At 44.2% G+C, this 61,956-nt stretch overlaps 1 protein-coding gene across 2 annotated transcripts; it reads left to right on the forward strand.

The window, feature by feature from the left end:
* The first annotated feature begins 10,274 nt into the window (after positions 1 to 10,274).
* PTGS1 (prostaglandin-endoperoxide synthase 1) lies at positions 10,275 to 45,890 on the forward strand. Of its 2 annotated transcripts, XM_007539942.3 has the most exons (11): positions 10,275 to 10,348; positions 10,442 to 10,537; positions 20,380 to 20,496; positions 20,942 to 21,082; positions 21,280 to 21,423; positions 26,870 to 27,051; positions 27,164 to 27,247; positions 31,212 to 31,458; positions 33,738 to 34,024; positions 41,146 to 41,293; positions 44,878 to 45,890. In XM_007539942.3, the coding sequence occupies exons 1-11, from the start codon at positions 10,342 to 10,344 to the stop codon at positions 45,231 to 45,233; spliced, it is 1,809 nt and encodes a 602-aa protein (XP_007540004.2). In that variant the 5' UTR covers positions 10,275 to 10,341; the 3' UTR covers positions 45,234 to 45,890. The 2 variants fall into 2 exon arrangements, with proteins under 2 accessions (XP_007540004.2, XP_060056088.1); XM_060200105.1 differs by lacking the exons at positions 10,275 to 10,348; positions 10,442 to 10,537 and having other exon boundaries at positions 20,881 to 21,082.
* Positions 45,891 to 61,956: the final 16,066 nt, after the last annotated feature.

The raw sequence follows: 61,956 nt of genomic DNA on the forward strand, positions 1-61,956 counted from the left end.
TATATATATATATATATGTATATATATCTTCGCCAATAGTGATAACTTACTGAGGTTTCCTTTCTTAAATTCACAGTGGTCCTAGGAAATCAATATTATTACCACCTATTACTGTTATTATTACACAACTTATTATAATTATGTTCAGGCTAGGAAACAGAGGTCATAAGTGAGAAATGACTGGCTTCCACGCATACATCCAAATTGGTGAAGTTGGATCCCAAATTCAGTTCTTTGGGCTCCACATCCTTGCTTTCTACCTGTAGCACATCTAACTTAACAAGCAGGGAAACTGAGGTCCAGGAGAAGAGAGTGACTTACCCAAGGTCATACAGTGAATTGAAGGAGTCATGTCATTAGAAACTCTGTTTTCTGAGTCTGGTCTGCATTTCAAGGCCTTTTCTTTTTTAATTAAATTGAATTTTGATTAGTGATTTATTAATTATTTAGATTACAGGGGCATAGCTCCACCATGCCCACCACCACAGTCCTTTGTCTTCTCTACTGCCCTCTCCCTCCTGAGGATAACCACCATCCTTATCACAAAGCCTTTAAAAAATTTTTTTTCTTTCTTTTTTTTAATTTTATTTATTTATCCCCTTTTGTTGCCCTTGTTGTTTTCTTGTTGTAGCCGTCGTTGTTGACTAGGACAGAGAGAAATGGAGAGAGGAGGGGAAGACAGAGAGAGGGAGAGAAAGACAGACACCTGCAGACCTGCTTCACCACTTGTGAAGCGACTCCCCTGCAGTTGGGGAGCTGGGGGCTTGAACCGGGATCCTTACGCCGGTCCTTGCGCTTTGCGCCACCTGCGCTTAGCCCGCTGCGCTACAGCCCGACTCCCTCTTTCTTTATTTATTGGATAGAGATAGCCAGAAGTTGAGAGGAAGGGGGAGAGAGAAAGAGGGAAAGAGACCTAGAGATGCCTGCAGCACTACTTCACCACTTGCAAAGCTTTCCCCCTGCAGGTGGGGACCAGGGGCTTGAACCTGGGTCCTTGAGCATTGCAACATGTATGCTCAACCAGGTGTGCCACCACCCGGCCCCATCACAAAGTCTTAGAGATAATTTGTTTACTTATTTTTTCAAGTTTATGTGTTTCGATTCTTTATATTGCACTTATGAGCAAAACCATTCAGTAGTCTTTCAGAGAAATGCAGGTGACTTAGTAAATTATAAACTGTAGCAATAGGAGTCTTTGAACACACACACACACACACACACACACACACACACACACACACACACACACACACACACACATGCACACACACACACACTAAGGGATAAAACTTCTTCCTTCAACTCTGGTCCAAGAGGTACAGGATATGGGACTGGTGGTGACATTTTTCAACTCCAGCAGCCCCTAGAACAACCATTGTCCCTTAGCAAGACACCAGCTCTTTCCTTGGGCTCCTCTGGCATTGTCATAAGCTGCTGAGTCCTCAGATTCCAGAAGCTGAGTTCTGCAGATTACAGTGATGGTATTGGCAAGTGGGGGGAGGGTGCCAGTGATGTGACCACATAGCCATCCTGTGCCAATCAGATTGCACCAGCCACTAGTGCTGAGTTCTGTAAGACAGAGGACCCTGCAGTGGAAACTCCCCGGATGAGCTTGGGGACTCTCCACTCTTTGGCCTCCTGCTTGTTTATCTGCCTTTCTGGCCTGTCTTCACTAGGATTTGGGTGTTTGTTTTAAAGATTCAGAGTTTGGGATGCAAGAGAACCAGAGGTGGAGTATAGCAAGGAGCTGAGGTTGTGGACATTGACATCAAACAGAACAGGGCTCAGATTCCAGTTCTGCCACCTCTAAGCCTGTGGCCTTAAGCAAGTCAGCTATACTATTTACAAGAAAATGGAAACAAGAAAAAAAAATCATAGTTACAAAGGGGAGAAGGTACCAAAAGCCATTCAGTTAGGGTTCCAGTAGAAGTTATAAGCCCTCCACCTCCTCCCAGAAGGATCTAGAGGAATCTTTCTACCTCAGTTTCTTCTTCTGCATAATTGGCACTATGATAGGTTGCTTTTGTTGATGATATGAGAATTTCTCTTCTTCCTTTTTTAAATGTTTTATTTATTTATTAATGTGAAAGATAGGAGGGGAGAAAAAGAACCAGACACCACTCTGGTACATGTGCTGCCAGGGATCAAACTCAGGATCTCATGCTTGAGTTTAATGCTTTATGCACTGTGCCACCTCTCGGACCACCTGATATGAGAATTTTAATGCAAAAGGGATGTAAAAATATTCTGTGCATAGATGTTGTATACATTGCACCCTTTAACCACCATATTAAAAAATGGTGAATTTCTGTTTCCTGTTAACTAACTCCAAACAGTGGCGAGATGTCCAGTGGTACCTGGTATTACAGAACAAGGGGATTGGGCTTTGAAACCTAGTTCCTCCTGGTTTAACTCTGGCAAGTGGCTTCAGCTCCCTAGACCTCAGTTTCTTTGAACTATGGAAGCACACTAAGCAGAACTGAGACTGGAGTGGTGTATTGCACCAAAGTAAAAGACTCTGGGGTGGGGGTGAAATGGGGGGTTCAGGTCTTGGAACATGATGGCAGAGGAGGACCTAGTGGAGGTTGAACTGTTATGTGGAAAACTGAGAAATGTTATGTATGTACAAACTACTGTATTTTACTGTCAACTGTAAACCATTAACACCCTCCCCAGTAAAGAAACAAAGCAAAACAAAACAAAAAAAGAAATATGGAAGCAAAAATAGGAATGTTGAGGAAATTGTATGCAATAGTGCCTGTGAAATACATAGCAACCTGCTTAACACAGATTAGATACTTGAGAAATATTAGTTGTTATTGTGGTCACCAGTGTTCAATCTTTACCCGGTGCTGAGCAGGTAAAGAAAAGGAGGAAGAGAACTTTGCATAAAGCCCCTACCTCAGAGTTTGGGAATGAAAGCGGAAGTGGGTAAACAACTAGCATTGGTCATCTTCTGGACCACTTTATGTCATCCACTGAACTCTTGCAAGCATAGAATTATTAACTCCGGGGTAGCCGGGCAGTAGCACAGTGGGTTAAGCTCAGGTGGTGCAAAGCGCAAGGACCGGGGTAAGAATCCCGGTTCGATCCCCTGGCTCCCCACCTACAGGGGAGTCGCTTCACAGGTGGTGAAGCAGGTCTGCAGGTGTCTATCTTTCTCTCTCCCCCTCTGTCTTCCCCTCCTCTCTCTATTTATCTCTGTCCTATCCAACAATGATGGCATTAAAAGGGAATTAATAAATAAATGAATATTTAGAAAAAAAAGAATTGTTAACTCCATTATATAGATGGGGAAGCTGAGGCCTGAGCAGGCAATTGGCTGCCTAAAGTCACACTGAGAGAGTTGAGGGAGAAGGCTGGGGTTTGAAGGGCTGTTGGCTGTCACTCTAAAGCTTTTCTCACCAGCTGTGAAGCTGCTTCCAGAGGTGGGGCAGGGTGGGGCTGGTCCTGAGTGATTCAGGTAAGAGTCAATCCTAGATTTCTAAATAATGGGTGAGGACCATGCCTGAGGCCCCAGAGGTGCCAGGGTCAGTCCCTGGCACCACCATAAGCCAGAGCTAAACAGTGCTCTGGCCTCTCTGTCTCTATTTCTCTTTCACTAAAATAAAATAAATAAATTAGTCATCTTAACTGATGATTGAGAACCAGCAAGGATAACTTTGAAAATCAGATATGGATCAGGATCTCACACCATGTACAAATGTTAACTCAAAATGAACTAAAGCCTTGGATGTTAGAAACTGAAGTCCTAAAGCAGAATGAAGAAAACAGGCAAAACACTTCATAATCTTGGTTTTAATTCTCTAATGCCATAGAAAACAAATGTTAAAATAAATCAAGGGAATTATGTCAAACTAAAAAGCTTCAGCATAATCAAAGAAACCATCCTTCCAAAGACAAACCATCCTATTGCCTCTGACAAAGGACTGATAGCTTAAATATATGAAGGACTTGAACAATTCAACAACAAAAAAGCAGAAAGATGCTGTGAAAAGGAAAAGAAATGAACAGAAGCCTCATCAAAAAAAGACATACAGAGAGACAAATGGAAAATGAAAAAATGTTCTTCATTACTTATTATCAGGGGAGTGCAAACTAAGACAACATGACATACCTCTGAATAGCTGTGAGAATGGCCTACTTCAAAAAGGTCAGAGACAACAGAAATTGGTGAGGGCGTGGAGAAAAAGAAACCCTTGTATGCTGCTGGTGGGAATGGAAACTGGTCTAACTTCTATGGAAAGCAGTCTGGAGATTTTCTCAAAATATTAAAAATAGGTCTTCCACATGACTCAACAGTTCTGGGCCTACTTATCTATCCAAAGAACACAAAACCTCTAATTTGAAAAGACATATGTATGATCACTGCAGCAGTATTTACAACAAGCTGAGTGCTCAGTGAGGGGAAATAGTGACAGTGGAATACTCAGCTACAAGAGAAGGTGAAGCCTTGCTTTGTGCTCCAACATGCATGGATCTGCAGGAGGTCGTGCTAAGGGAAAAAGTCAGAAGGAGGAAGCCAGACACTGGAGGGTTTATTTTTTATTGCCACCAGGGTGATTGCTGGGGCTTGGTGCCTGCAGGATAAACTCCCTGCTCCCAGTAGCATTTTTTTCCTCTCTTCCCTTCCTCCTCCTCCCTTCCCCTTCCCCTCCTCTCCCCCTCCCCTATCTTCCCCTCCTCTCCTTTCCCTCTCCTCCTCCCCTTCTCTCCCCCTCCTCTCCCCCACCCTCCCCTTCTCTCCCCCTTCCCTCCCCTCCCCCTTCTCTCCCCTTTCCCTCCCCCATCTCCCCCTCCCTTTCTTGTCCCCCTCCTCCTCCCCTTCTCTCCCCCTCCTCTTTCCCACCCTCCCCCTTCTCTCTTTCCTCCCCTTCTCTCCCCCTCCTCTTTCCCACCCTCCCCTTTCTCTCTTTCCTCCCCTTCTCTCCCCCTCCCCTCCCCTCCCCTCCCCCTTCTCTTTCCCTCCCCCCTCCTCTCCTCCTCTCCCCTCCTCCCTTACCCTCTCCTCCTCTCCCCTCCTCCCTTTCCTTCCCATCCCCTTTTCTTTCTTTCCCTTCAAAACATTTTTTTTTGATAGGAATAGAGAAGGAGAGTGAAAGAGAGACACCTACAGTAGTACTTCACCACGCATGAAGCATCCTTCTTGCAGCTGGGGGCCAGGAGCTTGAAATAGGGCCCTTGAGCATGGTAATGTGCACAGTCTACTGGGTGATTGCCCCCCAGTCCCTAATACCAGGTGATCTTACTTATATGTGAAATATAAAGATATCAAAAAAAACATGCCAGAACAAATAAAATTGAACAAACACAAACTGAGGTTGCAAAAAGGAGGAGTAATGAAAATAAAAGGGTGGGGCCAACTTCTCTGGAAGTCATGTCCTAGACCCTCGCCTCTCTCTCTGGTCCACCAGGGAAAGATAGAAACAGGCTGGGGGTATGGATCGACCTGTCAGGGCTCATGCTCAGTGGAGAAGCAGTTACAGAAGCCAGAACTCCTACTGTCTGCTCCCGATAAACAACCTTGATCCATACTCCCTGTGGGGGAGAAGTGATAAGATACTAGGACTCTGCACTCCAGCTCCATCAGCATCCAGAGAGAGAGAAGGAAAAGGAGAGGGACATATGGAGGCAGCTGTGATGTTATGAGTGGCTTAGAGTGGAAGAGAGGATCGAATCAGAAAAAGAAGGGGCAACTGTATAAATGTGGACAGAGGGAAGATATGTATAAATGTGGACAGAGAAGATGGTTGGCCATGTCTACAACTTTAGGGGAACAGTGGTGGATTGCAGTGGGGAGAGTGAAGATTCAGAACTCTGGTGGTGGGAATGGTGTGGATTCAAACCCCTGTCAACATGTAATTCTGTAATATAAAAATTAAAAAAAAATAAAGTAAAAAGAATTGACAATAAAAATAAATAAATACAAAGTATTGATATAACTTAAAAAAGAAAAAACTATTACTATAAACAGTATATCTTTAAATAAACCAGAGTTCTCCTTAAAAAATAAATAAATAAAAGGGTGGGGCAGGGGAGTCCTGTGGCTTGTGGTGTAAAGATAGTGACAACTTGATGGTGTGGTGATGCATACTTTAAAGAGATTTAAAATTGTATCCTTACATATATGATCTTATAAGTCAGTGTTACCTGAACTTGGAAAAAAAAAATCCAGGCCCTCACTGGGGCCTCTGGTGAGACAGCATGAGATTCGTATGGGGCCTGTGAGGGGGTCAAGGGCCACCAGCCATGCCGCCAGTGGGTATAGAGAAAGGAATCTTTAGCTTCTTGTGGCTCAGGGTCTGAGGTAGAGCATGACCAGTGAGAGTCATGACCCAGCTGGGGAAGGCAGGGAAACTGAGGCAGGGCACTGACATTTCTGGTGGTTGTCACAGGAGACTGATTGGTTGTCAGTTATTTTGATGACAGTGGTTGGTCTGGAATCCTCACCCACTTACTTACTCACTCATAGAAAGTCTTTATTTCCTAATAGACTCAACCACTCATTTCTTCATTTAATGAACCAACACTTGCTGGATGTTTTGTGCTTTCCTCTGGGGAGGTTAAAAGTGGTCAGTAGGCTTGTAGTCCAATAATGGAGAGAGAGGAGGAAAAAAACAGTCTAGTGTGCTGCTGTGACTGAGAATCTGAATCTGCTCCTCCGGACAGGAGAAGGAAATGTGTCAGAGGAAGTTCCCCAGGGGATGCAGGAAGTGGGTCTTCTTACCCAACAAGTGGAAGTTCACTGTCATGAAGATCAGAAAAATTCTGTAAATGTTGGAGTTTATAAACTTTGATGCAGAGGGCTGGGAAGTAGTGACCCTATGCCATAGCCCCTTTCCCAGGATGTGGGCAAGGGCTAACTTGAGCCTCATTCCTGTGTACTCAAGCCGCATGTTAGACCCCTTCTGAGTAGACTAAATATTAATCCACATTTGAACTTTTGTTTATATGTATTTATTTATTTATTTTTTCTTTTCTGTTTGCCTCCAGGGTTATTGCTAGGGCTTCAGTGCCTGCACCATGAATCTACTCCTCCTCTTTTTTCCCCTTTTGTTGCCCTTGTTGTTTTATCATTGCTGTGGTTATTATTATTGTTGTTATTGAGGTTGTTGTTGTTGGATAGGACAGAGAGAAATGGAGAGAGGAGGGGAAGACAGATACGGGGAGAGAAAGATAGACACCTGCAGACCTGTTTAACCTGCTGCACTACTGCCTGCCCCCCATATTTATTTGTTTTTTAAACATCTGACAGGTTAGAGAGAGATTAAGAGAAGAGAAGCTAGAGAAGGAGAGAGATAGAGAGAGACAGAGAGACAACTGCAACACTATTTCACTTCTCATGAAGTGTCCCCAAGGCAGACAGGGACTGGGGGCTTGAACTTGAGTCTTTGTATGGGTTAATAGGTGTGCTCAACCAGGTGTGCCACACCGAAACCCGTACTTGTTATTTCTTAATTTAATAAGACAGAGAGAAATTGAGAAGAAAAAGGAAGATACAGAGAAAGGGAGAACCACATTTGAACCTGACCACCCTCGCCTACACTCTTTCCCAAAGTATCTTCAAGTCGTCTCTTTTGGTGGAGCTTCAATGCCAATTGGTCACCACAATCATCTTGCTGGGCTCCTGTCCCTGTCTCCCTTTTAGATCTCTTTCATCATCTCCATTTCAGGCTCTACAGTGTGAGTCAGAGAGCCCAGCCACAGTGACTGGACCATGTCAGGACTGGATGTGTTCTTGGAGTCCATCTGATGTGACCTTTGTGTTGTTCAAACAGGAAGCCCGAGGCTTGGAAAACTGCAGAGACCTGAACTCAGTTCAAATGACTCCTGGTCTAAGACTCTTCCAATGCCAGACACATGGGAATATTTGCTCCTTTGCTCTCAAATGGCTGGATGGCAATATTAGGACTATGGGAAGTAAGTCGCCATATGGGAGTGGTGACTTGCTGGGCCTGGGGCCCAAAGGGAGGGACAACCTGGGGATACGAGAGGAAGTAAGTCGCCTTCCCATTCTTCTTGCTTTTCTTCACACAAAAGTGCTGTCTTCTTTGGGTAACTGAATCCCCAAAGCAATACCCTGACCCCATCCCTTTGCACAATAACCCAGAATTCATGCTTCTTTGCCCTGCCTGGGCAGTTACCTGAGACCTCTGGGGCTGGATCTGGGGTGGGGGTAAGGCTGTTTCAGCTCCCCAGGGCCCAAGGCCTTCCTCACCTGCCCCACTCCCTCCCCAGGTGTGCCTTGGCTTGCCCAGTCTCCCTAGGGCCGCTGGCATGTGTCCCAGTAGAGCATGGGAACTGCTCGGGTGGGGATGTAGGAAGGACTTTCCAACAGCCCTCACCTCTTGTACCTGGCACTCTTCCCATGTCTCAAAGACACCTGGGAGCTCACAGAAGCTCCTGTGCCAGACCTCTTCTGCTGTGGGGATCATGGGATGTCTGAGGGAGAAACTAAGGGAGAAAAACCTGTGGGCATGGGGGGGGGCAAGGAGACTTTGTGTAATTTAGTAATGTGAGCACTTAACCAGGTGCGCCACCGCCTGGCCCCTATTTGTGTGATTTAATATCCACCTCTTCCCCTTCCAGGATCCAGCCACTAACATTAAAAAAGAACAGGATGTTGTAAAGTCAACAGGATGGTCCAGGTGGTGACACACTGGATAAAGCACTGGACTCTCAAACATGAGGTCCTGAGTTCAGTCCCTTGGCAGTCCATGTACCAAAGTGATGTCTGGTTCTTTCTCTCTCTCCTCTTATCGTTATCATTAATTAATAAATAAAATCTTAAAAAAATAAAGTCAACAGGCAGATATGAGTCCTGTTGGAACCTTGGTCTTCGTTAGCCTTGGAATCTGAGTGAAGACATTTTTGGAAATAGTGTCTCCAGAAAACTGAGCATTTACTGTGTGCTAGGCACTGCTTCTGGAGATTTGTGTATTATCTCACTGATTTTCAGAAAAGAAAAATTATTGCTGGGGGCCAGGCACTGGTGCATTGGGCTAAGGACACTTAGTGCAAAGTGTAAGGACCCAAGTGAGGAGCTTGGTTCAAGAAAGATGTCTATATTTCTCTCCCTTTCTATATCCCCCCTCCTCTCTCAATTTTTCTCTGTCCTATCCAACAACAACAGCAGCCAAAGCAACAACAACAATGGAAAAAAGATGGCCACCAGGAGCAGTGGATTTGTAGTGTAGGCACTAAGCCCCAGCAATAACCCTGGAGGCAAAAAAAAAAAAAAAGACCTCTTAAAAAATTATTGCTGCCTTTGTGTATGTTTATGTGGTGCCAGGGTCTTATATTCCTGACCCTTCTTGAATCTCACAACAATCCTTGAGATAATCTTTTTTTCTCCTCTTGAGATAATCTTAAAATTATCCCCATTTTTTTTAGTTGAGAAGACTGTGGGCTAGAGAGGGTGTGTACCAAGCCCCAGGTGGCAGAGCTAGTGAGCTATAAAGTCTGCATTTGAACTCAGGTCTCCTAAGGGAGCAGACTTCCCATCCAAAGGTGTGTGTGTGTGTGTGTGTGTGTGTGTGTGTGTGTGTGTGTTGGTGGGGGTGTGTATGGGCTTCCTTTCCTTTGCAAGGGGGGGGTTGTGTCCTATAGATGGCTTCATTCACATCATCTCTGAGTCTCAATTGCCTGTGTACTAAATAGGCACAGTATTGGGCCCCAAGCACTTTTATTATTTTATTTTTTCACCAGTGATTTCATAACGGTTTACAGGATGATGAGGGTACAGGACCATAGCTCTGCACCTCACTGTATCCCCTGCCAAAGTTCTGTGTCTTCCCGGCAACCGTAAGTACCAGAGTACTCACAAAGGTCCACAGCATTCTTAAAAGCTAAAGCAAAAACCAAACCAAACAAAACATAAACAAATGAGCAAAACCCTCTTTAGTTGTGGGACCAGGTGCGCACCTGGTTGAGCACACACATTGCCATGAGCAAGGACACTAGTTCAAACCCCATCCCACCTTTAGAGTGGAGGAAGGAGGAGTTTCATGAGTGGTGAAGTAGTGCTGCAAGTCTCTCTCTCTCTCTCTCTTTTTATCTCTCTCTCTCTTTCTCTCTCTCCCACTTCCCTCTCAGTTTTTCTCTGCTTCTATATATTAAAAAAAAAGTGAAAAACAAAGCAAAACTAAAGAAATTTCACCTCCTTAACCTCAATGGTTTTGGTTGGGGCTGGAGTAATGAAGTAAGTGGGCGGGGACCGAGGTGACAGCTGGCTGGAAAAGGAGGTGGAGTCAAGGAAAGGGTGGGGAGGGGGAGGGTCAGACGCACCAGAACTCCGGGAACCCGTGGTCTGTGTTCCTCACGCATCCACCTCTCAGGACCATGAACAGTGAGCTCAGTCCCGGCGACCCCAGGAATCCCAGGCATGCAGGTGGAGCCTTGAGTGCCAGTTTCAGCCTTTACCTCTCTGTCTCCTCTGCAGGGAGGATTCTCTTGCTGGGCTTACTCGTGCTCCCGTTGCTGCTGCTGCCCCCACCCCGGGTCACACTCGCTGTGGACCCCGAGGCTCCAGCGCCGGGTAGGTTGGTCTCCCTCTCTGCCCCTGCGGAGCTTCCCACCCTTAACTCCTGGTCTGCCCCCCACTCCTCTTCTCTCCTGCTCAGCTTCCTTTTTCTGTTCCCTGGGAAGGGGGTGGGGGGCTGAGGCTGTGGATGGGATGGGGTTCCTCTAAGAGTGGGGTGTCTGACTTGGTGTATCGAGTTGCTGGATTCTTCCCTCCGCCCCGAAGGGTGGGCTGGGTTCTTCTCCTGCCTTTTTTTTTTTAACCTGTTCTGGGCCCCCCAGCTGGAGCCCCTTCGCTGTTGCTGTCACAGCTGTCTTGTCTACGAGGTTCCCAGAGCTCTTGGGGAGGAAGCAGTAGGCCCCAAAGGGAAAGTAGACTGGTGAACAGGCTCACTCTCTCGCCCCATCCTCTAACTTTTTGGGGATGGGTCTTCATTCCTAACTCCCTTGGAGGAAGCACGCTGGGTACACTAGCTATTCTGGGAAGACTATTCTGGGAAGGGTGGGGATCTATTTATAGATCTGACTTGCTCTCCTCCACTAAGAGGGAATCTTTATCCAGGATCCTTGAGGAAGATGAGGAAACTGAGGCATTAGCTGTTGTCCAGCTCCTCCCAGCTCTTGCAGTGCAGGGCTCAGGTTTCGAGGTGGGATCTGTCTGATCCGAGGCACTTTGTGAGCCCGTTTCATGGAGACAACCTTGCCCTTCCCCTGGTCTCTGGCTCCTTTTGGTTTCCTCTCCCCTATGATGATGGAGAAAGTCAGAGCCTGTGAAATTCCATCCTGCCCCGTACCAGGTTCCAGGTGGAAGAATTCAGCTCTTCCTTCAGTCAGTCTCCCTCCCCCGTCTTTCCTCCCTCCCTCTCCATCCTGGGTGTACTGGCCCTCCACCACCTAGCTGTGTGAGCCACCCCTCTGAGTCTCCATTCCCCACCTGTAGAGTAAGTACACAAGAAGATGGGTGGGAGGGGGAGCCTGTGCTTTCTGTTGTGACGCTCAAAGGACCTGACAGTCAGAGAAGAGAGGAAGGAAATTTGTGTGGACTGTGAGGCTGGGCAGCTTTCCCAAAGGAGAAAGTTTGATTTGGTGTTATTTGGGGAAGCCAGGGGCCTCCAGATCCCAGTATTAGCAAAGGCCTGGTTTGTGGGGAGCAGAGGTGAAGGAGGAGGAACATGCAGGTGGCCAGTGCATTACAGCTTACAAAGCTCTCCTATGGGGTCTGCGTCTTCAGTGCTCAGGGGAGCTGTTCCAAGGAGACATGTAAGGGTTATTCTATAGGAGGGAGCTCTGAGACCCAGAGGGGTGGGCCCATTTCCTGAGCTCTCCATAGCAGAGCCAGATCTGGTCACGCTACCTCCCCTCCCTCCCAACCATGGATCAGCCCAGCATTTCCTCTGAGGCCCCATCTGGGGGCACACAGGATTCACCCTGCCTGCCTTCCCTGCTCTGTCTACTAATGCACTATGAACCATGACCTGTGTCATTTCATTTGCCATCTTTACCTTTCTATCATAAATGTTTAAACAGAATTGCTTTTTATCACTTCACTCACACTCTCATGGGTTGGCTTCATGATAGTCTCTGACTAGAGCCTGGAGATGGTCTTGGGAGGAACTTATGTCCTGTTAGGAGGAACAGAAATATAATACAAACAGCTGTCACCAAAGCATGTCAGAACATGACTGAGGGAAGATCAGGGGGTCTGTGGGGTTCTGGGAGGAGCAGTTAGTGCTCAAGTGTGAGGAATTGAGGAAGGCTTCTTGGAGATTCTGAAATTTGATCTGGACTCTGAAAGTGTGTGTGTGTGTGTGTGTGTGTGTGTGTGTGTGTATAATATCATGAGATTTAGTTAAGAGACTCTTTCTGGTTGAAGTGATGGTATGAGCTGAAGCTCTTAAGCCTGAAGTCCTAGCTGTTTCCCTCTGGTTCAGGGAACAGCAGGGACAGAAGCAGACCCTGGCTGTCAGGAATGTGAATATAGATGGGGAGCCAGGACTTGGTCCTGAGGGCAACTGGATGGGTGGGAGGAGGGAGGTGGTGGGGTGAATGGATGACTTGGGAGGTTGGAGAACCACAGAGGAAGTTGCAGCTTGGGTCAAGGAAAGCACAACTGACAAGCAGGGTTTAAGGGGTAGAAGACTGTGGTTGCCTTCATACATCCAGGTCTGTGAGTGAACAGATACTCAATATGCATCTCATGTGGGAGAGTAGATGGAGTCTAGCTTGGCAGAGGAGATAGTGCCAGGGGACACTTAGTACTCAAGCTCATCTCCTCTACTCATGGACTTGGTTTAGTACTACTCTCTTCCTGTCTGTGGATAAGGCAACCTATATGACCTGGCAATTGGGACTTTGGGTCAGGCAGAAGGGCCTGAAGCTTATGGGGTGGGAGTCTGCTAGTTTTGAGACCTCCCTGCTGCCTGCTACTTCCCATTTACAGCACCAGCTGGGCATTTGGATGGTAGGGGGCTTCCTCTACAGCTTTTCGAGCTGTGGGCCCTAGTGTTGGGCTTAGAGTACATGCAGAGGTTGGTTGCAGTCCAGGCCCTAGCTAGTTAGTGTCTTTTTTTTTTTTTTTCTGCCAAACCTCTGGGCCTTCTCTAAATATTATTCTTAGAGGATTTTGATCCAGCCTTTTGCTTTCTGAAGCCTCCATTTCCTGAAGGACTTGGTGTTCTCCCACTGTGCCAAAGACCCTGACTTCTAGGCTGGGGGAACATTTAACTGAGTCCTCAGAAGGTTTTGGGGCTAGGCATTCATTGACAGTCCTCATATGTGGGGCTTCAGGAAGTACAAGCTCGTAAGATTCAGTGAGAGCAAGGTGACAAGTTCTTTGCTGAGCTAGTGGGGGGACTGCATTGATGCAAAGAACAGAGAAGGGCAGAGGGGCTCTGCCCAGGGTAGAGGAGAAGAGGAGACAGAGAAGGAAGTTTCTTTGTTTCTTTTTCCTTTTTTGATTAGTGATTTAATAATGATTTACAAGATTATAAGAATAGGAGTATAGGGAGTCGGGCTGTAGTGCAGCAGTTAAGTGCAGGTGACCAAAGCACAAGGACCGCCATAAGGATCCCCGTTGAGCCCCAGCTCCCCACCTGCAGGGGAGTTGCTTCACAAGCAGTGAAGCAGGTCTGCAGGTGTCTGTCTTTCTCTCCCCCTCTCTGTCTTCCCCTCCTCTCTCCATTTCTCTCTGTCCTATCCAACAATGATGACATCAATAACAACAATAATAACTACAACAATAAAAAAGGGCAACAAAAGGGAATAAATATTTAAAAAATTAATAGGAGTATAATTTTATACAGTTTCCACCACCAGAGTTCTGTATCCCATCCCCTCCATTGGAAACTTCCCTTACAGTTCCTCTGGGAGCGTGAACCAAAATTCTTTCTGAGCTGCTGAAGGTGGAAGTTCTGGCTTCTATATTGTTTCTCCACTGGACATAGGTGTTGGCAGGTTGATCCAGACCCCCAGCCTATTTCTATCCTTCCCTAGTTGGGCAGGGTTCTGGAGGGATGAGGTTCCAGGAAGTACTGTCCTCTGTCCATGGAAGTCTAGATGGAATCATAGTAGCATCTGAAACTTGGCAGCTGAAATGTAGTAGGCTAAAAAGCAGGGCAAAATATTTAATAAACAGGTTCCATACAGTAGGAGTAGAACAGATGAAAGTAGGGACCTTAAGGTAGAAGGAAGCTAGGAAGTCTCTTTTAGGAATGTTCTAAGAGCCTGTGGTTTACTAATCTTTGTTTGAACTTGGTATCTAACAACATGGGCATGGACTAGAAATATTGTCTAGGAAAATGGTGTCAGAGTTGTGAATAGAACTAGAAAGCAGGATTAGGGCTGACGGTTGCTCACAAACTTGAAGAAGATAATGTAATTGCAGTTAACTGTTTACCACAATGATTAACCCGGAGACCATATCCACTCATATTTAGCACAGGAGCCTGTACAACCTCTGAGTCCCTGTCAGATTGAACTGATAATCCATAGTCACAGCTGGGAGCATTCTAGGCTGCACTCATTCAGAACCAGTGTCAAGGGTAGGATGACCCAGCCTCCCTTTGTAGAGTGGGACAGTTCTACCATTGCTAGTTCATAGTGAGTGTATAGTTCTGAAGAAGCCTACAAAAAGGCTTATAATAATGTTCCCAATGGGTGTGACCTGTGATGGTAGAGAGAGGGATCTATCAGAGGTGTAGGCCTATGTTATCTGTGGGGTAGACCAAGGATTCCCTATTTAGGACCCTGGGTGATGATAGTGGCCAAGAAGGCCATCATTAAGTGAGCCAGTGTCTTGCCCTTATCCAGCTTTTGTAGTCCCTTCTGACAAGCTTAGACTTTCTTTCAGTTGTTAAAGCACTGAGTGCCATTTACTGTATCCAAACTAGTATTAGGTTTATGAGATCTAGCCTCAAGTTAAGAAGAAACTAGACTTAGGATTTTAGTGGGATCTTACTTTAGCCTTAAGTTTTTCTGCATTTACTTGTGTGATGATTTTAATAAAGGTCGCTTTAATTTAATGATTTAATAAAGGTCGCTGAGACAATAATTATTCTTTACTTGATATATAGTTTTTGACAGTATAACTCTTGGCCAGTTGTATAGTGTTTCTTCTAAAGCTTATCAAGGGGTAACACTAATGGTGATGCTCTGTCAGAAGAGATTACAAAAGATGGAAAAATATTTCTGACTTTCTTTTCTATAGTTGAGTAGATTGAGTGATTGAGGGAAGTGAAGGAAAAGGTAGAGGAGGAGGGTGTTTAGGCCTAAGTAATAAATATATTATTAGAAAGTTTCTGATGCTGAGGAGATTTCTTTAGCATCCTTGTTACTCATTCCACTTCTGGAATATTCAGCAACACAAGACCAAGTAAAAGGAAGGGACTTATCCAAGACACACACACAGCCAGGGAAGTGTAGTCACCTTGTTACATCTTCTCTCAGCACTGACTTGGTGCCAGGCTCAGGGCAGGTGAATGAAGTAGCTATGTTAACAGTGTCCTGAGTGGGAGGGATCAGATGTCGGGTGCCAGGGCCAGCTATAGGGAGTTTCCAGAGGTTTCTTGGTATTTCTGGTTGTGGGAGATCAAGAGGCACTAGGCTTAGTACTGCATCTTCCAAGCCCCTCCCCCCATCTCTCCTCTCTCTTTCTTTTAGGGAGATAGACAACTGCAGCATTGCTTTACTGCTTGTGAAACTTTCTCCACTGCAGGTGGAGACCAGGGCTTGGACCTAGGTCCTTGCATGTGGTAATGTGTACGCTCAACGGGCTGTCAATGCCCAGCTCCCAGTTTTCTTTCTAGGTGGCATTTTATGCAGGGCATCTGCCACAAAGCAAAGAACTGGGCTGGCCTTAAAAGGTAGACAGACTGTAGGAAGAACTCCTTCGGGACTGAATCCCAGACTGAATGCCAGCAGGAGCTGGCAAGCCTTCTGAGGTCCTGGTTTGATTCATTCAGGATTTCTGGGTCCACTTAGAAGGAAGGATGGACAAACTTACCTCACTTGGCCCTCCTGTGGATTAGAGCGTCCCTCCTTTCCTCCCCCCCCCTTCCTCAAATCTAGGTCTTGTCCCTTACTGGAGGGGAAGAGAATTCAAGTTTTGTCTCTTCAGCATCTAAACAGTGGGGCTTGGCCCAGTCACCTGTATTCAGGATACCTTCCTAGCCAGAGCAGAGCAGATAAAGGAGTGCATACACTAGGTAGTGCGGTGAACACTGGCTTCCCGCTGACCTTGACCGTCGAGCTGGGGTCAGGCTCACCCCAAGGGACGCGGGACCCAATCTCTTCTCAGCCTACATCCACACCCTGTGGTCCCAGCAGCGGTTGTTCTTGCTAGGGAGAACTTTTCCGCCTTGTAACTGAGGGGAAGAGCTGGTGTTTATGGAAAGATCCGGGAGGAGGAGGGTGGGAAAGTTGGACCGCAGGTCTGGGAGGGAGGGGCCTGTGTTCCTCTAAACCGTGCAGCGGAGAGGGCGTAGCTGGAGTTTCTGCGCGCTGGGGGGGAGCGGGGGCAGTGTTACGGAGCGAGCGGGGGCAGAGTTACGGAGCTGCCTGCAGGGCCCAAGTCACGGGCCGCAGCAGGAAGCAAAGTCGGACTTGGGTGTAGCCAGCTCCGAAGGGGTGTGTGTGTGGGGGGGCCGGGGTGAGGGAGGGAGATGGAGACAGAATGATCTCTGGCCAAGCTGGGGGTGGCCAATTTCCTCCGTTCATTTGATTACTACCACAAACATTTGTTGAGCTCTGGCCGCTCCATCTGGATCTTGGGGTGGTGGTGGTGGTGGTTAAATCCCTGGGTGATCCTCCGAGGTGTGCACAGCCTGTGGGGGGGAGTGGGGAAGAAAGGTGTGGTCATCTCTCTCTCCTTCCCTCAACGTCTAAAACAAAAATCCTTATTACTACCACAATTCTCCCCGCCTCACTTCCGCTGGCGGCGTGGCTGCATGATTCCATTGCTGCCAATGGACCTCTTTCTCCCCCCACCCCGGTTTTTTTTTTTCTTTCTTTTTTTTCCAGATAGGGGATGAGAGACAGAGAGGGGCATAGCACTTCGCTTCTGTTTGTGAAACTTACATTGTACTTGTACTCCTATATGGTCGCTGGGGGTTTGGACCCTGATCCTTGTGCATGCTAAAGTGTCTCCTGGCTGGCAGGTGTAGGGGTAGGCTTTTCTTTTCCTTCCTTCCTTCCTTCCTTCCTTCCTTCCTTCCTTCCTCCCTTCCTCCCTTCCTCCTTCCTTCCTTCCTCCCTCCCTCCGTCCCTCCATCCTTCTTTCCTCCTTCCTTCCTTCCTTCCTTCCTCCCTCCCTCCCTCCTTCCTCCCTCCCTCCCTCCTGCCTTCCTTCCTTCCTTTTTCTTCTTTCCCCTCTTTCTTTCATTCATTCATTCTTTCTTTTTCTTCTTCTCCTTCCTCTTCTCTCTCTCTTTTTAATTTTTTTATATTTATTTTCCCTTTTGTTACCCTTGTTTTTTATTGTTGTAGTTATTTTTGTTGTTGTCATCGTTGTTGGATAGGAAAGAGAGAAATGGAGAAAGAAGGGAAAGACAGAGAGGGGAAGAGAAAGATATACACTCACAGACCTGCTTCACCACCTGTGAATCGACTCCCTTTCAGGTGGGGAGCCAGGGGCTCAAACCGGGTTCCTTACCCTGTTGGTCCTTGTGCTTTGAACCACTTGTGCTTAACCTGCTGCGCTACTGCCGGACTCTCTCTCTCTCTCTCTCTCTCTCTCTCACACACACAACTTACTTATGAGAGAGACAGGGAGAATGAGAGAGGAGGGAAAAAGAGAGAGTGGACCATAGTACTGCTTAGCACTCTGGGCCCACAGCTATGCATGTTGGTGCCATCGTGGACTGTGCTATTTCTCTAGCTATGGGAATGGTGGTTTATGTGGAGCAGAACAATTTTTAATTTTAAAATAATTTTTATTTGTTACTAATACTGTGGTACAAGCTTGTAAGATTATAATGTATAGTTCCACACCACGCCCACCACCAAAAGTTCTGTATCCTCACCCTCTTTCCTCCCAAAGATAACCAGCATAGTTTTCACAAGTCTTACAGTTTGCTGAGCAGGGCAATTGGAACCCAGAGTCTGGGTGAGGGATACTTAGTCTGGGTGAGGGAAGACTTCTGGTGGAGGGAATTCATGGATTCAATGGAGAGCAACAGGTAGATTTGGCAGGAGAAGAGCCTTTGCCTTTGGGCCTAAGAGTGGAGGTTGCTACAGAATGAATTGGAAGGGTAGATAGTGAGCAGGAGCAGAGTTCCAGACCCCTGAGTAACCGGGTTTCCTTGGCATTTCTGGGTCTGTGTTTGCAGGAGAGGAAGGCTGATTGTGCCAGGCCCCTGCCTTGGGTCCTGCCAGTGGATCCGCCTGTGCCTTTCTGATAAGGCCTTTCAGTCCAACCTTCTTCCCGTTGACTCCTCCTCCCCACACCCCTGCTGGGGTCACAAAGATGCCATTGTGAGACCATCTGAAGGCACCCTGGCTTAAGCAAAACTATTTGCATGGGGAAGCACCCTGGCTTAAGCAAAACTATTTGCATGACTTTTGTGAATCTCTTCTTGTTTGCATTGTAGACAGCCCCGCTGCCCCATTCCCTACCCTCCCACCAATGGAGGGATGCCCTCTGATCACAGCACCTTGATGCAACCCTCTGGCTTCTCCCTCCTTTTGTTACCCTTCGGAATCACAAAGAGTAGGAGTTGCTTATAGTGCCAGCTTTGGGCCCAATTAAGAAAATATGCTAAGAAGGAGGAGGGGGAGAAGAAGAAAGAAAAGAAAATATGCTTATGGGGGGTATGGTGGTCCTAACATTAAAATAATTAAGTATCACACTTTTTAAAAAGACTGATTTATTTCTTATGAAATAAAAGGTTGATAGCATGACAGAGAGGGAAGCACTGCATGTATTCAGCATCTGAAATTGAGCTCAGAGTCTCATGCAATCAAGACATACACTCTGCCAACTGAACCACCTCCCCATTTCCTTTAAAAAAATTAAAGGCATTTTAATGCCTGGCATTTCCTTAAAATTTTTTTTAAATTATCTTTATTTTTCTTGGATAGAGACAGTCAGAAATTGAGAGGAATGGGGAGATAGGAAGAGAGACAGAGAGACACCTGCAGTCCTGCTTCACCACTCATGAAGCTTTCCCTCTGCAGGTGGAGACCGGGGTCTCGAACCCAGGTCCTTGCACACTATAACATGTGCACTCAACCAGGTCACCACCCGAGCCCACCCTGGCATTTTCTGTCTAGGGGTGGAAAATGGCCAGGAGCCAGATGTCTTGAGTCCAAAGGAGACCTTGCTCTATTTTATGTCCTTGGCCAAGCCTCTATCTGTTTATGAGGTAAATAATTTCCTATGCCAAGCAGGGGATGGACTGTGAGAAATCTTTAACTTTACTGTGAAAGGATCACTGAATCAGTTGATTTGTGTAGAGGACTGGGGCCAGGATCTCTGGTTAAGACACCAAAAAGAACTTCCTTGTAGGGGTTTCTCCAGGACTCAGGAGGGCTGATGGCAAGGTACCATTTCCCCTCTATGGGGATTCTCCCTATCCCATTTCTCCAGTTGTCTGGCTCCTTATTGTCCTGATCTCAGAGCCTAGACTTGTTCTCCTTGACACAGGCTAAACCTGACCTTAACAGTGGGGGCTGAAACAGCTGAGACTCCCCTCAAACCCATTCTGGCTCCCTGGTTCTCAAAAGCTTCTTTCTTTGTATTGAATGCTGAGTCTGTTGGGGTGGGTGCTGAAGTGAAGGGCTGAACAGTAGATCTAGGTGGGGTGCGGGGGAAAGACTTTGCTCCATGACTTGCCCCTCTTACAGTCTCAGTTTCCCCTGTCTGCAACTACTCTTTTCTCCTTGCCACTGAAACAGTGCAGTAGTGGACCATCACATGTTCCTGTCTAGATGTTCAGATTGTGGGGTCTGAAAGAAACCCTCACTCTTGTCCTCTCGCTGAACCCCACAAACCCTTCTCTCAGTGCTGTCTGACTTGGCAGGAAGTGAGCACTGGAGATCTGTGGCTGCAGTGTCTTATCATCTGTTTCCTAGCTTTAGTGTTATAACCTGGGGTCTGGCAGCTGGGAGAGAGAGGGTTCTTCCCCTGGGGGCTGATATGGACTGGACTGGAGATGTAGTGTAGACTGAAAGCAGCAGGATGGGGGCTTTCTGTTCAGATCTATGGAAAAACAGAACAAGGCCCCTAGGGGAACACTCAAGTCCAGTGAGGTCTGGCTGTGATTTGCATCTGTTCCCTGACTCCCATGGATCCCCCATGGAGGACAGGATGAGGTTAGAGAGATCACCCTACAGTGATGTCTGATGTCTGTTTCTCACCCACAGTGAACCCCTGTTGTGACTATCCATGCCAGCACCAGGGCATCTGTGTCCGCTTCGGCCTAGACAGATACCAGTGTGACTGCACCCACACGGGCTATTCGGGCCCCAACTGCACCGTCCGTGAGCTGGCTTCCAACCCCCAGTACTCTTTCCTGGGTCCCTCCTGCTCCCTTGTGTTCCTCTGAGACCCCCCCCCCCCCGCCCCACTTCCTTCCCTTGCCTGTGACCATGGCCCTGGACCTTGCCTGATTTTGACAGTTCGCATTCTCCCTGATCTTACAGAAATTAAGCTGCACCTCTCTCCCTGGATCTGGGCCCTCTAGTGGCTGCTTATGGCCCAACCTGGTCCCATTCCCTGGCTCTGTTGCCTGCCCTCAGTTCTAGCTCTGGCCAGAGTGTGTCATCACTCTCTAGGTTCCATCACATGTTCCTGCTATTCCCACCTTCCCCATCTGTTTCTAAGATGGTCTATCCTGGTCCTCTCCTTTGGCTCCCATCTTCCAGTCTGGCTACTTCTGGTTCTGCCACCAAGGCCTGACTCTGAGTAGCTTCCATGCCCCTGCAGCTGAGCTATGGACCTGGCTTCGAGATTCACTGCGGCCCAGTCCCTCTTCCCTCCATTTTATGCTCACCCATGGGCGTTGGCTCTGGGAGTTTATCAATGCCACTTTTATCCGTGACATGCTCATGCGGTTGGTACTCACAGGTGAGTGTGTGGGGGCCCTCCCGCTATCTGGGGGAGCGAGACACTCTATCAGTTTTTGGAATTCCTGGTATCTGATAAGGGCAGTGGGTGGGGAGAACATGGTGCCAGATAAAACAAGTCCAGACCAAGAGGAGGAGGGAAAGTGGAGTAACTGGGGGTGGGAACTTCTTGGTCACCATTCTTTTTGCCCTCTACAGCACGTTCCAAACTTATTCCCAGCCCCCCCACCTACAACCTAGCGCATGACTACATCAGCTGGGAGTCCTTCTCCAACCTGAGCTATTACACTCGGATTCTGCCTTCTGTGCCCCAAGACTGCCCTACACCCATGGGAACCAAAGGTAATGAACCTTGAAGGTCACAGGAGATGTCCAGTTCTCTTCTTTGGGAGAGCATTAATTAATTCATTTTAATATTTTATTTTTATTGGATAAAGACAGAGAGAAATTAAAAGAGGGAGAGAGAAAGAGAGACACTTGCAGCACTGTCTCATCACTTGTGAAGCTTTCTCCCTGTAAGTGGGGACTGGGGGCTTAAACCTGGGACCTTGTACATGGTAATGTGTACACACAACCAGGTGCACCACCACCCAGACTCCATCCATCCATTTTTAAAAAAAATGGGATTGGGGAACAAACCCAGGACCTTGTGTGCTCTATTGCTGGGCTACCTTGGCTCAATTTTAAATTTTCTTATTTTTTTATTATTATTTTTATGAGGAGTGGGGCTGGAAAGCATTACTTCACCATCTGTGGAGTTCTACTTGTCTCTGTCCTCAGTGCTCTCATGTGGTGCTGGGAATCAAACCCAGGGTCTCATACATGGAAGGCATGTTTTTTTACCTGATGAAATACCGTCCTGGCCCTAGAAGAGCAATTACTGACCCATTACACAGATGAGTGGACCACGGCAAGGCATATGACACATTCAGGAGTGAGGACAGGACTGGGGAGTGAAGAGATGGTGGGGAAGGATCTTGTCTGAGGTAACCTAGGGAGTTAGTAGCAGTCACGTTAATGTTTCCGTATTTCCAGGTGCTGCTTTAACTGAACCTTGTCTCCTGAATGGATGGAATCCTGATGTGATAGGGGTGACTTAAAAATTGAGATGAAGGGGGTCGGGCAGTAGTGCAGCGGGCTAAGTGCGTGTGACTCGAAGAGCAAAAACTGGCGTAAGGATCCGGGTTCGAGCCCCGGCTCCCCACCTGCAGAGGAGTCGCTTCACAAGTGGTGAAGCAGGTCTGCAGGTTTCTATCTTTCTCTCCTCCTCTCTGTCTTCCCCTCCCCTTTCCATTTCTCTCTGTCCTATCCAACAAGGATGACATCAATAACAACAATAACTACAACAATAATATAACAACAAGGGCAACAAAAGGGAAAAAAATTGAGATGAAGGGGTCAGAAGATAGTTCACTGAATAGGGGGCATGCCTTCCCTTATTTGTGGTCCAGGTTTGAGGTCCAGCACTATATAAAAGTGTCAGAGTATAGGGGAACTTCTGGTGTTGTGATGTTTTCTCCCCTCTATACACATGAAATGAAAATAAAGAAAAGTCATCCTGGTAGTAGTCACACATGCAAGGGACTGTGCCCCCCCCCAAAAAACCCCAATAACAACAACAACAACAGAACATTGAAATGTAGGCAGTCTGTATACGGTTGATTGGATACTAACTTTGTGCTTGGGTCTCTGCTGATGGAAATAGCTTGATATGCTTTTTCAGTAAAGGTTATACAAAAAAGTCAGGGTCTTTTCTTTCTTTTTTTAAAAAAATTTATCTCTAATTTCTCTCTCCCTTTCTTTCTTTCTTTTCTGTTGCCCAAGTTCCCACTTGGTTTCCTTAGTAGAGCTCTAACTCCTAAGGCCTTCTTGCTATTTCCTTTTTTTTTTCTTCCAAGTTTTTATTTTATTTATTTTTTTGAATTTTTTAATTATCTTTATTTGTTGTATACAGACAGCCAGAAACCAGGAGGGTCGGGGGAGATAGACAGGGAAAGAGAAAGAGAAATACCTGCAGCACTGCTTCACCACTCGAAAAAACTTCCCCCGAAGGTGGGGCTTTGGGGCTTGAACCTGGGTCCTTATACAATGTAACATGTGTACTCAACCAGGTGCACCACTAGCTGGACCTGCCACTTCACTTTCTATTGTCCAAAAACCTGGAAATAAGGCTTACTCATCAGTGCCACCAATTCAGCTTCAAGAGCAGAGAGAGGGTATCAGTTTTTACCATTGTTGTTGCTTTAGTTCCTGTCACATGGTATTGCTGTGGCTCACTGGTCCTGTGTGCGTTTATAGAGTCAGAATCCTGTATATCTATTGATCCTCTTATTTCACCCTTTAGTTCTCTACTCTGATGGCTTGCAATTATATGTGCAGCCACTTTTACCAAAACATAATCATGCTGTCATGATCAAAAGTTCTCCCAGAACTTTTGAATACTGCCAGGACTTGGCTGGAGCCAGTCCTTACTCAGAGTCAGTTTCAGTGATGGCCCCAGGTTATGGAGAAAACTGTATTAGTCCATCTCAATGGAAAGAGATGCTGTTGACTTTGAATTTTCAATGTCAGTCTTCACATAAGGTATTGTGAAAGATTGCTTTTACTAGAACATAAAAAAACTCATTTTTTTTCTTTTGTGAAATCAGTTCACCTGACTACCTAATAATGATCTTATATTATTAGAGAAGGTCTATAATATTTATTCTCATGATAACAAATGCCTGCTTTAAGACAATGACTTGTCATTACTCCAATACTGAAAGATTATTATAATAAAACAGGTTCGCCAATTGTTAAACATAGGCTGAATCCTGCCCACAATCTGTTTTCATAAAAAAAGATTTATGGAAACATAGGCAGGGTCATTTTTTTTTCTTCTTTTAATTTTTTTTTTTTTTTTTTATAAAAAGGAAACATTGACAAAACCATAGAAGGGTACAACTCCACACAATTCCCACCACCAGAGCTCCATATCCCATCCCCTCCCCTGATAGCTTTCCCATTCTTTAACCCTCTGGGAGTATGGACCCAAGGTCATTGTGGGATGCAGAAGGTGGAAGGTCTGGCTTCTGTAATTGCTTCTCTGCTGAACATGGGCATTGACAGGTCGATCCATACTCTCAGCCTACCTCTCTCTTTCCTTAGTGGGGTGGGGCTTTGGGGAAGTGGAGCTCCAGGACACATTGGTGGGATTGTCCAGGGAGCTCATTTTTTTATTTTTGTTTATTATCAATGGTTACCTTCCTTCCTTTATTCCTTCCTTCCTTTCATTCTTCCTTCCTTCCTTTCTTTTTATTTTTTTTTTATTGCCACCAGTGATATCACTGGGGCTTGATGCCCACATGACAAATCCACCACTCCTAGAGGCCATTTCCACCCCTCCTTTTTTTTTTTATTTTAACAGAGCAGAGAGAAATTGAGAGTGGAGAAGGAGATAGAAAGGAAAGAGAGACACCTGCAGCCCTGCTTCAACACTCTTGAGGCTTCACCCTTGTAGGTGGGGACTGGGAGGGGTTCTTGATCTCAGGTCCTAGTGTAATGTGTGCACACAACCGGGTGCATCACCATTCAGCCCCAATGGTTACTTCCTTGCTACAGCAGCAATACTGAACAGATGTAGCAGAGATTCTGTGCTGGCAAAGTCTAAAATATTGACTAGAAAATGAAATGTCTTGACTTCTTTATATAGAATTCCACTGACCACTTTTTGCTTACATTAGCTCTTCAAATCTACTGCATGAAATAGGCAGCATTTGTCCTATTTTACAGATGAGACAATCAGAGACATGGAATGACTTCCCTTGGTACAAAGCATAACAAGTCCCAAACACAGGCTACCTTGTTCCCATGGACAGGAGTCTCCTTGTCTATTGCTGGCTAAATTTACATGAAATTTGAGAGTATGCTCCTATGTCTCCAGTTTCTGGTTTTAAGACATGGCCACAATTTGCCAATAATCTTCATTTTAATTTTATTTTTATCATTTTTTTGTTACCACTGGTGCTTCACTGCTTTGGACTGATTAAATATATGGAGGAGGGTTGCATGCACAGGAGATAGATTTTTTTAGGGAGTCAGGTGGTAGCGCAGCGGGTTAAGCGCACGTGGCACACAAAGCGCAAGGACTTGTGGAAGGACCCCAGTTCGAGCCGTCCCCCCCCCACCTACAGGGGAGTCGCTTCACAAGCGGTGAAGCAGGTCTGTAGGTGTCTGTCTTTCTCTCCCCCTCTCTGTCTTCACCTCCTCTCTCCATTTCTCTCTGTCCTATCCAACAACAATGACATCAATACATCAATAACAGTAATAACTACAACAATAAACAACAAGGGCAACAAAAGGAATTAATTAACATCAATAACAGTAATAACTACAACAATAAACAACAAGGGCAACAAAAAGGAATTAATTAAAAAATTCATAAATAAAAAAGAACATTTAAAAATTATTTATTAATGACAGACTGAGTGGGGAGAGAGAAGTAGAGCATTATAGCGAGAACACATAGGCCCATTTAAGATTAAACCAATAGGGAGTTGGGTGGTAGCGCAGCATCTTAAGCTCATGGCGCTAAGACAAAGACCGGCATAAGGATCCCGGTTTGAGCCCCCGGCTCCCCACATATAGGGGAGTCGCTTCACAGGCGGTGAAGCAGTCTGCAGGTGTCTTACCTTTCTCTCCCCCTCTCTGTCTTCCCCTCCTCTCTCCATTTCTCTCTGTCCTATCTAACAATGACAATATCAGTAACAATAATAACAACTACAACAACAAGGTCAACAAAAAGGAAAATAAATAAATAAATAACATTAAAAACAAGATTAAACCAAGAAAGGGATTTATTTAGAAAGTCACAATAATCATGAAGAAATTATTCTAGTCAAGAGAACAGGCAAAGTCTAAAATCTGCTGTCAAACCACCCAAGACACCATGTGTGAAGATAAGTCTGAAATCCAAACCAATGGGAGTGTGCTGAGGTGAAGGTGACCTCCTCTGAGCCCCTCTTTTTATGCATTCCCCTCTGTGTTTCCTCCTCTAACTGATGTCCTCACTTGTCCCAAACTCCTATTGGGGTCACAACAGAGCATCAATCTGGCATATACAATGCTGAGGATCAAACTAAGGACCTCGGACTTTCAAGCTCTGAACTGTATTTGTTGAGTCATGTCCCCAGCTTTCCACCTTATTTTAATTTTTTAAATATTTATTTTATTTTGGATAGGACAGAGAGACATCCAGAGCGGGGAGGGTAGACAGAGGGGGAGAGGGAAAGAGAGAAACCTACAGACCTGCTTCGCTGCTTGTGAAGTGTCTGCCTTGCAGGTGGGGACCAAGGGCTTGAACCTGGGTCCTTGTACTTGGTAATGTCTCACTTTATTATTATTTTTTATTTATTGATTTATATATATATATATTTAGATTTTATTTATTGATTCATGAGAAATGATAGGAGCAAGAGAAAGAACCAGACATCACTCTGGTACATGTGCTGCTGGGGATTGAATTTAGGACCTCATGCTTGAGAGTCTAATGTCTTATCCACTGTGCCACCTCCCAGACCTTTCACTTTATTTTTAATGGAATATTTTAAGACAAATTATAGTTACTATCCTACTTTCTAATATACTTTTAAGATGTTTTACTAGTGAAGGTACAAGTAGGTGGCATCTGGTGGGAGAGAGATGGTTCTCTTGAGGCTAGTCTGGGCTTTATGATTTGAGTGTTTTGGTCTGTGAGCCTAGAAGATGCAGACCAGAAGCAGCTACTGACTTTTCCTACCTTCTCAACCAGGGAAAAAGCAGCTGCCAGATGCCCAGCTCCTGGGACAACTCTTCCTGCTCAGGAGAAAGTTTATACCTGACCCCCAAGGCACCAACCTCATGTTTGCCTTCTTTGCACAACACTTCACCCACCAATTCTTCAAAACATCTGGCAAGATGGGTCCTGGTTTCACCAAGGCCTTAGCCCATGGGGTGAGTAGGTTGAGGGTGGGTGTCAGGACTTCTTTGATGGTGACTGGGTCCATGCAGGTTGTCACTTGTATGGCAGGACCTGGTGGTCTGAGTTGACCCTCTTCCTCCTCAGGTAGATCTTGGCCACATTTATGGAGACAATCTGGAACGTCAGTATCAGCTGCGGCTCTTTAAGGATGGGAAACTCAAGTACCAGGTAGTGCTGGGCCTGGGGAGGGTGCAGTGGGAAGGGGTCATCTTTGATCTTTTCTGGTGGGGACTGCCAGGGAGCATAAGTGATGTCCTAAGGGGGTCATTGAGGAAGAGAGAAGGTAAGCCTCGGGAGAAGGTATCAGGTGAGAGAAGCAGACAAGGAGAAGTCAAGACCTCTTGTCTCCTCTTGGGAGGTGGATTTGGGGCTCAGTAGAAGAGGGAAAGGACATTTCTAGTTTGCATTTATTCACTTATTTTTCCCACCAACTGGGCACTGTGATGTGCCTGGCACATGTCACTGAGCCAGGACAGTAGCAATTATGGGCCCTGCTCTCAGGGAGCTCATAACCTATCTATAGATACTGTTCATGAGACTACTAGTTCCACAAGGACTTTCAGCCCAAAGTTGTGCTGTCCATTTGAAATTTTTTTAAATTAAATTTTTTTAATTAACACCAGGATTATTGCTTGGGCTTGCTTCATGATGAATCCACTGCTCCCAGAAGCTATGCTTTTCCCTTTCTCCTTCCAACCTTCCTTCCTTCCTTCCTTCCTTCCTTCCTTCCTTCCTTCCTTCCTTCCTTCCTTCCTTTCTTCCTTCCTTCCTTTCCCTTTCTACCTTTCTCTCTCCCCACCCCATCTATCTTTCATAGGATAGAGCAAAATAGAGAGAGGAGGGGGAGATGGGTAGATAAATAGATAGATAGATAGATAAACAGACACCTGCAGTACCACCTTACTGCTCATGAAGCTTTTCCTCCTGCAGGTGGAAACCTAGAGCTTGAACCCCTTGCCCATGGTAATGCTTGTGCTCTGTCAGGTGCATCACTATCCATCCTCTGCCCACTGGAGATGTAGTGTGAGTCAGAGATAATTAAAATATTTCTAGTGGCCATGTTAAAAAGATAAAAAGAAAGAACTGAAACTGATTTTGATAATATATTTTAGGGCCAGGGTTGCTGTCTCAGCAGTAGAGCACTTACTTGTGTTGTATGTGTGAGGTCCTGGACTTGGCACACATAATGACAGTGATTGTGTATCTTCCCTTTCTCAATAATTTATTTTACATAGCTCCAAATATCCAGGATTTTATCATTTTGACACATAATTGATAAAACTATTAGTAAACACCTCACATTATTATTTTTAAATGTGAGATAGAAACATGGTTGATGTTTTACACACAGTACATCTCAACTTGGGTGCTAATTTTTTTGAGTGTACTGAAGATCAAATTGAAGGTCTCACGAATATGATGTGTTACATCCTGAGCTACCTTCTAGCCTTTGGGAGGATGTAGAATCTTTCTTTCTTCCTCTACTTTTTTTAAAATATAATTTTTATTTATAAAATGGAAATATTGACAAGACTATAGGATAAGAGGGGTACATTTCCACACAGTCCCCACCACTAGAACTCTGTATCCCATCACCTCCCTTGATAGCTTTCCTATTCTTTAGCCCTCTGAGAGTATGGACCCAGGATTATTATGGGGTGCAGAAGGTAGAAGGTCTGGCTTCTGTAATTGCTTCCCCACTGAACATGGACGTTAGCAGGTTGATCCATCCTCCCAGTCTGTCTCTTTCTTTCCCTAGTTGGGCAGGGATCTGTGGAAGTGGGGCTCCAGGACACATTGGTGGGGTATCAGGTTGGCAGCATGGTAGCATCTGGAACCTGGTGGCTGAAAAAGAGTTAAGATATAAAGCAGAACAAAGTGGTAACTAATCATGAACCTAAAGGCAAGAATATTGCAGATAAAGATTTGGGGTCTTTGTTTTGGAAAAAGCTGTTAGGTCTATTTTAGGTATATTCCAAGGGGTCCATGATTTTACTAGTTTTTGCCTGTGCCTGATGTCTAGCATGCAGGTGGACCCAGGTTACTATCTGGGGAGATGGTGTCATAGTTGGAAAAAGGGCTAGAAAGCTGGATCAGGGAAGAGAGTAGCTCCCAAGTATGAGGAGAGTGTGTAAATATTGTAAACTGTAAACCCCACTTAGCCAGATCAACAAAGCAGAGAATCAACAAAGAAACAAGAGTTAATCAAAGAATGGAAGAGATGGATAGACTAGACCTCCTAGATATTTTCAGTTTTTTTTTTTTTTCTTTTTGCCAGGTCACTGCTCACCTCAGGTTTATGGTAATTCTGGAGATTGAAACTGGGAGCTCAGAGCCTGAGGCATGAAAGTAATTTGCATAACAATTTTGCTGTCTCTCCAGTCTTGGATACCAAATTTTGATTGAAGATACCTAATTTGTACTTAAGTTTCAAAAATTCATAGATAAAAAAAAAAAGGAGAACCACATGCCTAGGTACTTTTAAGAATATTTAAGGGGGTGTTAGTGGCTGGAGTATCACAGTTTAACTTTTTTTTTCCTTTAGTGCCAAAGATGCAATTCATAACCTTATGTGTGTAAGGAATGTACTCCATCACTGACCCACCTCTGATGCCCCTTTAGAATTAAATTATAAATTAAATAAAATAAAAAAATTCACTTCTTCATTTGCCACAGCTACATTTCTAGGGCTCGGAGGCAACAGGAGACTGTTAGCTACAGTAATGGACTACACAGATCCAAACAAACAGAAACCAAAACACAAAGTTCAATGCTGATTCTTTAGGGCCAAGAATAGTACTTGGTATATGGTGTGTCCTTGTGTGACTGTTTACTGAATGGATGAAACAACTGTCTTATAATAAATCACTTTTGTGACAAGCACCACCAGGGAGAAGATAGATACTAGACCATTCAGAGACAGGGAAGGCTTCCTTAGGAAGACTGATAAACTAAGCATTGCATGAGGGGCAAGGAGTTAGGGAGGCAAGTGGGGGAAAGAGCTTTCCAGGTGAGCCTGTGCAGATCCAGGTAGGAAAGCAGCTTGAGTAGAAAAGATCTTATCCTATGGTCTTATCAATATTTCCATTTTATAAATAAAAATTAAAAAAAAGAAAAGATATTAGAGTCCTATATGATTTCAAGTTAAGATGGAAAGTCCTATGAGTGTTGTGTTAAGGATTTCTGATTTCTTTCAAGGGTAGAAAGGACTTGAGAAGCTTTAAGTCAGAGTGTGTTGCTAGACATGGACATTTATTTATTTATGCTTATTTATTTATTTTTATTGATTTAATAATGATCCACAAGACCGTAGGATAAGAGGGGTACAATTCCACACAATTCCCACCACCAGCATTCCATATCCCATCATCTCCATTGGAAGCTTTCCTCTTCTCTATCCCTCTGGGAGTGTGGACCCAGGATCATTATGGGGTACAAAAAGTGGAAGGTCTGGCTTCTTTAATTGCTTCTCCGCTGCACATAGGCTTTGACAGGTCGATTCATACTTTCAGCCTGTTTCTATCTTTCCCTGCTGGGGGCAGGGCTCTGGAGAAGGGTGGTTTCAGGACAGTGATGAGTTCACCTGCTCAGGGAAGTCAAATTGGTGTCATGGTAGCATCTGCAACTTGGCTGAAAATCAGTAAGATAGCAAGCAGAACAAATTATTTAATAATCATGAACCTAAGAATATAGCAGATGAGATTTGGGGTCTCCATTTTGGAAATAGCAAGGAAGTCTATTTTAGGTATAGTCCATGGGGGCCCATAGACATGGGATTTTTAAGGGATGTCTTGGGCTTCAGGGCACTATGAGGGGGCAGGAGAGACTGCAGGGGGTCACTTATGAGACAGTTTGGGGGAGGTGAAGGTTAGTTGGAAGAGGGTGGTGCTAGGAGGAGGAGAGAAAGGGATCCTTTTCAAGAAATATTTCAGAAGCAGAATATTTCAGGAAATAGTTCAAGAATTAATAATAATAATAATAATAAATAAATAAGTCAAGAAATATTTCAGAAGCAGAAGGAGGGAGGAAGCATGGGTAGCCATTCTGCATGATCCAGGGCCATTCGAATAGGGGTGGGAGGGTGTGGGCATTCTGCCCGACCCCCAGGTTACTAGAAGGCTCCACCCTACAGGTGCGGGATGGACAGATGTACCCACCATCGGTGGAAGAAGCCCCTGTGTTGATGCACTACCCACAGAACATTCCACCCCAGAGCCAGATGGCTGTGGGCCAGGAGGTGTTCGGACTGCTCCCAGGGCTCATGCTCTATGCCACACTGTGGCTGCGTGAGCACAACCGTGTATGCGACCTGCTGAAGGAGGAGCACCCTGCCTGGGGCGATGAGCAGCTCTTCCAGACAGCGCGCCTCATCCTCATCGGTGAGAGCTCCCGGTTAGCCCAGCCCTTGCAGCTTCCTCCTCCACCCTGAGAAGCAGGGATGGGGAACTTGGGACAGAAAGCTGGGGTTAGACTCCTAGTTCTTCTGATGACTGATTCTGAGGTCTTGAGCTGGCTTCCTTTCCTTATGTGATCCTCAGTTCCCTAATATGAGCACTGGGGATAATGATGGTTGTAAGGATTTGTTGAGATGACGAATGATTTCCCATTATATGTAATATCATATACATGTACGTATGTAGGGCAGGGGTAGATAGCATAATGGTTATGCAAAGAGACTCTCATGCCTGAGGCTCCAAAGTCCTAGGTTCAATCCCTTGTACCACCATAAGCCACAGCTGAGCAGTGCTCTGGTAAAACAAACAAACAAAGCCTATATATATATTTTTTTTTCTTCATATTATCTATATGAATATTTTAGAAGGTCTAGTGTATGCTAGGTCTTCAAAAATGGGTGGCTATAATGGTTTCTTATTAGCTGGATGACTCTCAGCATTTGATTACTAACCCCAGTCTCAGTTTCCCCATTAACTATGCTTCCCCTGCCAGATGCATGGGATGATGCTCCTAGAATGTGCAGGGTCAGAGTCTAGCTGGCTTAGCTTTCCAGAATACTTGTCTTCTGCCCTGTATGCATCATCTTCCTGGAGTTTGGTAGCTTCTGGGTGAGTCTGAGACAGGATATTTTTGTTTCCCTTATGGGGGCGAGTCTGCAGTCTAAAATGTCAGGTCGTTTCCTGCTTGGCACTTTGGCCTCTGACACCCCTGCCTGGACTGTGTTATTCTGAGTCACCAGAAACACCTTCTCTCACCTCTGGGCACCACTGGGTATAGCTAGTTCTAATTATAGCCCGATTCCCTGGTTCCAGAAGAGCCAGGCACTGGGGATATGAGTAGACTAAAAGCTGGTTGCAAAGTCTAAGAATTGCTGAGACCTTGACCAGAGAGGGCAGGACTATAGCTTGAACCTGCCCAGCTTACTCGGGTGATGAAGCACATCTGGGGCTTCAGTGAATTCTCACTAGCTCCATATGAACCAGGTAGGATGGTTGTTGTAGAATTAAGACTCAGAGAGGCTGACAAACTTTTCAGGTCTACTCAGCAAGGGATATTTGAACCACCAAAGTTCATGCTTCTTTTAAGACATTACAAGGGAAGTGAGAGGGGCTGCAGCCCTAATTAAATTAATTAATTAATTAATTAATTTCTGTGATGTGTGAAGATGGGGAGGGTTTTCATGTAATATGCCAGGCCCTGGGTTAATCAGTTTAGATACAAGACAAGATTTAACCCAGGCCCACTGTTCATAAATCCAGTGGCTCCAGATCAGTTTCTTAAAAGTCAACTTGTCTAATGACTCAGTCAAAACATTATCCTCTTTTACTATCTCATGGACTGATTCTGATTCTTCTATGGAATATTTAATTCATTTCTTCTCTGAGTTTTTGCATTGTAACTGGTTATTGAGGGGACAAGAGGAAAAAAATGTATTCAGAAGAATTCCCATCTAAAAGGACACACAGGAAATACACTTGGGACCAGATTTGTCCTGTGTCCTTAGTGTCCCTCTCTTGCTGTGCAAAGTCACAGAGTAGCTGCTTTGAAGCTCCCCTCGCCGCCCGCCCCCCGCCACTGAAAGTAATTGGTACACTGTGAGCCCTCCGCTACATTTATTTCCATTTCCCCTATCTTTTGTGATTTCTCCAATATATATTTTTTCATTTTTTTCTTTTTGACAGAGACAGTGAGAAATTGAGAGGGAAGGGGGAGGTAGAGAGGGAGAGAGACAGAGAGGCATCTGCAGTACAATTTCACTGCTTGTGAAGTTTCCTTTCTTCAGGTCGAGACCAGGTGATTGAACCCAGGTCCTTGCGTGTGGTGCTTAGTCAGGTGCACTGTCTCCTGGTCTCTCCATCATTTTCAAGGGCTGTGGATAGTGGTCACTCATGGATTACATGGAAAGTATTTGGATACTTTCATTGCACACCTTATTTATTGGGTCTCTTTCTGGGATGTGGAAGTAACTGGCGCCTCTTGTCTTGGGACATCAGTCCCGCCTGGGACATAAAGTTCCACTGTACTACCCCATTTTACAGAAAGACAAAGCGAAAGGGGTCAAATCAAGTTAAACAACAATATCAACAAAAAGGAGTGAAAGGCCAGCACTTTATGCACTGGCCTGCTTCCCAAATTGGATGGTTCGGTTACATTTGGTTACAATGTGCTGCTGACATTTTTTTTCCCTCATCCTCTGTCCCAGGGGAGACTATCAAGATAGTGATCGAGGAGTATGTGCAGCAGTTGAGTGGTTATTTCCTGCAGCTCAAGTTTGACCCAGAACTGCTGTTCAGTTCCCAGTTCCAGTACAGCAATCGCATCTCCATGGAGTTTAACCAGCTGTATCACTGGCACCCACTCATGCCTGAGACTTTCCAGGTGGGCTCCCAGGAGTACAGCTATGAACAATTCTTGTTCAACACCTCCATGCTGATGGACTACGGAGTTGAGACAATGGTGGACTCCTTCTCTCGCCAGATTGCGGGCCGGGTAAGTCTCTAGGAGCACCAGCAGGGGCAGACAGACTCTGGGATCTAACCAACCTGGATCCAAACCCTAGCTTTCTTTTCTGTAAAATGGGAATGGTATGCCTCCAACAGGGCATTCCTTCATTCCTTCCCTTGTTTTTTTTTTTGTTCACTGGACTATAGCAGTTATGAGTCTAGGTGCTGGGGATAGAGTCGTCATTGTGATTCCCAGGTCCTTGGCCTTTTGGTGATCACACCCTAGTGAGAGGAAGAATAGTGCTGTATCTAGAGCTTTTCTGATTCTTTTTGTCTTGTAAGAGCATGAGAACCACCACCCAGAAGGACTACAGTATTCTGAGGACTTCAGAGAGAGACTTCTGATTCCAGAGCTGGGGAAAATGGGAGAGGAAGCAATGTCTGAACAGACAGGAAGGCTGGACAGACATGGTATTAATGGCAAGGGGATGATTGTGTTCCAAATGAAGTGGCCAGCATAGCAAAGGCACAGAGGGTTGAGGGCATGGCAGATTGAGGACTGGGATGACCTTCAGGGTGTGGTGATAATACGTGAAGGTGCCTAAATGTCCTGTATGTGTCTGCCTTCCTGGAGTTTGCTAGCTTCTCTAGGTGGTCTCTAGATGTTTAGGCTCAGTTAGATCATTATTAGGCCATAGACCTCTGTTCTTACAGAATTATGTTTGACCACTAAATTCATATGAAGTTCTAACACATCACTGTCTCAGCATGTGACTGTATTTGGAGATACAGTATGAAAAGAGATAACTAAGGCTAATGGAGTCATTGTATGGACCCTAATCTAATATGATTGGTCTCCTATTAGGGTAAAGACTTGCAGAGAGGGAAGACACAAGGAGAAGATGGCTATCTATAAATTAAGGAGAAAGGATAAAACCATTCCTGCTAGCCTTGACCTTAGAACTTTTAACCTCAGGAACTGTGATGAAAGATATTATAGTTTAAGCCACCTAACTGCTGGCACTTTGTTATGGCAGCCCTATCCCCACAATTTCTAAACAACTTTTTCCTAAACTGTAAGTTCCAGCTCCCTCACCCTTGCTTCTCACCATGATAAAACAGAGACATCATATGGATTTAGGTTTCCTCCTTATAATTTGACTGAGATTACCATATGCTGAAAGTGATGAACAACTGCTGTCTGGTTTCTGATGTCTGTTCTCTGTGTGATGTGAACAGATAGAATCGTCTGTACGAGTCTGGATGAGTACTAAAGCATTTTCATAATGATGTGTGTGAAAAACTCATGGTGTTGCATTGGACAAAAGGCAGAGGGGAGACAGGTGTGTTGACTTTCAGACTATTAAAGAGAATGTGAAAAGTGGTAAGACAGGCTTTCCCAATATAGGGTTGTTATCTTGAGGGGGTGCCATGGAGCCAGCACTGTGATCATTGGTTTACTTGCTTTATCTCACTTATTTTGTTACAATCATGCCCAATCAATACTTTTTATCTTCCCCAGCTTGGGTGGAACTTTAGCTTAAATAATTTGTCCAAGGTCCTTGTATTAGATTCCCACTCCACCCCCTTTAAAAAAAATCACTATTAATTTTTTCACTTTTTTGGGATGCTGATGGTTTACAGTGTAGTTGCCACATAGGTACAACCCCTCTCTTCCCCATGACAGGTGTCTGTAAGACACTCTTTCCCCTAACCTAGATCCTCTACCATCACCAAGATACTCCCCCTCTATCCCATACCTTGCCCACCTTCCTCAGAGTCCTTTGCTCTGGTGCACGCCTACATTGGATTTCTAAGATTAATGAAACAGAGGGCCACAAACTAAGTATTTTTTGTCTTTTTTTATTATTTTTATTTATAAAATGGAAACATTGACAAGACTATAGGAAAAGAGGGGTACAATTCCACACAATGCCCACCCCCAGAGCTCCATATATTACCCCCCTCCCTTGATAGGTTCCCTGTTCTTTATCCCTCTGGGAGCATGGACCCAGGATCATTGTGGGGCAGAAGGTGGAAGGTCTGGCTTCTATAATTGCTTCTCAGCTGAACATGGGTGTTGGCAGGTTGATCCATACTCCAAGCCTGTCTCTCTTTTTCCCTAGTGGGACAAGGATCTGGGAAGGTAGGGCTCTAAGACATATGGTGGGGTCCTCTGCCTAGGGAAATCAGGTTGGCATCATGGTAGCATCTGGAACCTGTTGGCTGAAAATAGTTAAGACATAAAGCAGAACAAATTGTTGACTAATCACGAACCTAAAGGCAAGAATATTGCAGATGAAGATTTGGGGTCTTTGTTTTAGAAAAAGCTCTTAACTCTATTTTAGATATATTCCAAGGGGTCCATGATTTTACTAGTTTTTGCCTGTGCCTGATGTCTAGCATGCAGGTGGACCCAGGTTATTGTCTGGAGAGATGATATCATAGTTGGAAAAAGGGCTAGAAAGCTGGATCGGGGAAGAGAGTAACTTCCAAATATGGGGGAAAGTATACAAATATTGTTAACTGCAAACCCTATCAATTTGATCTGCGATCCATATTCAGCACAGGAGCCTATGTAACCTCAGCATCCTTGTAGGTCTGAGCTTGCATTTCATGGTACATTCTGTGGTACACAGCTAGGTACATTCCAGGCTACAGTAATTTCAGGACTCATCTTCCTTGGATAGTAGATAGAGTATGTTGTCCAACCTCCCTTTGGAGGGTGGAACATACCCTATCATTGTTGATCCACATTGAGGGCAAGGTCCTATAGGGGCCTACAAAGGGGTCCATTTTATTGTTCCTGAGGGAGATGACTAGTGACAATGGAGAGAAGCATCTGTTAGAGGTCTAGGCCCATCATGTCTGTGTGGGAATCCCAGGATTCCCTGACTAGGGCCCCAGCTGATGGGGTGGTCTCAAGAGTTATCATTAAAGTATGCCAGTCTCTTGCCCCTATTCAGCTTTTGTAGTCCTTACTTTGTCTGACAAGGTTAGCTTTGGAGTGATTGAGGGATGTGCAATAGGAGGTAGGTGAGGAGGGTATGTAGGTCTAAGTAGAAAGTGTTTCATTAGGTACTTTAAGGTGTCTTTTTAGTTCTTTCTACTTTCTTGCTTCATTTATTGACTCACTGCAAATTATTGTGAACTTTTTCTTTAAGGTATATATTTTCCATTAACATATGGATACATGTACATATGCCCTATCGCATGGGCCCTGACAAACTAAGTACTTTTTTCAACACTTCTGGAGGTTAGAAATCTGAAATCAAGTTGTCCAGAGACCTGCTCTCTCTGAAGACTTCAGAGGAGAATTTGTGCCTTGCATTCTCTTTGTTTCTTGTGGTTGCTGGCTATCTTTGGTTTTCTTTGGCTTGTGGAAGCTGTATTCTCACATGATTTTTCCCCTCTTTTTATTTCTTTCTTTTTAGTTAGGATACCAGTTATTGGCTTAGAGCTTATTCCTATGAAATATGACCACATCTCAACTTGATTGCATCTATTTCCAAATAAAACTACATTTATATATGTTGGGGGATTAGAAACCCAACAAATCTTTCTGGAGAACACAAGTCAACTCACAGTAGCCATCCCCTCAGCTTTACAGTGGAGGCACCAAGATTTCTACTATCTTCTAGCTTTGCTTCAAGGTGTATGTTCTCACCTATTTATGTTTTTCTTCTTTCCCACCTATTTTTATGCACACAGAACTCTCTCTTAAGCACTGGAGAATTTATGATTCCTTTTAGGCACCTCAACTGGGATTCCAGGTTTATTAGGTCTATGACTAATTACTGAAGACTATTGAGTGCTATTACTTTGAGTTATATAATTTCCCCTAGCTTATGGATACATGTACACCGGTATCCAGTAACCTAAACCCTAGCCTATATCTAGTATCCATGATTTTGTTAAATTATATGCCATCTAATGTGGATGTAGGTAGTCCCATGTGTTAGGAAAGATCTTACCAGGTTTGAAGAGTTGTGAGGTTGACTTCTCAGGCTTGGTATCTCTGGTTACAGTCCACAGTAGGAATTCAGTAGCAGCATGATGTGAAATGGCAGCACCAGTAGTAATTTGGTTGAAGTCAACAGAAGTGGTATGGCAGTAAGGAATCAGAGAGAAGAAATATCAGGAAGTATGGGCATATTCCTAGAGGTTCCAGGACTAGGAGAAATGCAGATCTTGAAGAGAATGCAAGGGTTTTTTTTTTAAATAGTCTTAGAAAGAGTCTAGAATATCAATAATTAATTATTATTATAACCAGGTTAGTTAGGGGTTTGTTTCTGATGATAATTCAATGGTTTATCTACAGTAATATACTTGAACTCATCTACAGTAAAATCTACATCTACGGTAATATTCTTGAACTCACTATACTTTGTGCCCTTTTAGTGGTATTTGAACATCTTCATATTTTACTGATAGGGCCAAATGATCTTGATCTGTCTGGCCTAAAGTTGTAGTTGACTTAGATGTTTAAAAAGCTATATATGCAGATATATTTTTAGAGCTCCTTGAACAATTTATGCCCATTGTCAGAGTTTGATCATCTTACAGATCTAAGAGATTAAATATTTAGTCTAAAGCAAATATTTGTACTTAGTACTATGGTCTGAGCCTAGAATGTTATTAGCTGAGACCATGGACTGTGAGCTCAGGCTGAGAGGGACTCAGAGGTTACACAGGCTTCTATATTGAATATGAATATATATCAGGGCCCTAGGTCAGATAGGTACAGTAAACAGTTAATGGTATTTATATACTTACCTCATGTTTGGGAGCTACTCTCTGCCCTAATCCAGCTCTCTAGGCCTATCCTCAACTATGATACCATTTTTCAAGACAATATTTTTGTTCACCTGCATGTTATCTATCAGACTCAGACAAAAATTACTAAGGCCATGGGCCCCTTGGAACATACCTAAAATAGAGTTTGTAGCTTCTTCCTATATGAAGAACCCTAATTTCATTTGCTTTATTCCTGCCTTTGGGTTCCTGCTTATTGAACAGTTTGTCCTGCCTCACATCTTAACTGCCTTTCAGTCACAAAATTGCAGATTCTTCTTCTTACTCGTCCTCCTCTTCTTCTTCTCACTCACATATTTCTTCCACAATCAAAATCCATCATAAATTAAAGGACTTGGGAGTTGGGCGGTAGTGCAGCGGGTTAAGTGCACGTGGCAGAAAGCTCAAGGACCATGGTAAGGATCCTGGTCCGAGCCCCCAGCTCCCCACCTGCAGGGGAGTCGCTTCACAGGCGGTGAAGCAGGTCTGCAGGTGTCTATCTTTCTCTCCCCCACTCTGTCTTCCCCTCCTCTCTCCATTTCTCTCTGTCCTATCCAACAATGATGACATCAGTAACAACAACAATAATAACTACAACAATAAAAAACAAGGACAACAAAAGGGAAAGTAAATAAATATTTAAAAAATAGATAAATTAAAGGACTTAACATTGATACAGGGTGCAGGCGAGCATGTCACAGAAGCGACAGAGAGCAGGTGCTGGTCTAAGATGCAATGACTTACCCTGAGGGACACAACTTGGGGCAGCTGGCTGCAGCCACACCTGGTGACATGCCACCTCGAGGTGGCCAGGCTTCATGTGCTCAGCTCCAAGCCCAGGGCCTAGCCACTACCAGAGCACATCCCCTCGGGCTTGGGGAGTTGGGTGCACAGCACGTGCATTGGGGGAGCTCACAAGCTGCTCTTGTCAAATGTTAACAGGCCATTGTTCAAGTTACATTTTTTTTATTTACAGAAATGATGCAGGTGAGGGTCCAAGGTGTGTGGTCACTTGTTGCAGGGCTATGAAGCCACACAGAGCACCGGGAGGCAGTAGAGGGTCCTGCCCAGTGTCAGTACCTTGGTGGTGCGGTATAGCATATGGGCTGGCAGACCTGCTTCAGGTGCATCCGCAGGCTGTTTGTTGGACTTCTGGAAAAACCTACACAGCACAGGGACATGGTTCATCTTAGCATGGTCATAGGCAGGGACTGCAGAAGGCAACATGGGGGGTGGGATGGGGTTGGAATGGGAGGGAGTGGCGATATGGTGGCTGGGGCTTCCCTGGAGACCACTGGCCTTAGCCCCTGTAAGTTGTAGGCTTCTAAGCCCAAGCCCCCATCAGCTTATGCATGAAGTCCCTGAATTTGTCCAAGTTGCAGATTTTATCATGATTCCATCCTGGCTTCCCTGAGCAGATGACCTCACCAGTGTGTACTGGAACCTCACCTCTTCAGAGCTCTACTAGGGAAACATAGAAACAGGCTGGGGTATGGATTGACCTGCCAATGCTTGTGTCCATCAGAGAAGCAGTTACAGAAGAGAGAACTCCCACATTCACATCCCAAATAGAATTTTGGTACCTATCACCAGAAAGATAAACAATAGGGAAGTTTCCAGTGGAAGTAGAAGATAGAAACAGGCTGGGAGTATGGCTTGACCTGCCAATATCCATGGTCAGTGGAGAAGTGATTACAGAAGCCAGACCTTCCACCTTCTGAACCCCAAAAGAATTTGACCCATACTCCCAGAGGGATAAAGAATAGAGAAGCTTCCAATGGAAGGGATGGGACACAAAACTCAGGTGGTGTGAACTTTATGGAATTATACCCCTGTTAACTTACAGCCTTATTAATCATTATTAAATCACTAATAAACATAAAATAAAAAACTTCTTAGGAAAGCCCTGAGTGTCTACTCTCCCCAAAGCAATACTTGTTCATGCTTTTTCTATCACTTAGCTCAGAAAAACATTGTCCCTTCCAATTTCATTTCCGGAGCTAGAATGTCTTTCCTATCTGTTTGAGCTCTGAGATCGGGCCATTATGACCACTCCACTGCAGAATCTTAGTTAATGAACCTACTAGTTACAGAACTTTTTTTAACAGGATGTTGGAGTTCCTCACCTAAATTCAAACAGTTGAGGAACAATGTGACATGGTAAGTCACTAGAGAGATCCTCCCAGCATATTTTACACTTTAAAGATGGGACAGCTGAGTCTGGGGGCAGAGGAAGTCCAGAGAAAGCATGATAGTGACCAGTGATGGCAGCCACTAGGTTCAGCTGTGTCCTCTGTCCTATGATGCCTGACCTGAAGTTCTTTTACAAGACTGTGTGGCCTGGCTCACACAACTATGCTTATCTCTTGACAGATTGGTGGTGGTAGAAACATGAATCATCACATCCTTCATGTGGCTGTGGAAGTTATCAAGGACTCACGAGAGCTGCGTCTGCAGCCCTTTAATGAATATCGCAAGAGGTTTAACATGAAACCCTATACCTCTTTCCAGGAGCTCACAGGTGAGCAACTGCCTCCTGGACATGCTTCCTTGGCTTGAGGGACTTGGAGTAAAGTGGTCATCATTGTGATGGTGGCTTCTTAGCTGGATGTGAAGATTAAATAGGAATTTCTCCCATTCAAGTACTAACCAGGTCTGACCCTGCTTAGCTTCTGAGATCAGATGAGATCAGTTGTGTTCAGGGTGGTATGGCCATAGACTCAATAGGAATTTCTAAGTGGATAATAGAAGGGAGAATACTTTGGATAGAAGAACTGAAAGGAGAAAGACATAGAGTTCATAAAGAATGAGCCTAGAAGCCAGATGGTGGCACACTTGGTGGAACAAGGACTCAGGTTCAAGCCCCAGGGCTTGAAGCCTGTAGGGGGAAAGCTTCACAAATGGTGAAGTAGTGTTGCAATTGCCTCTTTTTCTCTCTTCTTCTCTATCTCCTCCTCCTTTCTTGATTTGTGTCTCTAGTCAATAAATAAACTAAAAAATAAATAAAGAAAATAATGAGCCTATTTTGAAGGGATAGTTGTAGGTATGACTGAAGCAAAGTGCTAGTGCAAGGGGCAGGAAGAGTTAGTGATGTGAGGTTGGGGTCACATTGTGTAATCTTAGATTTTATGCTGAAGACTTTGACTTTTATTTTGTCTAGTGATTCCTAAATACTTATTGTTGGGTTGTGTTTTCTGATCCATCTTCCTACTCTGTGTCTTTTAATAGGTGAATTCAGGCCATTGACATTTATTGATATCAAAGATTGAAGATATTTTAACGCCATTCTTGTAGAGTTTTAGAGTGTTTTGACATATGTCCTATTTGTGGTGGTCTGGTTGTTTATAGGAGACCTTTCAGAACTTCTTTCAGGGCAGGCTTGGTGATGGTTGCTTCCTTCAACTGTTGCTTGTCTGAGAAGGTTTTGATGCTTCCATCTAGTCTGAATGACAATCTAGCAGGATATAGTATTCTTGGCTGAAAGCCTTTCTCATTGAGCACTCGATAGATATCTTGCCATTCTCTTCTGGCCTGTAGTGTTTGTATGGAGAAGTCTGCTGCTAATCTTATGGGTTTTCCTTTGTAGGTGACTCTTTGTTTTTCTCTTGCAGCCTTGAGGATCCTTTCTTTATCCTTATTCCTTTCCATTCTAAGTATGACATGTCTTGGTGTCTTTAGGTCTGGGTTAATTCTGTTTGGGACCTTCTGGGCTTCTTGAATCTTTATGTCTTTGGTGTTGTCTAGACTAGAGAAATTTTCAGCTATTATGGCCTGGAGAACGCTTTCTTCCTCTCCTTCTCTTTCTTCCTCTGGTAAGCCAATAATGCATATATTGTTTCTTTTGAAGTCATCCCATAGGACTCTGTTGTTGTTTTCAGCATCTCTTAATCTCTTTTTGAGATCTCTTACTTCTTTTTTAGTTGTCTCTAATTCATCCTCAATCTTGCTAATTCTGTCTTCAGCCTCATAGATTCTATTCTCTCTGCCCTCTACTGCTTTCTGGAGGTCATCTATTTTGTTGCCCTGCTCTGATACTGTTTTAGCTTGTTCAGCTAGTTGCCTTCTTAGTTCAGAGATTTCAGCTTTCAGCTCTCTAATAACCATGAGATTATTAGAATTTTCTTCCATATTCTCATTTGTTGTTCCTGCATTTCTGATTACAATTTTTTCAAATTCTTTACTCACTCCTGTTATTATTTCCTTAGCTAATGTTTGGATGTTGAACTCATTGTTTTGTGCTTCACCCTCTGGAGGACTTTTAGCTGGACTCTTGTCCTGGTTTGAGTCTCCAATATTTTTTCTTGTTGTTTTAACCATTTTATATATTATGTTATGAGTTCCGCTTATCAGTACTTTTCAAATTATTGATCACTATTGCCTGGATTGACTTGTGTCTAAGTAATTTAATTAAAGGGTTTACCGTGGTGGAAGTTAACAGTTTTTTTTTCAATCCCTGAGTTGGAGCTCAGTGGTGTAAAAGCCTTTTTTTTCTTCCCTGTAGGCTATGGGAGCCTGAGGGCTTTTAAAGTGTCAATAGGCTTCTTAGCTTAATCACTGACTCCTGACCAAGAGATAAAGCAGGGTGTGGCAGAGATAATCCAGTGGTTATGCAAAGAGACTTTCACAGCCCCTCAGCTATGTCACCGAGGTATAGGTCTTCTCCTGAGTTTCCTGGTTAGATCTCTGTACCCTGGTGTCCCTTCCTGTTGCTGCTCCAGATTCTGAGGGTAGTAGCAATGGAGACTCAGAGTTGCACTTGGTGAGTCTCTGGGGAGTCCTCTCCTCCCTTCAGCTGTCCTCTTGTTGTGGAGCAGACTGGAGGTGGTGTCTCCACTGATAAACTGCTGAATGTTAGCAGTCACTTAATCTCTCCTTAGGCCCCTCTCTCCTCTCTGTCACCAGCCATGCGTGTTTGTACTCACGGGTGATTTACTGGGTTCCTGTGGTCATTCTAGTCCTGTCTTGTTTCGGTCCGGGTGGTCTCCTTTGGTATTCCTAGTTGATCCGGGAGAGGAGAGGAGAGGAGAGGAGAGAAAGAGATCTGCTGCTCGTAGCTCCACCTCCGGAAGTCTGGTTTCTTTCCCTAAATACTTATTATGGACCACTTGTCTAAGAATTACTGTGAAAATTGATTAAAAAAAAGCCAAATTGCAGATTATGATTCATTAGGTCTGCTTGGGTGGAAGCCAAGAATATGAATATATATGTAGATATATATAGATATATGTATGTATGTGTATATTATTTGTTGTTTAAGATACCCAGCTATTAGGCAGCCAAGAATGTTTGTAAATTCTGTCACCAACATTGTGAGATTTTTTTTGACCAGGATATGGCATGGGCCCATGAGGGTGAACTAGTGCCCTATTGGGAGTGGGCTTGGGGAAATGGGTAAGGAGGTTAATTTCTGTCTCCACTTGGTTGCTACTTCTCAGCATATATCCTTCACAAAGTATGGAATGAGTCTTATGATCCTGACAGTCTTTGTCAATTTTTACTCTCCATGGCAGTCTGAGAGTGGTTGTGCAGAAAGACCACAGTAACGAAATCATTTTGGAACCTTAAAGCTATGTGGGATCTTCGATAAGTCAAGTATTTCTGAGCTCTAATAGAATGAAAGTACTTAGGGCAGGAGAAGGACTTGAAACCTACCGGTGAAGGAAGCATGCTTCCTGTTGTAATGATCAGAGAAGTGAGATGAATTGCTCAAGGTCATAGACTGGTGGCGAATACAGGCCCTTGATGCCTTCTTCAGTAGCAAATTCCTTCCCTAGATATTCCTTCAGTAGCAAATTCCTTCCCTAGATATTCCTTCAGTAGCAAATTCCTTCCCTAGATATGAACCTGGAGAATTATCAGTAAGGTCAGGTTTTACTGCATGTGTACGGAAGAAGGGAAACGCTAGAAGAAGAAGAACTGCATGTGTGCAGTCACACACATTGCTCATCTGAAGTCCCTTATCCTTCTCTAGATAAAGGAAAGTCTAGAAGTTTCACCAGATTAATTTTGCACCATGTGTTCTTAACCCGCTGCGTGATGGCCTGACTCCCCCCAGATTAATTTTAATGGTACTATGGCTCTGACTCTGGCTTCCCCCTGTTGTAGGAGAAAAGGAGATGGCAGCTAAGTTGGAGGAGTTGTATGGACACATTGACGCCATGGAATTCTACCCAGGGCTGCTTCTTGAGAAGTGCCATCCAAACTCTATTTTTGGGGAGAGTATGATAGAAATTGGGGCTCCCTTTTCCCTCAAGGGTCTTCTAGGAAACCCCATTTGTTCCCCAGAGTACTGGAAGCCAAGCACATTTGGTGGTGAAATGGGTTTCAACATTGTCAAGACAGCGACACTGAAGAAACTGGTTTGTCTCAACACCAAGACTTGTCCCTATGTTTCCTTCCGTGTGCCTGATCCCAACCAGAATGATGGACCTGGTGTGGAACGGCCATCCACAGAGCTCTGAAGGGAACAGACAACAGTATTTTGGAGGAGAGAACTTTACATTTGTCATCCCAGAATGCTGAGTCCTGGGTTTATAGTCTTATTCATTGGGTTTCTGATTTGACATCAAGAACATCAAGGCTGACATTTAGAGCTTGGGTCTCTCACCCATTATCAAGAATATTGTGGTCTTGTTGGCCAATCTAGAATGCTGAATTTCTGGTTAATCATCCATAATGCTAGGGGTGTTTCTTATTTGGCATGACTGAACATTGGGTTCATTGCTGAGACAAGCAAGAACACCAGATTTCTGTGTGATTTGGAACATAGGCATTCTAGAATGTGGCATTCCTGATGAAATTATCTAGAAAGTTAGGGTGTTCTTGTTCTGCATTTTAGAATTCTGGGTGGCTTTTCATAATTTGACTTTCTAATTGGCATTTAAGAATGTTCTGGTCCTTTGTGTGGAACTAACCTTGATTTCTCTTTCACTAAGGAAAAACAAAAGTGTTCTATAACTGTGAAAAAAGCCAACAACAATGAATGCTGTGGTCCTGGCTGCTGATTTAGAGCAGTGGTTGCAATGACAAATCAACCTTTACCTGAATGTCTAGAATGTTAATTTGATTCACTTCCCTGTTTGGGAGAATCTAACATTTAATAAAGATGCATACTTAGACTGTGTCTACACTAAGCGGGGGCAAGGGAAATGGGATGGTCTGAGGATATGATTAGAACTGGTGGGCTTCTCCCGGGCACACTCTTTTCTCATTAAGGTCTTGACTTTTGGCAGCTGTTTTTCATGAAACTAATAAAACAAACAAAAAAAAAATTTTTTTTTTCCAAATTGACTGCTGTGTATTTCTTTTGGTCCCATCCCCCAAAGTAGAGGCAGTGCTGAAGTATTTTTTTCTTCTGACCACAAGCTAGATGTGATCAAGGTTTCAGCTTGAGTCTTTCCACTGGGGCCCCTGGGCCCTGTCTTTGTCTACTCATTCTAACTTTGATGCTTCCTTCCTGCCCTTTAGGCCTTGCCTTATTCAGGCTACTCTTCTAAGACACACAACTCTCTAGCCCCAGGAGCTGTAGCATTCAATTCCCATCAAGATTAAAACAACTTCCTCTGTTATAGTTCGGAAAACAGAGATGAAGGGCATGTGGGGAGAGGAATGCTTACAGCTATGTGCCAGTCTTTCACATTTAATTCTCATTGATTTACAACACTAAGAGGGAAGTAGGTATAATCCCATTTCAAAACTGAGAAAAGCCCATTTAAGAGCTGAGGTGGTCAAGTGATGGACTCCACTAGTGCGAGAGCCATTTGAGACCCAGGTTGGGTTGAGTCTAGAGTTGTGTTCTCTCTTCCCTTCAACTTCAATTCACTCCTGCATTGACTAAGTTCCAGAGATGACCCTGTCTGGCTCATGTCAGAAGAAAGTGGGATATATAGAGTATAATCTCTACTTTATTTACATGTTGTTCATTTGGTCACACAGATTTATTTTCCCAAGTGTTTATCACATGTCAGTCATGTTACATGCTTGGGGCTATAGAGCATGCGATCAAAAAAGACAAGGCTTCTGCCATTATGAAGCAGACGATGGATAAGAAAGCAATAAAATCAGAGAAATGCGAGGTGTTATCTCTATTCTAACTCATTCTACTCTGCCTTCCCTGTTTGACTTGAGATCCTTTTCCTTGTCACATGTACTCATGTAGCCAGCAAAAGTAGAAAGAAGGTCAGAGTGATAACATAAGAGATTGGGAAAAATTCCTTTTACTCTACACTTTGACCCTAGAGTTCCTTGTGTAAAAAGATGGCCCAGATAGATGACCCCTGACAGACAATGTGTCTTGGAGCCCTGCTTCCCCAGAGCCCTGCTCCACTAGGGAAAGAGAGAGACAGGCTGGGAGTATGGATCGACCTGTCAACACCCATGTTCAGTGGGGAAGCAATTACAGAAGCTAGACCTTCCAACCTTCTGCACCCCACAATCACCCTGGGTCCATACTCCCAGAAGGATAAAGAGTAGGAAAGCTATCAGGGGAGGGGATGCAATATGGAATTCTGGTGGTGGGAATTGTGTGGAGTTGTACCCCTCTTTTTTTATTTATAAAAGGAAACATTGACAAAACCATAGGATAATAGGGGTACAACTCCACACAATTCCTACCATCAGAACTCCGTATCACATCCCCTCCCCTGATAGCTTTCCTATTATTTAACCCTCTGGGAGTATGGACCCAATGTGTGTAGAAGGTGGAAAGTCTGGCTTCTGTAATTGCTTCCCTGCTGAACATGGACATTGACAGGTTGAGCCATACTCCCAGCCTGCCTCTCTCTTTCCCTAGTAGGGTGGGGCTCTGGGGAAGTGGAGCTCCAGGACACATTGGTGGGGCTGTCTGTCCAGGGAAGTCTGGTCAACATCATGCTAGCATCTGGAATCTGGTGGCTGAAAAGAGAGTTAACATACAAAGCCAAACAAATTGTTGAACAGTCATCAACCTAAAGGCTGGAATAATGCATATGAAGAGTTGGATCATCCTCTATTTTGTAGATAGGCATATTTTAGTTACATTCCAAAGGGCCTGTGGCTATACTAGTTTTTTTTTTTTTTTCCCGAGCCTGAAATTTGATATGCAGGTGGATTCAAGTTATTGTCTGGGGAAATGATGTCATGGCGTGAGTGACGGAAGTGTAATAGGAAGTAGGTGAGGAATGTGTCTAAGTCTAAGTAGACACTATTTCATTATGAACTTTATACTGACTCACTGCAGACTATTGTGTATGTTTGCTTTCAGGTATATATTTTGCCCTAATTTATGGATACATGTGAACATATGCTCTATCTCACGAGACCTGGTCTATATCTAGGTTTTGGGACTTTGTTAGGAAATGAACCACCTGGAACGGAATTATAGAATCCTATGAAAAGAAAGGTCTCGGGAGTCCGGTGGTAGTGCAGTGGGCTAAGTGCAGGTGGCACAAAGTACAAGGACCAACGGAAGGATCCCGGTTCAAGCCCCTGGCTCCCCACCTGCAGGGGAAGCAGGTCTGCTGGTGTCTTTCTCTCCCCCTCTCTGTCTTTCCCTCCCCTTTCCGTTTCTCTCTGTCCTAACAATGACAACATCAACAATAACAACAATAATAACTACAACAACAATAAAAAAATACAAGGGCAATGAAAGGGAAAATAAATAAATAAATATTAAAAAAAAAAAGAAAGAAGGGAAAGGTCTCACCCGAGTAATGAGGGTGAAGGGTTGACATTCCACACCTGACGTCTCTGGACACAGTCTAAAGTGAAGCATGCTGAGGTGGTACTTGTCGCATTGATTAGTTTGGGATTGGCGGATGCAATATCATTTGGTATGAATTGAGAGAAGCATGCAGGAAAGTGAGCCCCGCTCTACAGGTTCCAGGCCTGGGGGAAATATAGGCTCTATAGAGGAAGCAGGAGGTTCCTGCTGTCTTAGGCTTTAAGAAGACAATAGATAGTTATTGCTATAATCTCATTATTTGGCAATTAGGTTAACTTAGAAATATCCCTTTGTTTGGATTTGCTGTATCATATACAACAATTTATGTCCTTTGACATTATTTGTATATAGCTGTACCACCGGTTGCTTCTGTTCTCCCTGGTCTAGGCTTTTAAGAGAGTCAACATATCAAAGACTCAGCCTATGTATTAAAAAGACTCAGTCTGTGCTTTAAAAAGTTTGAGACATACAATCAATTTTTCCCCTCTCATATTAATTAACTAGTGATTTATATGACTACAAATTAATAGAAGTGAATTGTCTAATCCTATGTTTTTTGTCAGTGTTTCCTTCTTATAAATAAAAATTGAAAAAAAGATGGCCCAGAAATAATGGATGAAATTAAGGTCCAAGCTGAGTGTATATTTTTCTGTACTTCTCTTCTCATGGCACAGAAAACCTTGTTTTCCCTTAGTTGACTGAGAACTACTTCCACCATTTGTTCTTAGTTTTTTAAGTTTTTTTTTATTAGTGATTTAATAATGATTAACAAGGTTGTAAGATGACAGCGGTACAATTCCATACAATTCCCACAACCAGAATCCTGTATCCCATCCCCAAATACAGAGGCTGTAATGGTTCTCTGTTCCCCAGTAGTTCTGATGTGGAAAGGTCCTTGTGTGTGTGTGTGTGTGTGTGTGTGTGTGTGCGCGCCCCTACTTTGAATTTTATTTTATTATCTTTATTTATTTATTGGCTAGAGACAGCCAGAAATTGAGCAGGAAGGGGAAAATAGTGAAGGAGAGCGACAGAGAGACATCTACATCATTGCTTCACTACTCACAAAGCTTTTCCCCTGCAGATGGGGACCGGGGGCTGGAACCTGGGTCCTTGTGCATTGTAACATGTGTGCTCAACCAGATGTGCCACCACCCAGCCCCCTGGGTCCCTACTTTGAACAGTGATTTTATTGCCAATTATTACTTGCCGGGATAGCCTGAGGGTACTTCTTCCCGAGCCGGTGCTCTCTGGGTTGGAGAGAACTCAACTGGAGCTGATCTAGGCTGCTGTGTGGGAGAGGGATCAGGAACGCGTGCTGCACCAACTTCCGCAGGAGATACACTCTGGAACTCTCGGAGCCGGAAAGCAATTTCCAAGTGTCTTTAATCAGAAGAGCAGCTGTTTTTATACTCTCCAAGTAGGGTGGAAACAGGATGTGATATAGAGAGGGTGGAGAGAAAAGTGACTGGTGAAAATCAGAGTGTGACAAGGAGGGGGCGGAACAGGCGAGAATCCTATAACTGAACCACCAATGCCCTGGAGTGCTTTATGTAAAAGTGATTTATGTAAATAGACCAAACCTTTGGATCAGTAAATCCCTATATAGGCATATGGATAAGAAGAAGCCAGGGGGAGATGGCAACTACCCAACATCTCCCCCTTTCTTTTTAACTTTTTGCCATAGTATCAGGAGTGTGGGGCACTTTGTGAGGCAGGGAGACTGATAAGAGGCACACCTTTTTTGGGGTTCTACTGTCCCTCCTTGCTCAACCTCTCTGTGGAGAGAGAGACTAACAGGATTGACACACCCCTCAGGCTCAAGCCCTTCCAAGCTCAACCATATCCTCACAATTCCCCAACATCTTCCTCTTACTTAATGGCCATATATAACTGGGTCAATGTCTGTAAAAGGCTTCATCTCTGTCAGGGGAATAGCAGTGTAGGGGTGAACGGAAACCTGTTGGGAAGAAAGCAGAATGATAGTGTGTAAGTGTCTTTAAAAAGAACTAGCACAAGACGGAGGGATAAGTAAGAGTAGCAAGAGACAGAGTGAGCCTGATGGGTGGAGGAGTGGGGGCCTGATAAGCCGAGGGGCTAGAGGGGTGATCTGGCATTGCAAAATCCCGAGTCAGCCTGCTACAGTCATTCTTCAAGAAGTCCAGGAGTATAAAAGGAGTGTCCAGCAAGTTCTATAGAAGCATCAGTCCAATGTCAACGGCCAGGAAATAAATGCCACACGTCTATCTTGATGGAGGAGGACGGCCACCGGAACTTTTCTTCTCTGTAGAGAGTGACCTGGAACCGCCAAAACATGATGGGCGAAACAGAAGCAGGAAGAGCAGACACCGATGGTTGAGAGAAAGGCAGTAGGAAAGTCTTGTCCTTCGGAGTCTGTGAATCAGGTTCTCCAGATCGTGTCAGGTCACATCATGGGTTTCTGGGGATGGCTGTAATTGTGGGTGATGTCAGAGGTCAGGGGTCCAAGATGGATTTCTGGGGATTCTATATGAGCAGATGCTTCTTTATGCGAAGGCTTGTCATAGCTGTAGTCAATTACTTATGAAAAAACTTTGTAACAAATTAGAAGTTTACTACAATTGATAACTCAATGATTATAACTGGTTTAGGTATCTTTATAATTTTGTGTAAAGGTCATCTTACGTGACCTCATGTAGCAGTCTTTATATAGCAAAGTTTTCATACCGAGTTTAAGTTACATATATTGATTCTTGACTATTTTTACATTGGGTTTTTAAGCAAACTCAGGTTACTAGAGTTAACACATTTTAGTGACAATTTTTTTTTTTGGTACATTTACAATATCAGATTGATGCCAAATTTGTTGTGGATTAATTTTCACAAGATAGCTTACAGGACATTTTTGGGGGCCCTCCAAAAATGTCCTGTATAGAGAATTTGTATTTTAACTTAGGAGATGATGAATTGTCACATTGAATATTTAGAGTTTTACCTTAAACACTCAGTTACTTAAATGAATTGATTTTACCTCTTCTCGTAAAAATGTAACTTCGAAGTTATGATTTAACTGTCAAGTTAATGTTTACCAAACTTGAAACACGCATATTAAATATATAGTTTATAACACACAGGAGGAGAAAAACTTGTAAATAAGATATATCATTTCAAATGTGAATTTAGAACTACTGTCATAGTTGAACCATCTTTACTCACACAGTTTAAGACTAAACATTTCATATTGATATCAAGACTTAAAAAAGAAATCAAAAGGGGGAATGAACAATTTTTGGACTGTTTCTGGACGTCTCCAGAAACCATGGCTGCGTCCAGCCGTTTGATATAAAGTCAGTTAACTTTCAGAGTACTCTGAGCACAATGGGTCATACAAAAATTTTGGTCACTCAACTCACTCAATTTTTTTTTTTTTTCACTCACTCACTCACAAAACACAACTGGCCAGTCATAGCATAAGACATTCATTCGGGGGGGGGGGAGAGTTCTGTGAATCAGATTTTTTTTTTTTTTGATTCTGCCATGCTGTATTATGGATCCTGGGGTGCATCCTGTAGCCAGTCCTCTTGCAGCCAGTCTTCTTGCAGTGTTTCTTGTTCTTCAGGGATATCAGCACCATCATGTGGGTATTGCCGGACATGGCGGGCAGGAACCCAAACAGGCTTGGAGTAATTTTGTGGAAAAATACATGCGAAACCCCTCCCCATAGTCAACAGGGGGTCAGGTCCTTTCCAAATTTTATCAAGTGGGTCTTTCCATTTGACTTTAATAGCTGGGAGGGTAGGTGGTGTTTGCCAATGAAGAATTATAGGAGGTTGGTCGGAGTTTTTGTAAATATTAAAGAGATTTAATGTAGTTAAGGCTTTTGCCAGCTGGATATTAGGGGGGTACATTTCCCCTTTTTCTTTATTTAATTGAGCCTTAAGAGTTTGATGGGCCCTCTCAACAATGCCTTGTCCCTGTGGATTATACGGAATGCCTGTAGTATGAGTAATGTTCCAGAGGGAACAAAAATCTTTAAATTGTTTGCTGGTAAAAGCAGGTCCATTATCCGTTTTAAGTTGAAGAGGTAAGCCCATTACAGCAAAACAGGAGAGCATATGGCTTATAAGCTTTTTTGAGTTTTCTCCAGTCTGAGCTGTAGCCCACATAAACTTAGAGAAGGTATCAATTGAGACGAACACATATTTTTGTTTGCCAAATTTAGGTATGTGGGTAACATCAATTTGCCAAAGAGCGTTGGCTTTTAAACCTCGAGGATTAACCCCCAGAGTCTGAATAGCAGGTGTTTTGATTAGACCTGCACAGGAGGAACATGTAGCAAGAATACGTTTTAACTGTGGCAGAGGAATATCAGGAAATCGAGCTCGAAGACCTTTAAGATTAACATGGGTTAGGGAATGAAAGTCAGCAGGATTAGAGACAGAGGCTAGGAGAATTCCTGTGGAGGCAAGGCGGTCAGCTGCAGCATTCCCTTCGGACAGGGGACCAGGAAGAGGGCTGTGGGAACGTAGGTGCTGAACATACAGTGGATGGGTTCGAGAACAGAGCATAGAGGCAATTTGAATTAAAAGAGGAGAAAGTGGGTTGTCATCAATTCTTACATAAGATCGAGCAAGCCATGGAAGTAAGTTAACAGTATACACACTGTCAGAAAAAAGGTTGAAGGATTCTGGTACAGCTTTTAATGCAAGGAAAACAGCATAAAGTTCTTTGTACTGAGGGGAATTATCAGGAAGTTCAGTAAAGAGAGGTTTGGGGTATTTCTGGTCTGGATAATATATAAGGGCAGCAGCTCCCTTTTTTCCACCATCAGTGAACACTGTAGGAGCAGAGGGGATGGGATCTCGAGAGAAAAGTTTAGGTACTAGTAGAGGCAACAGAGGTAAAGAAGCTATCAAATTATTAGAGGGAAAATGATTATCTAATTGTCCTGGAAAACCCATTAAACTTATGGCAAAACGAGAATGGTGGCGTATGAGCCATTCTGTATCAGTGAGAGAAAAGGGAAGAATGATTGAATCTGGTTCCCTTCCTAAGACCTGAACCGATCTGTTTCTTCCTTGGCGAACCATAAATGCTAAGGCATCAATCTCGGTAAGGAGTCTTGGAGCTCCGCCTACTGGCGTATGAAGCCATTCGAGAACGCCATGTTTCTGCCACAATGCCCCCACTACCGTGGGGGTGGAGTTAAAGATTAGAAGATTTACTGGAGAGGAGGGGGAGAATCGAACGAGGTGCATGTCCTGGAGAGCCTGGTTAACTTTTTCCAGAGCCAAGGATGCTTCGGGGGTTAACATACGCTTTGAGGAGGGCTGTTTGTTTCCTTTTAACAGATCGAACAGTGGTTGCAGGCAGCTCGTAGGCAGATAAAGATACTGCCTAAGCCAATTCAAATTTCCAAGAAAACTTTGTAAAGAAGCAAGAGTGAGATTAGAAGGAAAAGTAACACAAGGTTTTAAAGGACGAATCTGCGTTAGGGAAATCTCTGAGCCTAAGAAAGATATTGGAGGGATTAGCTGTATCTTCTCAGGAGCTACATTAAGTCCACTTCTCTTTAAGGCAGGGATTAGAAAATCACGTAGGGCGGAGAGATCTGTATCTAATTCTCCCCATATTAACACGTCATCCATATAATGAAAAACCTTAAGGCCCTTATGAATATATGGAAAAAGGGCAGATTTAACAACCTCTTGACAAATAGTAGGACTATTAGCCATGCCCTGGGGCAGTACCACCCATTCAAATCTATCGGCAGGGCTGGCATTATTAATAGAAGGAACAGAGAAAGCAAAACGTTTACAATCTTGTGGGTGTAAGGGAATAGAGAAAAAACAATCCTGTATATCAATAGCTATGATTGGAATTCCTGTGGGAATTGCGGAAGCAAGAGGCAAACCCCTTTGGGGGGAGCCCCAAACCTGCATGGTTTTATTAACTGCACGAAGATCTTGGAGGAGGCGCCATTTTCCTGAGCGCTTTTTAATTACAAAGACTGGAGTATTCCATGGGCTCCGAGAATGACGAATGTGTCCCAACGATAACTGCTCTTGGACGAGTTTTTTTTTAAAATTTCTAGCTTCTCCCTAGGCAAAGGCCACTGTTCCACCCAGACAGGCTCATTAGAAAGCCAATCTAAGCGGGGAGTTCTGTTACGAACAGTGGCAGTTAGTATTGGGGGTGCTGGTTGGGTCTAGCAGTCTCACAGGAGTGAGTGTGGTGTCCTGCAGAGGTGTCTGAGGATATCACTACATCTAAAGATTCCAGCAAGTCTCTTCCCAATAAATTGGTGCTTATATCAGCTATTAAAGGCTGAAAGCGTCCGGTAGTCCCTTCTGGATCTTCCCACACAAGGGAATCTTGTGTGCGGAATGCCTGAGTCAATCCTCCAACACCATGTAAGCGTGGTTCTGGGAGGAGTTCCCAACTCTGGGGAACCTCTGCTTGTCTTAATATTGTCTTATCTGCTCCCGTGTCAATCAAACACTTAAAAGGAATATTACCAATCTTTACTGTCATAGTTGGGTGACCCCTTTCTAAAACAGGGGTGGTCCATAAAATCTCAGGCTCTGAATTCGAGCTGTTCTCTTGCTCCAGCCGGTTATTTCTATGCTGGAAGTTCCCACATACCACGGGTTCCTCCTTCTGCTCACCCTCTGTTATTGTTACTTGGCGTGGTGGGTATAGCGACGGATTGGGTCCCAAGCTGGGCTTCTGTTTGTGGAAGAAGGGCACAGCACCAAGCGGGCGACCTGCTTCCTTCCCTCTTGGGGGCGGGGCTAAGGGAAGCCCCATACCTAGTTTAAATCCCTGTTTACATTTGGCAGAGGCGTGCCGTTCCTATGGAACCTTGACCAACAATCTCTCCTCCAGTGAAATCCTTTCTGGCATCTGGGACAAGGCATTCGTGGTCTCTGATTCCCTGTCTGGATGCAGGGTTGCCCTGATTGGAGGCGGGGTTGCCCTGACTGGAGGTGGGGTCGCCCTGACTGGAGGCGGGGTCGCGGTCTATTTTCTGGACATTGGTTACGCCAATGCCCTTGGCGACCGCACTGAAAGCAAGCTCCTTTTTGCTTATGTAAGGTAGCTGCATAGGCCTGTAACATAGGTCCTTGAAAAGAGCTTGATCTGAGATCCTGTGTAGCTAGAATCCAAGTATCTGGGTGTTCATTTTTAAGAGTGATACAGGCCTGTCGAAAATGCGGAAGCATTCCATCCCAGACTATGGATCGCAGTAGGAGAAAACGAGCGTCAGGATTATAAATCTTCCTTTCCAAACTCGACTGGACCCTGACAATGAATTTAGCGAGGGATTCATCAGGTTCTTGTTGCAGGGAGAGAATGGGGGCTGAGGCTGCTCCCATGGGTGGTGTTAATCGCTCCCATGCTTTTAATGCACACAGGCGTACTTGATCAAAATACCCCGCTGGAAACTTGGCTTCCGCCTGTTGAATCCCTGTTTCTAATTGGCCTGTTCCAAACAATGCATCAAAATTACCCTCTGGCTGATTTTGAATATTTTTCCGCGATTGTTGTAAACATTCATCGCGAAAGAATGCCTCCCATTGCAGGAAGAGGGGGCCTGGGAGCGTAGCACGAGTCACATCTCTCCAATCTTGAGGGGTATTAAGGTTCTGAAGCAGGCCTTGTAAAATGGACCTGGTCCATGGGGCATGAACACCGTCATCTTTGATAGCCTGGCGTAGTTCCTTCAGGTCTGTGGCGGAATATGGATACCAGGCCTGAGGTTTTTGTCTATTGGGGGCAACATTGACCGGAAATGTGTGGACTTCCTCTGATAAGTGTGTAGCGGTAGGAGGAGTCACTGAAGTGGAAGCTTCTGGACAAGTGGCCGAAGAAGTGGTTTTGGAGGCTACAGGAGAATTCGGACATGTGTCTATCAAAACAGGGTGGGGTGAAGAAGCAGCCGTGGAGGCAGCAGGAGGTTCTGGACACGTTTCTGCCAAAATGGGGGTGGCCGAAGAAGTGGCTGTGGAGTCCAAAGGAGAATTCAGACACGTGTCTGCCAAAATAGGGGCCTCAGGGCAAGATGCCAAAATAGGGGCCTCAGGGCAAGATGCAGAGGAATTAGGGTGGGTCAAGATCAGGACAGGCCTTTGCTTCTTCTTGTTTTTAAGGTGCTGGTTAAGTTCTATGATTACTTCCTTTATCTCTTGGACCTCAGCCTCTAGTTTCTTAAGCCTTTTGAGAGGTTGCCCTATATATCCCTTAAAAGCTGCTATGATGATCAACAGGATATAAGGTGAAGCCCCGAGAAAAATGTCCCAGATATATAAAAATTGTATACTGGAAAAAGAATGCAGGATTTGGAAAAGATTTTCCATGGTGGAAAGATCTCCGGAAAACAATAAAAAAGAAAAAAAATCACAGTGCCTTAACACAATATTGCAGATACCCAAAAGGTGTGTACTTATCTAAGATGTCTTCTTGTAAATCTGCTGCTTACGGGTCCCTGTTCCGGGCGCCAGATGCCGGGATAGCCTGAGGGTACTTCTTCCCGAGCCGGTGCTCTCTGGGTTGGAGAGAACTCAACTGGAGCTGATCTAGGCTGCTGTGTGGGAGAGGGATCAGGAACGCGTGCTGCACCAACTTCCGCAGGAGATACACTCTGGAACTCTCGGAGCCGGAAAGCAATTTCCAAGTGTCTTTAATCAGAAGAGCAGCTGTTTTTATACTCTCCAAGTAGGGTGGAAACAGGATGTGATATAGAGAGGGTGGAGAGAAAAGTGACTGGTGAAAATCAGAGTGTGACAAGGAGGGGGCGGAACAGGCGAGAATCCTATAACTGAACCACCAATGCCCTGGAGTGCTTTATGTAAAAGTGATTTATGTAAATAGACCAAACCTTTGGATCAGTAAATCCCTATATAGGCATATGGATAAGAAGAAGCCAGGGGGAGATGGCAACTACCCAACAATTACTTAAAAACAAATAGGAAGAAATAATATATACATTAGGAAAGAAGAATTTGCCAGTGCACTTCTGACTTCATATATTGAATAGAGTGAACAATTACAATAATATATCCTAAATGTGAACAGAGGTGATATTAAAATAAAATGGGGATAGATTAAACAGCATTTCAAAGTGGAGTTTATGCTGCTAAATATCAGTAGGCAGGATAGAAAAAAAATTCAGGCTGTCACAGAAAACCAGTTTATTACTAAAATTATGTTTGTTTTTGTTTTTTGCCTCCAGGGTTATTGCTGGGGCTCAGTGCCTGCACTTTGAACCCACTGCTCCTGGAGGCCATTTTTCCCATTTTGTTGCCCTAGTTGTCGTTATTGTTGCCATTGCTGCTGTTGTTGGATAGGACAGAGAGAAATGGAGACAGGCGGGGAAGACAGAGAGGGGGAGAGAAAGACAGACACCTACAGACCTGCTTCACCACCCATGAAGTGACCACCCTACAGGTGGGGAGCTGGGGGCTCAAACCAGGATCCTTGTGGGGTCCTCTGTGCTTCGTGCCATGTTCACTTAACCCGATGTGCTACCATCTGCCCCCCTAAAATTATGTTTTATGAGAAACTATAGGCCACGTATTAGCAGTCTCCCTGTTAGTAAGATACTTGCAATCAAAAGACCAAATTGAAGTAAAGTTATAGGAATATATAATGTAAAACATACACATTTTCTTATCCTTTAACTTCCAATGCACACTCATTTACATTTGATTGAATGATGATAGTACATAAATATTCTTTCACTATAAGTCAGGACATCTGTTATCCTGATCAAACAAGAACAAATGCAAATTAGTACTGAGAGACTTACTTGCCTGGAATTACAAAATGAAGTATACTGTGCATGTTTTTTTTTTTCCCTTCTTTCTTCTATTCTTATGTTTGTTACCATGAGGACTTTATGCTTAAGACTGTTTTCTGAGAAATAGAGATAGAGAAAAAGGGAAAAGCACCACAGTACTGAATCTTCTGCCAATGTAGTAGGGCCTGGGCTTGAATCTGGGTTCAGTGCATGATAAAGCAGGCACACCATCCACATGAGCTATTTTCTCAATCCTGTGCATGCATTTTTAACTTCCCTTTGTTCCTATCACATCATTTTGACTAAATACTATATATGTATATAGTATTAAATACACACACACACACACATATATTTTAAGGGAAGTGTTTTTTAAAAAATTATCTTTATTTTATTTATTGGATAGGAAACAGCCAGAAATCAAGAGGAAAGGGGGTGAGAGAGAGAGGGAGAGAGACAGACACCTACAACACTGCTTCACCACTCGCAAAGCTTTTTCCCTGCAGGTGGGTACTGGGGGCTTGAACCTGGGTCCTTGCACATTGCGATATGTGAGCTCAACCAGGTGCGCCACACCACCTGGCCCCAGGGAAGTGTATTTATTAGTGTTTAGTCAAGTGTTACATGGAGTGGCTAGGCCAGGAAGGGAGATTCAATGACCAGCATAGTGTTGGAGAGAGAGAGACAGACTCCAAGAGGAAACAAAGATTTACAGAAGTGGGGACCAAATACCTTACTAGTCACCTTGAAGCTGGTGGTATGTTCATAAACACAGAATGTAAGAGAGCCTGGAAAAATGGTGCAGTTATTTTGAAATCTTAGCAGTTCCCTCCCCAGTTGTCCATGATCCGCCAATCCAAATTTGCATGGCACTTTGTAATTTGCACATGTAAAAGTTAGTATTCTCTGGGTTGGGAAATATAGTTTTTAGATTTTCAGGTTAGTCAGCCAGCCAAAGGCCATGACTAATTATTATTTTATGCCACAGTATTCCTTCCTCTGAGAGATGGCAGTGAGAATCATAGAAGAGGTTTCTTCTTACTCTTTCTAATGCTGACAAGTATAGTAGAGATGCTACTAATTATCATATTGCCATATTTCAGAGAGGTTGCCCCTGAAAATGTTGAGTCATAATGTCCAATGATTACTAAATGTCTGAATGACCATTTGGTAATTTGATGGGGGATCTGTACTTAGGTAGTACAGACTGGGTAATTACAGAAGACACACATTGAAGCAGAGGGACAAAAGGTACTGATAACATATGAAAAGTCCCAAGGCATGACTGATGGTTAGACAGGCAAGGAGCTTTTTTCACTAAGTTCATGGACTGCTGAACTGGTCAGTGAAAGCGGGCTTGCACCTGTGATTACATATTCTGAAGGAGGGAGGAGATAGTTTGTGAATAATCAAGCATGCATACATAGCCTTTGGTTTTAATAAAGACTCAGATATCCCTTTGAGCCACAGTAAGTATATCAAAGGAAAAAAGGAAACACGAAGAGGAAGAATAAAACAGACAGGAATACAAAAGGTCTAATAAATAACCTAGCACGTATCCTTTGTGAATAGTAGCCTCAATGGGCTCGCCAGTCCAGATATAGCTAGGTTCTGATGAATGAGCATCAGGTGAGGATGTCAACTTGATTCTCTTACAAATGGATTCAGGTAGCTTGATCCTTGTACCTTGATTGCAGTAGGGGTTGTCAGGACTTGATGGAGTTCTGTTCACACAGGCTGAAGAGGCTTTTAGTCCTGTAACTTATTAAAAGTACTTGGAAATGGATTAGTGAAGTAACCTGTTTGAGGTTGTCCTTCTATTTCTGTGACGAGGATGCCAGAGTGAAAAGTGGAACCTGAGTGTAAGATTAGGGCAGGGAGAGTGCCTCCTATATTAAAAAAGATGTAATTAGCTTTCTACCATATTGAATCTGACCAAGGATTCATGCATATTAATATTTAGTGCAGTAGCCTCTATGAACACTGGGCTCCTGTCAGTCTGAGTTCATGACAGCCCATGGTCACAACTATATCTCACACTATTCATATTGAGGGATAACTCTGTCTTGGTTGGCAGAAGAGACTGACCCTCCTTCCCGCTGGAGAGCAGGGTAACCTTTCTTCTTGTGACTACTGCTGACACTGATGACAAGTTTCTGAAAGCTGCCCAAAAGAGGGCTAGTGAAGGCAATCCAGACTAACATGACCAGTCTGTTGACAGTGACTTCTTTAGAGGTAAAGGCTCACAGTATCCTAGGATTCTCTGACTGGGCCCTGGGTGATGAAGTGGTGTGGCATTGACCAAGGTGGCCATTATGAAGTAAGCCTGTCTCTTGTCCCTATATAGTTTTCTATAGTTCTTTCCTGACTGATATAGCTCCCACTTACTAAGACCTTGAAGATTACTTTAACTAGGGTTTTCATTTTAATTTGAGGCTCTTTCTCAAATTTTAAAGTTTTCATTTAATATCTGGTATTGACTAATACAATGCACAACAAAAAATATTATGCCTTTCACTGAGCTGGGTTCTAAATTGTTATATTTACAGAGTCTGACCTTGAGTTAGGAAAGAAAGATAACTGGGTTCTCAGTGTGGTCCAGGGTAACCTCAAATTTTTCAATATTTACTTGCTTGGTAATTACAATCAAGGCTGTCTTAGGGGTAGTAGTTGCCCTTCATCTGAATTAAGTTGTGATATATATTTGTCAGAAGACTGCCTAGCTAATTTTTAAGTTCATTTTTTTTCTTGTAAGAGTCAGCAGGTGGTGACAGTGCTAACGTTCTGCCAGATTAGATTGTAAAGATGAAATTCTTTTGATTAACTAGAGTGTGAGGAGAGAGTAATGAATATGGTGCTACTTTTAGGCCATGCTACTTGCCTGCCAAGCTTGTTCTGAGTCCAAATATAATTACAGAGGACTAGCAGGCACTTTCTTTATAAGGAGTTAGGATGAAATTCTCCAGTTGTCTAAACACAGCCTAACAGGAAACAGATTTTCAGTTGCCTACGGTTTTGAAGACAAGAATAGTGCCTACTACAGCACAGAGAAAATGATAAACAGAGCACAAAGAAACCAGCCCAAGCCATGGTGAGATCTGAGCAGATATGGTACAGAGAAGCCTACAAAGGCACCCCTTTTGTAGGTCTCAAGGGCTTAAAAAAGGAGTAGTTATTAGGGGTCGGGCGGTAGTGCAGCAAGTTAAGCGCAGGTGTCGTGAAGCGCAAGGACCAGTGTAAGGATTCTGGTTCCAGCCCCTGGCTCCCCACCTATGGGGGGGGGTCACTTCACAGGTGGTGATGCAGGTCTGCAGGTGTCTATCTTTCTCTCCCCCCTCTGTCTTTCCCTCCTCTCTCCATTACTCTCTGTCCTATCCAACAACAATAATAACTGCAACAACAACAACAAAAACAAGGGCAACAAAAGTGGGGGGAAAGTAGTTATCAATAGGTGTTGTTAAAATTTGGAGGCTCCAGCAGGCCGGGCTAGCTTCACGGGCGGGTAACAGAGACTCAAGGACACACGGCTGGGCAGGGAAGCTGTATTTCTTTATTCAGGAACAATGATTCATAAACTAAGACAAACTAATCACCAAACAGAACTCTCCTGCCTCTTTCCCCTGCAGCGGCGCCAAGCACTCTCTTGCCTCTTTCCCCCGCAGCGGCGCCAAGCACCCTTGAACTCTGGAACTCTCTCGGGGTTCCT

This window comes from Erinaceus europaeus, chromosome 10, assembly GCF_950295315.1.
Source record: "Erinaceus europaeus chromosome 10, mEriEur2.1, whole genome shotgun sequence".
Lineage (NCBI taxonomy): Eukaryota > Metazoa > Chordata > Mammalia > Eulipotyphla > Erinaceidae > Erinaceus > Erinaceus europaeus.

What these genes read in the sequence shown, in the direction of transcription:
- PTGS1 (XM_007539942.3), top strand. An exon ending in ATGGGAAACTCAAGTACCAG is followed by an intron (nt 27,248 to 31,211) that starts GTAGTGCTGGGC and finishes TCCACCCTACAG; the next exon opens with GTGCGGGATGGACAGATGTA. An exon ending in CTCGCCAGATTGCGGGCCGG is followed by an intron (nt 34,025 to 41,145) that starts GTAAGTCTCTAG and finishes ATCTCTTGACAG; the next exon opens with ATTGGTGGTGGTAGAAACAT.